This window comes from Oncorhynchus keta, chromosome 22 (assembly GCF_023373465.1).
Source record: "Oncorhynchus keta strain PuntledgeMale-10-30-2019 chromosome 22, Oket_V2, whole genome shotgun sequence".
Lineage (NCBI taxonomy): Eukaryota > Metazoa > Chordata > Actinopteri > Salmoniformes > Salmonidae > Oncorhynchus > Oncorhynchus keta.
The window spans coordinates 21579921-21651526 of NC_068442.1; the positions used below are offsets into that span (position 1 = coordinate 21579921).

General features: G+C 43.5%; 3 protein-coding genes across 9 annotated transcripts; 2 read left to right on the plus strand and 1 right to left on the minus strand.

The window, feature by feature from the left end:
* The first annotated feature begins 218 nt into the window (after positions 1 to 218).
* On the plus strand, positions 219 to 12366 carry LOC118401174 (inosine-5'-monophosphate dehydrogenase 1b). Of its 2 annotated transcripts, XM_035798464.2 has the most exons (16): positions 219 to 860; positions 1834 to 1932; positions 2712 to 2760; positions 7111 to 7212; positions 7440 to 7514; positions 7707 to 7913; positions 8061 to 8148; positions 8283 to 8482; positions 8565 to 8655; positions 8774 to 8869; positions 9002 to 9145; positions 9290 to 9434; positions 9547 to 9690; positions 9797 to 9880; positions 10088 to 10184; positions 12218 to 12366. In XM_035798464.2, exons 1-15 carry the CDS (start codon positions 619 to 621, stop codon positions 10170 to 10172), a joined length of 1851 nt encoding a protein of 616 aa, XP_035654357.2. In that variant the 5' UTR covers positions 219 to 618; the 3' UTR covers positions 10173 to 10184; positions 12218 to 12366. The 2 variants fall into 2 exon arrangements, with proteins under 2 accessions (XP_035654357.2, XP_035654358.2); XM_035798465.2 differs by lacking the exon at positions 10088 to 10184 and having other exon boundaries at positions 12218 to 12354.
* Positions 12367 to 16541: 4175 nt separating this feature from the next.
* Positions 16542 to 36239, minus strand: LOC118401175 (proline-rich transmembrane protein 4-like). Of its 5 annotated transcripts, none has more exons than XM_052474899.1 (8): positions 35869 to 36239; positions 31290 to 31484; positions 31043 to 31137; positions 30867 to 30969; positions 30415 to 30548; positions 29778 to 29904; positions 28283 to 28926; positions 16542 to 22441 (listed from the first exon to the last, which is right to left on the minus strand). In XM_052474899.1, exons 7-8 carry the CDS (start codon positions 28827 to 28829, stop codon positions 20286 to 20288), a joined length of 2703 nt encoding a protein of 900 aa, XP_052330859.1. In that variant the 5' UTR covers positions 28830 to 28926; positions 29778 to 29904; positions 30415 to 30548; positions 30867 to 30969; positions 31043 to 31137; positions 31290 to 31484; positions 35869 to 36239; the 3' UTR covers positions 16542 to 20285. The 5 variants fall into 5 exon arrangements, with proteins under 5 accessions (XP_052330859.1, XP_035654360.1, XP_035654362.1 ...); XM_035798467.2 differs by lacking the exon at positions 35869 to 36239 and adding an exon at positions 33099 to 33260 and having other exon boundaries at positions 31318 to 31484; XM_035798469.2 differs by lacking the exon at positions 35869 to 36239 and adding an exon at positions 33099 to 33260 and having other exon boundaries at positions 30415 to 30507.
* Positions 36240 to 43086: 6847 nt separating this feature from the next.
* On the plus strand, positions 43087 to 50972 carry rbm28 (RNA binding motif protein 28). Of its 2 annotated transcripts, none has more exons than XM_035798472.2 (18): positions 43087 to 43571; positions 43750 to 43902; positions 44010 to 44116; positions 44442 to 44517; positions 44943 to 45035; positions 45193 to 45379; positions 45781 to 45959; positions 46088 to 46261; positions 46437 to 46510; positions 46631 to 46766; positions 46842 to 46906; positions 47066 to 47224; positions 47482 to 47631; positions 48020 to 48094; positions 48186 to 48354; positions 48509 to 48686; positions 50175 to 50292; positions 50383 to 50972. In XM_035798472.2, the coding sequence occupies exons 1-18, from the start codon at positions 43454 to 43456 to the stop codon at positions 50518 to 50520; spliced, it is 2349 nt and encodes a 782-aa protein (XP_035654365.1). In that variant the 5' UTR covers positions 43087 to 43453; the 3' UTR covers positions 50521 to 50972. The 2 variants fall into 2 exon arrangements, with proteins under 2 accessions (XP_035654365.1, XP_035654364.1); XM_035798471.2 differs by having other exon boundaries at positions 43088 to 43571; positions 45769 to 45959.
* Positions 50973 to 71606: the final 20634 nt, after the last annotated feature.

The following is a 71606-nucleotide window of genomic DNA, read 5'->3' on the forward strand; positions in this document are numbered from 1 at the left end:
GACTCAGGGGGGGTGCTCTACCCTCACAGCATCCTCTCCTCACTCCTTGTTGGGGCTCACCTCACTGCCTGAGGCCGGGGAACATCCAGGGGACATCTAGGTGACACTCACTCAGCCTCACCCAGGACCTGGGACTTCAGCTCCAGCTCGGCTCTCTAAAATCGGGTCCTCCTCAAAGGCCTTCTGAGCCTGCAACGTGACCCACCCTTCTTCTGTCTGACTGAGAGAGAGAGGGAACTGTCATTCTATCTCAGGCCTCAACTCCCATGCACTGTATCTGCAGAGAAGCTAGAAGACAGGAGAATACCCCAAAGACAGAGACCGGATGATTTCAATTTGTCCTACTGATATCGTCATAAGAGATAAGACACAGCAGTGAGAGTGTGTGTCTGTGTATTTCTTATAACGAGTGTGACACAGACCACTCTGTGTCAGCTGTGTGTTAGAGAAATAACACACACTGGGGAAGAGTTTTCTTGTGGCATTTGATGTGCAGATGTGTGTGTGACATGTCAGGTGTGTGACTCATTGTAGTTGTCAGGCATTGAATGTGCATTTGAGACGTGAGTGTGGCCTTAAGTGTGCGAGAGGCTTCGGTTTCCTCTGGATTTCTCTGGGATGGAGGGTCAAGGCTACGACCGGTTTGGTGAAGGTGAGCGTGACACCTACCAGATCGACTACCGCCGTATCGTTGGTGATACTGAGCCCGCTAGGCCGCGTCTCTTGCCCCTCGAAGGGGAACACAATCACCCCAACGCCAACACCCATGGAGCCTACACACACACCAACCCTCACGGCCACGAGACAGCCGCGCAGAGATACAGCGCCACACGCATCCAAGCCGGATATGAACCTGAGAGGTGAGTCACACACACACACACACACACACACACACACACACACACACACACACACAGGTGAGAAACAAAACCGCTATACTGTGCCAGTCATAATCAGCTAACCTTCAATTGCCCTAACAATCAGGAACGAAGCCCTTACAGGGTCCCAGAAGCCACTAGTCTAGTGAATTACTGGCTTTCATCCACATGAACTACAGTAACTGCCAAAATATTAATCTGCCAGTCAAGGTTTTTTCATTGAGGTGGTGAGCTTTATAAATCCTAGTTAGCTGCTACCCAAGAGACAGTGATGTAACTAAAGCTTCTTACCTGCTGCATGACCATCACACAGACTGAGTTTCCATTGACAGGGTTATAGAGTCTGTAGGTTGGCCAACACATCCAGACTACAGAGCCAACGTATTTATGTAACCAAGAGGTAAACAACCACACTGAAGGTAAACTTGTGATGTTGTCCTACATCCATCCATAATCATAAGGTGCTGAAGAAAGACCACTACATTCAGTGTATTCCCTTGTATCACGTAAAAACAAGAAATGGTAGGTTACAGCCAGCTCGCCACATCAGTGATGTGGTTAAAAGAAAAATAGGTGGGTAAACTCTGACCGCTTGTCGCAGTGAAAAAAGTAACGCTCCTTATACTTTCAATGCATTTTTACGCAAAGGTGGATAAACTGTTGAGCAACAACAACAGAAAATGTAGTTTACATACGATCATGTATTCTACCCAGGCGCTCTTTGAATTTTTACAAACAGGCATGGAGATGAAACATGGAGATGCGGTATTATGGGGGATTACATCATTAAATATGTCCATGTTTAATCTGCAGGGTGAAAACTACAAATCCTGCATTAGAGTAGATTCTAGAAGCTCTTCGCCTCCATTATGGTCAACAGGGTTATTTATGCCTATGGACAGTATATGGGAGAGAGGAAAGAATGTAAGTGTGTGTGTGTGTGTGTGTGTTTCAGCATGGCTGACTATCTGATCAGTGGAGGGACAGGGTACGTGCCTGAAGATGGACTCACGGCTCAGCAGCTCTTCTCTGTCGGGGACGGACTCACATACAAGTAATATTTTGTATACATTCTACCAGAGTTAGAGAGCAGCATTTCCAATGATATTGATTGAAATTGCTATAATTGTGCAATTTAAAGTTCTGAAAGAGGGAGTCCATGAAGAGGCCTTCAGCCTGTAGCCACACACAACAGGTGCGTGGCGCTATCTATGACAGCGGTGCTGAAACCGCGTTGTTGCTGATTGCTGAATTGTTTACTTATGTGGCAACTACAGAAGTATAACAGATGTGCTCACAGTTCCCGATAACTCAGAGAGCTCTGAAACGCATGTATAAGACCCTGCCGCCAGGTTGACTGTTGTGGTCATATAATTTGGCAAACTTCAGAGCCAGACATCATGTTGCTGCCCCAAGAGTAAAAACAAACACTCACTGACTGCTGAGATGATATGGTGAGACCAGAACAGTAGAATAAGGATCATTATGCATCCTTACTTTAAAATTAGAATGAGCACAATAGTGTTATCAGCCCTAATGGAGGTCAACACAGAGAGATAATCAAATCGTCACATCCAGTACAGTGGGAGCATTATAAAGAGGCTTTATCTCCAATGCACACTGTGTGAGGGTGTATGTGTGATATGCAGAGTGGTTAAGGGTGTAGGGATGTGATGCTGTGCTGGCCAGGGGTTAGGGTTCAGACAGAGGACTGTTGATGGGAGGCAAGGAGTGGGGAGAATTCAATAATCAGTTTTCTCACTGTTTGGCAAAATGACTTGTGTCTGACCGTACAATGTTTTCTCTCTCTCTCCCCTCCCTCTCTTTTTACAGTGATTTCCTGATTCTTCCTGGTTTCATAGACTTTAACTCTGATGACGTGGTGAGTTTGTTTGACCTTTTCATTGCTAATAACAACAAAGCTACATATACAATATTATAGCCGTGCTACAGCTTTAGTCAACTCCATTGCTGTTGTCTGGAACATACAAATACATATGATATCATAACCAGACGTACATAGAAGTTGTGTGTGTGCAGCAACTTCTCTCATGTGGTCCTCTGTCTCTCTGAGGACTGGAGGTTGCTGAGTGTTTCTCTCAGTTGAATAACGTGTACACACACACACACACACACACACACACTTGAGACCTCAAAGGGATTCTGTGCCTGTGCAAACATGCCCAGGGCAAAACACACACGCGCGCACACACACACACACACCGTGGATAGATGGCAGCATCCGTGCAAAACTGAAAGAGCGAACCACCACATTTTACTACGTTAAGGTAACTGGGAACATGGACGAGTACAAACATCCCAGCTATTCCCTCAGTAAGGAAATCAACCAGACAAAATGTCAGTACAGAGGTAAAGTAGAGTTGCAATTCTATTTTGTAGAGACTCCAGACAATCACGGATTATGAAGGGAAAACAAGCCACGTCGCGGACCCCGACGCCTTGCTCCCGGACAGGTTAAACACAATCAAGGATAACACAGTGCCGTCGCTCACGACGACTGTAAGCTCTCGTTCTCCGTGGCCGACGTGATTTAGACATTTAAGTGTGTTAACCCTCAAGTTTGCAGACGACACAACAGTAGTAGCCTGATTACAGCCTACAGGGAGGAGGTGAGGACCCTGGTGGAGTGGTGCGAGGAAATAACCTCTCCCTCAACTTCAACAAAATGAACAAACTGATCTTGGATTTCAGGAGACCACAGAGGGAGCACACCCACATCGACAGGGCCGCAGTGGAAAGGGTGAAAAGATTGAAGTTCCTTGGTGTGCACATAACTGACAACCTGACATGATCCATCCACACTAACAGTGTGGTGAAAAAGGTGCAACAGTGCCTTTTCAACCTCAGGAAGCTGAAGAAATTAGTCTTTAGTCCTCTAAGACCCTCAGCATCCTGTCAGACTGTATCACCGTGTGGTACGGCAACTGCACCGTCCGCAACCGCATGGCTCTCCAGACAGTGATGCGGTCAGCCCAACGGTACACCGGGGGTACACTGCCTGCCCTCTAGGACAGGTATTCCCCAGGGGTACGCACAATGCCGTCGGGGTGATTCACTTTTTTTTTTTAAGTTGTTTTTTTCTCTCACCTGAGTAGCCTCATTTCACTGCCAAAAATAACAAAGACAATGCCAAATACAGGTAGCCTAGTCAAATAATTAACATCCAATCACATTAACCGTTACTCTCTCATGGGGATTCCACTAACGGTTCATATGTAGCCAAACGTAGCTGCTGCTCATTCCGTTCACTCGAAAAATTATAAATGGTTAAAAAAAGTATGGCCCGCGTCCATAAAGACACATACCAGCTCTATTGGTAGTACTGCTACTACCAGCAGTACTACACCTACACCTGTCGACAACACAAGTTGTTCTGCTTCCACGAGCACATCCAATGCTAGCATCAGTAATTCTACATTTGTTGTTATCCCAGCTAGCATGGACACTGGCTGCATCAGATTCACAACTGTCAAAGAGCTACTGCCCACTTACCCGGGAAAGCACTGAACAACAGACAGAGACGTTGGACCATCGAAGAGGCGCAAATATGATGAGAACTACATTGATTTGTGGTTCACTTATATTGGGAGTAGTGCCTTTCCTTAGCCACAGTGTGTTATATGTGCAAAAGTATCTCATAACTCGATGAAACCTTCACTCTTGCACAGACTTTTAGAAGCAAAACATGCCAATTTCAAAGACAAGCCGTGGGAGATTTTGAGCGAGAATTAAGAATTTGAGTAGTAAGACATGAATAAAAGCAACAGATACCATTAATAAGAAAGGGCTGGAAGCATTTTATATGGTGAGCTACCGAGTGGCTAGGACAGGCATGCCCCATACTACCGTGGAGGACTTAATTCTTCCTGCTGCCACGGATATGGCTGGGATAATGCTGGGGGAAAGGCTAAAAAAACTATACAGACAATTCCTTCATCAAACAACACTGTTTCATAACGCATCAGTGACATGGCAGGAGATGTTTTGAAAAACAATTACTGCTTTGCATACAAGCCAGTGAAATCTATGCGTTACAGCTGGATGAGTCAACAGACGTGGCGGGCCTGGCACAGCTCCTGGTATATGTTCGTTACATTTATGGGGGGTCAATTAAGGAAGACATTTATGGGGGGTCAATTAAGAGGATATTTTTTAAAGTACTGGACAGCTTTGTGACATTAATTGAACTTTGGTAGTCAAGATGTGTTGGTATCTGTACTGATGGCGCAAAAGCCATGACAGGGAGACATAGTGGAGTGGTAACGAGCGTGCAAGCAGTTGCTCTCGATGCCACTGCAGCATTCACCAGCACCGAGAGGCTCTTGCTGCCAAAGGAATACCTGACAGCTTGAAAGATGTTTTGGACACTACAGTGAAAATGGTTAACTTTGTTAATTAAAGCAAGGCCCCTGAACTCTAATATATTTTCTGCACTATGCAATGATATGGGCAGCGATCATGTAACGCTTTTACAACATAAGAAGTGTGCTGGTTATCAAGGGCAAAGTATTGACACGTTTTTTTTTTTTTAAATTGAGAAATGAGCTTCAAGTTCTTTACTGACCATAATTTTCGCTCGTCTGACCCCATGCATGATAACAAGTTTCTCACACAACTGGCCATCTGGGTGATGTTTTTTCTCAACTGAATGATCTGAATCTAGGATTACAGGGACTCTCCACAACTATATTCAATATGCTACTCAATGTGCAATGATTAACAAGGACAACTCACAGGTCTTTCCACCATTGTATGATTTTTTTTTTGTGTGCAAATGAACTCAAGCTTAAGGACAATGTCATGTGATGTAGCGAAGCACCTGAGTGAGTTTGGTGCGCAATTAGGCAGGTACTTTCCCTAAACGGATGACACAAACAACTGGATTTGTTTTACCTTTCATGCCCTGCCTCCAGTCCACTTACCGATATCTGAATGCGAGCCTCATTGAAATTGCAACAAGCGGTTCTATGAAAATTGAATTTAGTCAGAAGCCACTGCCAGATTTCTGGATTGGGCTGCGCTCAGAGTATCCTGCCTTGGCAAATCGCGCTGTTAAGATACTGATGCCCTTTGCAACCACATACTTATGTGAGAGTGGATTCTCGGCCCTCACTAGCATGAAAAACTAAATACAGGCACAGACTATGTGTGGAAAATGATATAATACTGAGACTCTTTCCAATACAACCCAACATTGCAGAGTTACAGTGCCTTGCGAAAGTATTCGGCCCCCTTGAACTTTGCGACCTTTTGCCACATTTCAGGCTTCAAACATAAAGATATAAAACTGTATTTTTTTTGTGAAGAATCAACAAGTGGGACACAATCATGAAGTGGAACGACATTTATTGGATATTTCAAACTTTTTTAACAAATCAAAAACTGAAAAATTGGGCGTGCAAAATTATTCATCAAGTACCCCAGCCACCAGGGCGACGGCATGTTCACCCCGCTACCATCTAGAAGAGACTGAAAAACAGTTTATCTCCAGGACACTGTTAAATAGTCACCACTAGCTGGCCTCTGCCCAGTCACTTTTTAATAAGATTTACATACTGTTTTACCCACTTCATATGTATATACTGTATTCTAATGAAGGCTCAATCTATATAACTGCTGTACACACCTTTTCTATTCATATACTGTCCATACTGTTTATACACACCATCATATGCGTATATACTTACATTCCGGACTCTGACATTGCTCGTTCTAATATTTCTATATTTCTTAAATCCTTTATTTATTTTGGGGGGGGATTTGTGTGTATTGTTTTGTACTGCTCTGTTGGAGCTAGGAACATAAGAATTTTCTCTACACTTGCAATAACATCTGCAAAATATGTGTTCTCGACCAATAGAATTTGATTTGAACAACACTGATGAGAACAACAACACCAGTCCCTCATGGCTGCGAGTCAGATTCATGTCCTGTGTAATTGCTTTAGTAGGCTACAGGTGCTGGTGTTTTTAGCTTGTTTGTTCTTTACTGCCAGAAGGGTATATCCCCTGTGGTATTTGACTATAATCAGGATTTAACAGGGACAGCTCATGTCCATGGTGCCACCTAATGGCAATGAGGTATTGCATGTTCTGATTGGTCTTGCCTCAGTCACAGATATTTGGTTGAGAGGGTGGTATTATTTTTGTAGTTACGTTTTTTTCCATCACTGTAATGTGATATTAGTGTGACGTCTACTTCCTGTTCCCAGGACCTGACTTCAGCTCTGACCAGGAAGATCACCCTGAAGACCCCTCTAATCTCATCTCCCATGGATACAGTCACTGAGTCCTCCATGGCCATCGCTATGGCTGTGAGTATAGAGCCACTCCTCACCTTCTCACCCAGCCAACACCAATAAGACAAGGCCACAAATCTGTCACAACACTTCATACACTAGTGGTATTTTTGGTTGTGGGTTTTTATGTATTGCGCTCCCCAAAAATGTGTGATAATACCTGGACTCTGGTATATTGAAGTCTTATTGGGCAAACATCTTGTTTGGCTAACCCTGATTGGTCAGTTCACTGTGTGTCGTAGCTCATGGGCGGGATCGGGATCATGCACCATAACTGTACTCCAGAGTTCCAAGCCAACGAGGTCCGCTTGGTCAAGGTAAGATGGAGGCTAGCGGTTGGACAACCTACAGATATATATTGATTTACAAATATATTGATATACCACTACATCAACAGTATAAAGTCTCATGTCAAATTACATTGTGACAATGTAACAGTGTGTGAATACACTCAAACCTCCTGGTACATTTGCTGAATAATGTTTCTTACATTATTTATTTGTGGTCAGAAATTTGAGCAGGGTTTCATCACAGACCCGGTGGTAATGAGTCCTCACCACACGGTGGGAGATGTGTTCGAAGCCAAGGTCCGCCACGGCTTCTCTGGCATCCCCGTCACAGAGACGGGAAAGATGGGAAGCAAGCTGGTGGGTATCGTCACCTCCCGAGACATCGACTTCCTTTCCGAGAAAGACCATGACAAACCCCTGGAAGAGGTGTGTGTTTGTGCTTGACATGTTTGAATGACATGTTTGTTTGGACATACAGTCATTACAATTGTCAACACATGTATTGTTAACTGGGTGACTTGTTGTATTGAATACTATTCCTGTGAGGTTTAAATGTATGGTTGATTCTTGCAGGCCATGACAAAGAGGGAAGATTTAGTGGTTGCACCAGCTGGTGTAACACTGAAAGAAGCCAACGATATCCTGCAGCGCAGCAAGAAAGGTACCATATGGTAGTAACACAATGTTCTGTAGAGACTCTTTACTCAGACAGGACATGATCAAATATCTATCTCTGTTTGGTAAATGAAATAATTTTTAGAGAAGTTCTCCTTTTGTGTCCTCTGTCTCTCTTAGGTAAGCTGCCCATAGTGAATGACAGTGATGAGCTGGTGGCCATCATAGCGAGGACAGACCTGAAGAAGAACAGAGACTACCCTCTGGCCTCTAAAGACTCCAGGAAGCAGCTGTTGTGTGGAGCTGCCATTGGAACCAGAGAGGAGGACAAGTACAGACTGGACCTGCTGATGCAGGCTGGTGTCGACATGGTGGTGCTGGTGGGTCTGGGGAAGGAGTTGGGTTATAATATTGTATTTTTGCGTTCCACTCCTCTCTAACCCATGTCTGTTTACCATGTAGGACTCCTCCCAGGGAAACTCTGTCTATCAGATCAACATGATCAACTACATCAAACAGAAATACCCTGAACTACAGGTGGTGGGAGGAAACGGTGAGTCTGCTCTCCTCTACCTTCTCTAGCAATGCCTCTCACGTTAATCTCTCTTGCATTTTCACTCGCTGTCTCTCTCTCTCTCTTTCTCCCCATCCTCTATTTTCATTCTCTGTAGTGGTGACTGCAGCACAGGCTAAGAATCTGATAGATGCGGGTGTGGATGCTCTGAGGGTGGGGATGGGCTGTGGCTCCATCTGCATCACCCAGGAAGGTACGGAGAGACAGAGCAGAATAGCAAATGGGGAGGGAGAAGGAGAGGGAGGGAGGAGAGAAGTTTGACTGTTTAGTTAAAAATACAAACTATTTGTGAATTGCTGACATGTTGCTTTGTGCTGTGTGCCAGTGATGGCGTGTGGGCGTCCCCAGGGTACATCAGTGTACAAGGTGGCAGAGTATGCCAGGCGTTTCGGTGTGCCTGTCATCGCAGACGGAGGCATCCAGACCGTTGGACACGTGGTCAAAGCTCTCGCTCTCGGGGCATCCACAGGTGTGTGTGTGTGTGTGTGTGTGTTGAACCCACCCAGCATATTTAACCTTTTTCCATAAACAGGAAAATCCACATCATAGGCTACTATTGATGGTCAGACTTTTACCTCCTTTCACTTCTGACACCTGACCTCTGTGCCCTCAGTGATGATGGGGTCATTGCTCGCGGCTACCACGGAGGCCCCGGGGGAGTATTTCTTCTCGGACGGCGTGCGACTAAAGAAGTATCGCGGGATGGGCTCCCTTGACGCCATGGAGAAGAACAGCAGCAGCCAGAAACGCTACTTCAGGTCGAGAGAGGGAGACAGATTGTTTTGTTTATTTTCAGTAATAGTGCTAAGGAGAGAGATGTGTGTAACTTCACAGTGAGGGGGATGTGTGTGTGTGTGTGTGTCTCGACAGTGAGGGGGACAAGGTGAAGGTGGCTCAGGGTGTGTCAGGGTCGGTCCAGGATAAAGGCTCCATCCATAAATTTGCCCCCTATCTCATTGCTGGCATACAACATGGCTGCCAAGACATCGGAGCCAAGAGCCTCTGCATACTGCGGTTTGTCTATGAAAAGATGTCAGACTGTGTTATTGTATTCCACTTCTTTGATATGATCTGTGTGTCTGTTCCATTTTTTGTGATGTATTGTTGTATGTTATTCCAGGTCCATGATGTACTCTGGGGAGCTGAAGTTTGAGAAGAGGACCATGTCAGCTCAGGTCGAGGGGGGAGTACACGGGCTGCACTCGTAAGTCTGGTATCGCTTACACATCCTTTCCTCTGGAATTCCTTATAGATCTTGTGCTCCTCTTCTCTGTGATCGACTAACCTGTCCTTTTGTCTCATGTTCTGTCCGACGTGTCCTTTAACTTTAACTTTGCTCTGGGTGGTAGTGTGTGTGTGTGTGTGTTTGTTCTCACCAGTGGCGTCCGTATCTCCTTGACTACATGTTTAGGAGTTGCTACTTAAACCGGGGATTGGCAGTCTTACCATACGAGGTCCATTGTGGGTGCAGGCTTTCGCTCCAGCCAAAGCAGTAACAGCAGATGCAAGTAATTACGTTTTGACTATGATTGGTTAATTTATTGTGCTGGAATTGTAACCGCTTTAGCTGGGGCCTAATCCTGCAACCACACTGGCCATTTGCGGATATACAGTGCATTTGGAAAGTATTCAAACCCCTTCCAGGTTTCCAAATTGTATCACATTACAGCCTTATTCTAAAATGTACCTCATCAATCTACACAAAATAACCCATAATGACAAAGTGAAAATAGGTTTTTAGACATTTTTGCAAATGTATTAAAAATGTAAAACAGATAACTTATGTAAATAAATATTCAGACCCTTTGCTATGCGACTTGAAATTGAGCTCAGGTGCATCCTGTTTCCATTGATCGTTGAGATGTTTCTACAACTTGATTGGAGTCCTTGGTCAGGGAGGTGACCAAAAACCTGATGGTCACTCTGACAGAGCACCAGAGTTCCTCTGTGGAGATGGTTGTCCTTCTGGACATTTCTCCATCTCTGCAGCACTCCACCAATCAGGCCTTTATGATAGAGTGGCCAGACAGAAGCCACACCTCAGTAAATGGCACATGACAGCCTGCTTGGAGTTTGCCAAAAAAGCACCTAAAAACTATGACAACAAGATTCTCTGGACTGATGAAACCAAGATTAAACTCTTTGGCCTGAATGCCAAGCGTCACGTCTTGAGGAAACCTGGCAACATCCCTACGGTGAAGCATGGTGGTGGTTGCATCATGCTGTGTTTTTTAAATTCAGTGGCAGGGAATGGGAGACTAGTCAGGATCGAGGGAAAGATGGAACGGAGCAAAGTAGAGAGATTCTTGATGAGAATCTGTTCCAGAGCGTTAAGGACCTAAGACTAGGGTGAAGGTGCACCTTCCAATAGGACAACAACCCTAAGCACACAGCCAAGACAAAGCACGAGTGGCCCAGCCAGAGCTGGGAGAGACCTGAAAATAACTGTGCAGCGACGCTCGACATCCAACCTGATGGAGGTTGAGAGGATCTGTAGAGAAGAATGGGAGAAACTCCCCAAATACAGGTGTGCCACGCTTGTAGCGTCATTCCCAAGAAGACTCAAGGCTAATCGCTGCCAAAGGTGTTTCGACAAAGTACTGAGTAAAGCATCTGAATACTTATGTAAATGTGATATACAGTGCCTTGCGAAAGTATTCGGCCCCCTTGAACTTTGCAACCTTTTGCCACATTTCAGGCTTCAAACATAAAGATATAAAACTGTATTTTTTTGTGAAGAATCAACAACAAGTGGGACACAATCATGAAGTGGATGACATTTATTGGATATTTCAAACTTTTTTAACAAATCAAAAACTGAAAAATTGGGCGTGCAAAATTATTCAGCCCCTTTACTTTCAGTGCAGCAAACTCTCCAGAAGTTCAGTGAGGATCTCTGAATGATCCAATGTTTACCTAAATGACTAATGATGATAAATACAATCCACCTGTGTGTAATCAAGTCTCCGTATACAGTTTTATATCTTTATGTTTGAAGCCTGAAATGTGGCAAAAGGTCGCAAAGTTCAAGGGGGCCGAATACTTTCGCAAGGCACTGTATATATATATATTTTTTATACATTTAAAAAAATTCTAAAAACCTGTTTTTGCTTTGTCATTATGGGGTATTGTGTGTAGATTGTAGAATTTTATCAATTTTAGAGTAAGTCTGTAATGTGGAAAAAGTCAGGGTCTGAATACTTTCCCAATGTACTGTAATTGCCTACCCCTGAGTATAACAGTAGTACTGAAGGAAGTTAAGTCAAAATGTCTTCTCTCTTTCTCTTACTCATGCTCTCATCATAGATATTATTTTGTGCCATGTAAGTACATTCTCCCTGTGCTCACAACCTTTCCTACTGCAATTTTCTCTTTATCTTTTTTGTTTTCAGGAAGACTCAGGGTTAGAAGTACAGATAAGGACTTTTTAAAGCCCTAACAACTTGATAAAACCCTCAATCTAGTATATCTAGTCTAATATGAGTTTCAATGAGACTTGACTTGCATTCCTGATTGTTGTCTGTGTATTGTCCTCCTGTAGTTATGAGAAGCGGCTATACTGAGGGAGGAGCGAGAAGAAGCACACGAGCAGCTCCCAGCGTACCCCCACCAGCAGCCACCAGGCACAACAGAAACGTGTGACCTACCTACAACCACTACTCAATTCAACCATCACATAACGTTTTGGTTATACATAAGACCGCTGACTCCTCTCTTCTCCTCCCACCCACTATCTCTCTCTTTCTCTGTGTTGTAAGATGCTTTTGAGGGACCATAAAGTCACCTCTGACTTGATTGATCTTATGACATAATCTACAGGGACTAGGGACTAACGTTCAATGGTCACATGTACCTGGGTCATGGCACAGAGCCATCAGGCTGTATAAGGTATGTAGCGCATGTAGAACTGTGAATACTGTGAACTACTTTACGTACCCTGGAACTCTTTATACCAGTTTTGGTTGATCATGGTCCTATGTCTCAGATGTATTTGAATGTACAGTAGTGTTGATGACCATATGGAATAGCCTAGAGGTCTGTTAGTGTGGCTCTACTGTAGAGAGGACCAAAGCCACGGTAGGCGTTAGCCTTCAATCAGGGATAACCACAGCGCCTTAAGACTGCACATGGAGTCTATACTGTGATAGTGCTGGAATCTGTTTTTCATTGGATTCTCATCAGTTTGAAGAAAAGAAAAAAAGAGAAAGAGAACCACACATTTTTTTCGTGTGAAGTTCACTAAGATTTGTGTGTTTTCATTCATGTTATGTTGTGTTTTCTGATGACAGGGTGATTGTACAGTGACTTTGGCCTAGTCTGTGGTGTTAATAATATGATACGATGGATTTGAGTGCATTCGGAAAATATTCAGACCCCTTCACTTTCTCCACATTATGTTGCGTTACAGCCTTATTCTAAAATGGATTAAATTGTTTTTTTTTCTCATCAATCTACATGCAATAGCCCACAATTCCTGATATTTAATCCTAGTAAAAATTCCCTGTTTTAGGTAAGTGAAATGCCAGAATGATAGTAGAGTGATTTATTTCAGCTTTTATTTCTTTCATCACATTCCCAGTGGGTCAGAAGTTTATATACACTCAATTAGTATTTGGTAGCATTGCCTTTAAATTGTTTAACTTGGGTCAAATGTTTTGGGTAGCTTTCCACAAGCTTCCCCCAATAAGTTGGGTGAATTTTGGCCCATTCCTCCTGAAAGAGCTGGTGTAACTGAGTCAGGTTTGTAGGCCTAATTGCTCGCACACACTTTTTCAGTTCTGCCCACACATTTTCTATAGGATTGAAGTCGGGGCTTTGTGATGGCCACTCCAATACAATTACTTTGTTGTCCTTAAGCCATTTTGCCACAACTTTGGAAGTATGCTTGGGGTCATTGTCCATTTGTAAGACCCATTTGCGATCAAGCTTTAACTTCCTGACTGATGTCTTGAGATGATGCTTCAATATATCCACAATTTTCCTCACTCATGATGCCATCTATTTTGTGAAGTGCACCAGTCCCTCCTGCAACAAAGCACCCCCACAACATGAGGCTGCCATCCCCGTTCTTCATGGTTGGGATGGTGTTCTTTGGCTTTCAAGCCTCCCCCTTTTTCCTCCAATCATAACGATGGTCATTATGGCCAAACAGTTCTATTATTGTTTCATCAGACCAGAGGACATTTCTCCTAAAAGTGCGATCTTTGTCCCCATGTGCAGTTGCAAACCGTATTCTGGCTTTTTTATGGCGGTTTTGGAGCAGTGGCTTCTTCCTTGCTGAGCTGCCTTTCAGGGTATGTCAATATAGGACTTGTTTTACTGTGGATATACATACTTTTGTACCCGTTTCCTCCAGCATCTTCACAAGGTCCTTTGCTGTTGTTCTGGAATTGATTTGCACTTTTCGCACCAAAGTACGTTCATCTCTAGGAGACAGAACGCGTTTCTGACCTGAGTGGTATGACGGCTGCGTGGTCCTATAGTGTTTATACTTGTGTACTATTATTTGTACAGATGAACGTGGTACCTTCAGGCATTTGGGGAAAAAATTGAGGTCTTGGCTGATTTCTTTTGATTTTCCCATGATGTCAAGCAACGAGGCACTGAGTTTGAAGATAGGCCTTGAAATACATCCACAGGTACACCTCCAATTGACTCAAGTGATGTCAATTAGCTTATCAGAAGCTTGTTAAGCCATGACATCATTTTCTGGAATTTTCCAAGCTCTTTAAATGCACAGTCAACTTAGTGTATGTAAACTTCTGACCCACTGGAATTGTGATACAGTGAAATAGTCTGTCTGGTAACAATCGTTGGAAAACTTGTGTCATGCACAAAGTAGACGTCCTAACTGAATTGCCAAAACTATAGTTTGTTAACAAGAAATTTGGTGGAGTGGTTGAAAAAAACGAGTTTTAATGACTCAAACCTAAGTGTATGTAAACTTCCGACTTCAACTGTATATAGAAAAAAAATAATAATAATACCTTTGTTGAAGCACCTTTGGCAGCGATTTCAGCCGTGTCTTTCGCATGACGCTACATGCTTGGCACATCTGTATTTGGGGAGTTTTTCTCATTCTTCTTTCACTCTCAAGCTCTGTCAGGTTGGATGGAGAGCGTTGCTGCACAGCTATTTTCAGATCTATCCAGAGATTTTAGATTGGGTTCAAGTCCGGGCTCTGGCTGGGCCACTTCTGCGTTGTCTTGGCTGTGTGCTTAGGGTCATTGTCCTGTTGGAAGGTGAACCTTCGCCCCAGTCTGAGGTCCTGAGTGCTCTGGAACAGGTTTTCATCAAGCATCTCTCTGTACATTGCTTGGCTAATCTTTCCCTTGATTCTGACTAGTCTCCCAGTCTCTGCCGCTGAAAAACATCCCCACAGCATGGTGCTACCGTAGGGATGGTGCCAGGTTTCCTCCAGACATGCCGCTTGGCATTCAGGCCAAATAGTTCAATCTTGGTTTCATCAGACTAGAGAATCTTGTTTGTCATGGTCTGAGAGTCCTTTAGGTACCTTTTTGGCAAACTCACTGAGGAGTGGCTTCCGTCTGAAAGCCACTCTACCATAAAGGCCTGATAACTAAAGGTAAAATACATTAAAAAAAATTGATGAAGTGCTGCAGAGATGGTTGTCCTTCTGAAAGGTTCTCCCAACTCCACAGATTAACTCTGGAGCTCGGTCAGAGTGACCCCCCCCCCATTTGCTTGGAAGAGTCTTGGTGGTTCCAAATTTCTTTAATTTAAGAATTATGGAGTCAACTGTGTTCTTGGGGACCTTCAATGCTGCAGAACGTTTGTTGGGTAGCCTTCCCCAGGTCTGTGCCTCGACACAATCGTGTCAAAGCTCTACGAACAATTATTTTGACCTCATTGCTTTGACATGCACTGTCAACTGTGGGACCTTTTATATTGATATGTGTGTGGCTTTCCAAATCATGTCCAATCAGTGGTGGAAAAAGTACCCAACTTTCATACTTGAGTAAAATTAAAGATACTTTTTTTTAAAGAAAATGACTCAAGTGAAAGTCACCCAGTAGAATACTACATGAGTAAAGGTCTAAAAGTATTTGGTTTGAAATGTACTTAAGTATCAAAAGTATAAATCATTAAACATTTCTTATATTAAGCAAACCAGACGACACGATTTTCCTTTTTAAATTGTTTTATTTACGGATTGCCAGGAGCACAGTTCAACACTCAGACATGACTACAAATAAAGCATTTGTGTTTAGTGAGCAGAAGCAGTAGGGATGACCAGGGATGGTCTCTTGATAAGTGCGTGAATTAGACACTTTTCCTGTCCTGCTAAACATTCAAAATGTATGGGGTTCTTTTGGGTGCCAGGGAAAATGTATGGAGTAAAAATGACATTTTCTTTAGGAATGTAGTGGAGTAAAAGTTGTCAAAAATATAAATACTAAAGTACAGCTATCCAAAAAAACTACTGAAGTAAAAATCTTTAAAAGTACTACTTAAGTAATTTACACCACTGCAATCAATTGAATTTACCACAGGTGGACTCCAAGTTGTAGAAACATCTCAAGGATGATCAATAGAAATAGGATGCACCTGCACTCAATTTGGAATCTCATAGCAAAGGGTTTAAATACTTATAAAAATAAGGCATTTCTCTTTATTTAAAAAAATACATTTTCAAAATTTCTAAAGACCTATTTTCACTGTCATTATGGGGTGTTTTGTGTAGATTTGAGGGGAAAAAATTAATGTAATACATTTTAGATTAAGGTTGTAACATAACAATATTTGGAAAAAGTCAAATGGTCTGAATACTTTCCGAATGGACTGTACATGGTGGCCACAATATAATACTGTATACCTAGTCATATATGATACTGAGGTCTGGTTTCCCAGACACAGGTTAAGCCTAGTCCTGGACTAAAAAGCATGCTTAATGGAGAATCTTTAAATATCTTGTTTACCGGGGTGAATGTACTGCTAATACCCTGTGGCAGTGAGTGAAGAAATGTGTTTTTTACTGATGAATAGTTTTACTGATGACACAGATTTAATTTCCTCAATTTCCTTCCTGTAGAAGACATGCAGCTAGTTTATAACAGTATAACTGTCAGTTAAATGAGTGACCCACCTGCAATGACAGAACTTCTCCCAGTTTGTTGTGTTTAATCTTTGTGTGAAGTGAACATTAGGTGATGAAAGTTGCACAAAAGTTGTTTTTGTTTTCTCCAGAGGATATACTACAAATCAGGATCAAAGCCAGAAATAATGGCTGAATTTCTTGTTCATTAAGAACTAAACTTTTTAGATATTTGTTGTTGTTTTTGAGTCAATTATACCATGTCAATTTGTAAAACATGTAACTAAATGTTCTGAAATAACTTTCTTAAGTTAGCTGGCTAACTCTTTGATCATGCTTTGTATTTTACACCTCTGTTGATTTCAACCCCAGACTTTAATTCCTTAATGCTGTACCATGCTATTGCATGAACCAGAATAAAGAAGTTAACTTCAATATAATATCTACTATTCTCCTTATTTGGTGTATGTACAGTATCTGCTATGTTGTGGTTACACTCCCAAAACGGTATGTTGAGTAGGATACATGATATCATTACATCAGCTGCTGCCCATGTCATTCCTGACATAGTGATATTATCCTTTTTCCACACCAGCAGAGGGCAATATGATCTTTGTTTTTCTCACACACTCCCTTCCTACCCTTTCCTCATTATTTCACTCATTTCGTCCTCTCTCCATTTGTCTCATCCAAAGTTGTCAAAAGCTGTTTTAATAGCAACATAAACCACACTCAAGGCTTATACTACAGAGTTGTGGCTAGACGAACTGAGATTTCATTCATGTGTAAACTATTGCTGTTGACTACAGAACAAACAAGTAGTTCAACTGAAACAACTCTCTGTGATAGGGCCTATAGATCATGACAATGTATACAGTCAAGAGTCCATAAAGGTCTACCTAGAGTGTCACCCATACTGAATTTATTGTACAGTTGCGGCCAAATATATTGGTACCTTTCGTAGCCCTTTCCTGCAGTCAATAACCAAAACGCCCTCTTTGGCCTCATGGGTGGAATGTTTTTGCGATTTTTCAACAACGAAAATCTGGTGATTCTGTGTCAAACAGTTTTGTTATATTTCAGTCTTCTGTGAAGTATATAAAGTGTAGTATTGGGATGCAAACTCAAAATTGAATACATTTCAACTCTATATCTGAAAATATTTTTTATTTTTCAAACCCATAACCATGTGTGTGTGGTATATACTTTTGTTTCAAAGTGGATTTGTTTAAGCCTACCAATAATCACCATGTGTGACCCTGATTTAGCCCACTGCAGTAAAATGTTAAAGAATTACTATTTATTTTCAAATAAGTTGAAATTGAAAAAAACGTATTGGATTTTCCTCATTACAGAACCTATTTTATTTTTGTAAACATAAGTTCACAATTTTAATTGAGAAAATAAAGACAAACGTCATGAACAAAATGATTGCCATCCCGGAGCTAGTACTTGGTTGCACAGCCTTTTGCCAAGATAACTGCAGATAAGCACTTGCAGCCATCAATGAGCTTGCTGCACCTTTTCTACTGGCAATGTGGCTCTCTTTTCAGCAGCAAATTGCTTAAATTGTTCTGTTTTAAGGGGTGCCTTCCACCAACAGCTGTTTTCAGCTCTTGCCATAGCTTATGGATGGGATTCAGATCTGGACTATGCTGCCCACTCCAGAACAGCATTTGTTCTTGAACCTGGGTCTTTTTTTTATGTGTGTTGGGGTCGCTGCTGGGAGACCCACAACCTTCAACAGAGACACTGGGTTGAACATTGGATCCAAAACACCTGATAATCTTATTTCGTGATGTGCCGCAGGTAGCCTAGTGGTTAGAGAGTTGGGCCAGTAACCGAAAGGTTACTAGATTGAATCCCCGAGCTGTTTTGTACCTGAACAAGGCAGTTAACCCGCTGTTCTCTGGTATGCCGTCATTGTAAATGAGAATTTGTTCTTAACTGACTTGCCTGGTTAAATAAAAAATCTAATTAAAAAATGCCTTGTTCACGGGTTCCAAAACCAAAAACCTGTGGCATTTGTCATTATTTTCTCCATTCAAATTGTAAACTTAAGTATACTCAAATGTGGTTCTGCAATGTTGAAAATCCAATAAAAAGGTGTGGAGACAAGTTATTCTTATTTTAGAAGAAATCAGGAAACATTTAAGAAAAGTGCAAGGGTGCCAATATATTTGTCCGCAACTGTGTGTTCGTATTACTAGAAAGAATAATTTTTTCAAACATCAAACAATTTGTTTATCATTCCTCGTCTACGATGCATGACATACCAGTAGAACTCTTTTCCATGTACATTGTATTTACAATAAAACATTTACTGAGTATACCAAACATTAGGAACACCTTCCTAATATTGAGTTACACCCTCCACTTTTGCCCTCAGAAATTCCTTAATTTGTCAGGGCATGGACTCTATAAGGTGTCGAAAGCATTCCACAGGGTGATGGAACGTTCTTGACACACACAGGAAACTGTTGAGCATGAAAAACCCGACAGGGTTAGAGTTTTTGACACAAACTGGTGCGCCTGGCACCTACTACAGTACCCCGTTCAAAGGTACTTATATTTTGCCATTCACCCTCTGAATGGCATATATCCATGTCTCAATTTTCTCAAGACTTAAAAATCCTTCTTTAACCTGTCTCCTCCCATTCATCAACACTGCCTGAAGTGGATTTAACAAATGACATCAATAAGGGATCATAACTTTAACCTGGATTCACCTGGTCAGTCTGTCATGGAAAGAGCAGGTGTCCTTACGTTGAGTATACTCTATATTTTACACAGTCTTCAATGATATATACACCGTAAGACACCACGTTACACATTGTAGAGAAAGGGTTTGAAATAGCCGAGGTTGAGCTGTTTTTCAATTAAATTAAAAACGTTGAGTGAGATCTTTGCTTTGGTATCGGGTTCCATTGCTGCATTTGACACTTGAACATTAGTATAACTCCTGGTTTATACTGCTGTTGTGACAAACAGGTACGGTTGTATTGCTTGGTGGTAGGACACCCGTTGTAAATTCTTTATAAACTGTTTATTAAAAAACAGCTATAATGTATGAGTTACACTTTATGTTCCCTCTCCCCCAGTACATGGCACTAAAGCATAACGTGATCTTGCATATTGGTATGGTTATCATCAACACTACACTGACATTTCGTATTCAAAGTTCTTCAAATCAGTTCTACTTTGGTTGTTTCAGTAAGTTCATTGTTCATTTAGCACATTTTGGAACTAACTGTACAGTTATACACAGCTTATAACTAATCAAACATAACTATCTATAAGTCTATTTTCTATGTGTAGAATCCCCATAAAACGGCAACTGATAGTTAGTTCTACCTCTGTGCACTTCTGTTGTAGCAGTGAAAAAGCTGCTTGATCTGAATGCTAACATCACTGAAACACTAAGTGTAGCGTATTAGTTAAGTCCTTAGCTCTCACTAGAGGTCAACATATAATCTCTGTGCATTATACATGTCATATCCTTACGTCCTTGTGGCACATAGATGACGCATGGTTCAAACCCTGTAGCATCTGCCTACAGGTCAATAGTGTCACTGCACACGCTAAGAGCATCGATCTGTCGGCACACGTTGACGAATTCCGCTTGTACGGCCGTATCCCGTTCTAGCAACCTGCTTTCACTCAGGTCCTCTCTGCCCTCCAGCCGCCCCTCTCCCCGACTGTCCTGAGAGGCCCAGCTGAGGGTGCGGTAACGTCTGTGATAGGTAAGGTGGGGGAGTGTCCTGGGCAGGCTGCTTTGGGAAGGCTGCCCTCTGGTGGTGTGGGGGTGTGACCATGCCCCTCCTGTCCCTGAGCTGGAGAACAGACCCTGGGAAGACCCACTCAGGGACTCCTGGCACAGATAGCTGGAGTTACTACCTCTCCACCAGCAGGGATCGTTGTGGCCTGGGAGAATGCATCCCGGCTGGGGAGGCCGTGTAGGAGACATATCCACATCTCCACAGGAAGAGGTCCGGTAGAGGGGACTGTCAGCTGAGCTGTTTCCAGGCCATGAGGCACTCTGGCTGTGGTGGGAGCCAGGGGAGTTCAAGGAGAGGCTGGAAGAGGCGTGGAACAGCCTGGAGGGGCTGAAAAGGCTGTGAGGGAACAGAGTCTCGCTGTACAGGGCCTGGTCTATGCTGCGGGACAGGTCAATGGGAGAGGGGGGTCGCAGGTCCACTGTGGAGTCAGTGTCCAGACATAGACTACCCTGGGAGGAGCCCTGGGACTCAACCCCAGCTTGAAGTCTCCCTGGTGGGCTTGGAGGATCAGGGAGGTTGAGGTGTCTGGAGGTTTTGGTCTGGCCAGGGTGGGGGTTGGAGTTAGGGTTAGGATGCAGGTTCAGTCCATTTGAAGAGGGTTCCATTAGTGTGTAGAGGGGGAGGGCTTCGGACTGGCGCTTCCTGATGACATCACACACCACCTGCTTCTCTTTCTGCCCAAGGGACCAGGGGTAGTGAGGGGGGAGGATGGGAGAGAGGGGAAGTGGGTGGCTAGGCCCTCCTGCCGGCGAGGCACAGGGCAGCCGCGCCCAGGACCCCTGACAGGTGTTGGTGTTGAGTTTAGTCCGGGAGGAGGAGTTAGAGTTGGAGGAACAGAAGAGGAGGGGCTGAGTGCCGATGATTGACAGGGACAGACACACCCCCACCTCACAGAGCCTGCAGCCCAGGTGGTATGCCCACCAAGGCCAGGGCTGGAACCCTGCCCCAGCACTCACCCCTCCGAGCCCTAATGCATGTAACATCCCATACAGCTGAAGCCCCCCACACCCTAACAGGCACAGAGCCCCTCCCACTCCAGCCCTTGCTGCCCTTCTCCACTCCTCAGCCTTAGCGAATGGACACCGGGACAGCCGCCCCACCATAACTGGTGAACCTGTTACCTCTCCCTCGCCGTCACTCAGCCGTTGGATGTGTTTGGCGTCTTGTCGTACATGGCAGTAGAAGAGGAGGAAGGAGCAGGGGAGGAGGAGGCAGAGGAGGATGAACATTCCCTGGGGGAGCAGGAGGAGGACAGGGAGGCTGGGGAAGACATGGAATAGAGCTATGGAGCCCAGGAAGGCCCCGAAGTGCATCAGGGAGAGGAAGAACAAGAGACAAGGTCTGGGCAGGGTGGAGAGAGGGAGGGAGAGAGAGAGGGAAAAATGAAGGGAGAGGTGCATGCGAGAGCGGAGGGAGAGGAGGAGGAAGCAGACGGAGAAGGCAGAGGTGAGGCAGGGGAAGGGTAGTTCAGAGAGGAGGAGAAAGCCCAGAGCAGGCAGGTGGTCCTGGTGACTATAAGCATCATACAGGAGAGAGAATGCTCTAGTGCCTCCGGTGGCCAGGAGGAACAGGTGCAGCAGGGTAAAGTAGGGGCTTCCTGGGGGGCAGCGCAGGGGCAAACCTAACAGGCAGAGTACAGATATCAGACCTAATGCAGTGAACACAGATCCCAGACCGTAGATGTGGGCCTCCCAGGCAAAGCCCCAGGTGGCCAGAGCTGAGTTCCAATCAGAATACAGAGGTACAAAGAGAGGAGGGGTTAGAGACAGAAAGGGGCGCTGGGATTGATTGAAGATGATGTCATCGGGGTAAAAGGGGCTCCAGGATTGATCAGTTGTGTTGCAGGGTGTGGTTCTGGTGTCAAGGCTGCAGTCGACGAGAGCAGACTCATTCGTGGCCGTCTTTGGCCACCCCTCCTCTGGAAACACACCTGCAAAAACAGAAACAAAGATTCTTGAAACTGATGCCCAAATCAACCACTTGCCCCTGGAATTTCATTGGGTGAAATATCAGGGAGAGGGAGAGGGAGAGAGAGAGAGAGAGAGAGAGAGCGAGAGAGCTAATCCATTATAAAAGTACATTCTTGTAACTGGGGATCTCTAACTGGGTCAGAGAGAGAGAGAGAGAGCCCAGGGAGAGAGAGAGAAAGGGTGGGAGGGAGGGACAGAGAGCAAGAGAGGGAGAGAGAGACTGTGTTCAGATGAGGTAGTATTGACCCCATTGCTGTTCTCATTTGTGGAACTATTTATAATCACAAGCACACTCTTATAACTAGCATTACATCAATAATAGCATAATATTGTTGGTGCATGTACCTACAGTGGCAAGAAAAAGTATGTGAACCCTTTGGAGTTACCTGGATTTCTGCATATATTGGTCATCAAATTGAATCTGATCTTCATCTAAGTCACAACAATAGACAAATATAGTGTGCTAATAGCACACAAATTATTGTATTTTTCTTGTCTATAGTGAATACATCATTTACACATTCACAGTGTAGGTTGGAAAAAGTATGTGAACCCCAAGGCTAATTGAAGTCAGGAGTCAGCTAACCTGGAGTCCAACCAATAAGACGAGATTGGAGATGTTGGTTAGAGCTGCCCTGGCCTATAAAAAACACACACAAAATTTGAGTTTGCTATTCACAAGAAGTATTGCCTGATGTGAACCATGCCTCGAACAAAAGAGATCTCAGAAAACCTAAGATTAAGAATTGTTGACTTGCATAAAGCTCGAAAGGGTTACAAAATTATCTCTAAAAGCCTTGATGTTCATCAGTCCACGGTAAGACAAATTGTCTATAAATGAAGAAAGTTCAGCACTGTTGCTACTCTCCCTAGGAGTGGCCATCCTGCAAAGATGACTGCAAGAGCACAGCGCAGAATGCTTAATGAGTTTAAGAAGAATCCTAGAGTGTCAGCTAAAGACTTATAGAAATCTCTGGAACATGCTAACATCTCTGTTGATGAGTCTAAGATATGTAAAACACTAAACAAGAATGGTGTTCATGGGAGGACACCCCGGAAGAAGCCACTGCTGTCCAAAAAAAACATTGCTGCACACCTGAAGTTTGCAAAGGAGCAACTGGATGTTCCACAGCACTACTGGCAAAATATTCTGTGGACAGATGAAACTACAGTTGAGTTGTTTGGAAGGAACACACAACACTATGTGTAGAGAAAAAAAAGGCACAGAACACCAACATCAAAACCTCATCCCAACTGTAAAGTATGGTGGAGGGAGCATCATGGTTTGGGGCAGCTCAGCTGCCTCAGGGCCTGGACAGCTTACTATCATCAATGGAAAAAAGGATTTCCCAAGTTTATCAAGACATTTTGCAGGAGATTGTTAGGCTATCTGTCCGCCAATTGAAACTCAGAGGTTGGATGATGCAACAGGACAATGACCCAAAACACTGATGCAACAGAAGAAAATACGCCTTCTGGAGTGGCCCAGTCAGAGTCTTGACTTCAGCCCGATTGAGATGCTGTAGCATGACCTCGAGACAGCACTTCACACCAGACATCCAAAGAATATTGCTTAACTGAAACAGTTTTGTAAAGTGGAATGGTCCAAAATTCCTCCTGATCATTGTGCAGGTCAGATCCGCAACTACAGAAAACGTTTGGTTAAGGTTATTGCTGCCAAAGGAGGGTAAACCAGTTATTAAAACCAAGGGTTCACATTATTTTTCCAGCCTGCACTGTGAATGTTTACATGGTGTGTTCAATAAAGACATGAAAATGTATAATTGTTTGTGTGTTGTTAGTTTAAGCAGACTGTGTTTGTCTATAGTTGTGACCTAGATGAAGATCAGATCAAATTTTATGGCCAATTTATTCAGAAATCTAGGTATTTCCAAAGGGTTCACATACTTTTTCTTGCTACTTTATTCTATACTATATGCATGTCCCCTATGATTACATAACATCTGAATAATGTAGACAAGTTCATTCCCTATGTGCCCTATACTTCCGGCGCCGACAGAGATGGCCGCCTCGCGTCGCGTTCCTAGGAAACTATGCAGTTTTTTGTTTTTTTACGTGTTATTTCTTACATTGGTACCCCAGGTCATCTTAGGTTTCATTACATACAGTCGAGAAGAACTACTGAATATAAGAGCAGCATCAACTCACCATCAGTACGACCAAGAATATGAATTTCGCGAAGCGGATCCTGTGTTCTGCCTTTCACCCAGGACAACGGAATGGATCCCAGCCGGCGACCCAAAAAAATGAGTTCGTAAAAGAGGGAAACGAAGCGGTCTTCTGGTCAGACTCCGGAGACAGGCACATCGCGCACCACTCCCTAGCATACTTCTCGCCGATGTCCAGTTTCTTGACAACAAGGTTGATGAAATCCGAGCAAGGGTAGCATTCCAGAGGGACATCAGAGACTGTAACGTTCTTTGCTTCACGGAAACATGGCTCACTGGAGAGACGCTATCGGAGTCGGGGCAGCCAGCTGGCTTCTCCACGCATCGCGCCGACAGAAACAAACATCTTTCTGGTAAGAAGAGGGGCGGGGGCGTATGCTTTATGGTTCACGAGACATGGTGTGGTCACAACAACATACAGGAACTCAAGTCCTTCTGTTCACCTGATTTAGAATTCCTCACAATCAAATGTCGACCGCATTATCTACCAAGGGAATTCTCTTCGATTATAATCACAGCCGTATATATTCCCCCCCAAGCAGACACATCGATGGCTCTGAACAAACTTTATTTGACTCTTTGCAAACTGGAATCCACATATCCTGAGGCTGCATTCATTGTAGCTGAGGATTTTAACAAGGCTAATCTGAAAACAAGACTCCCTAAATTGTATCAGCATATCGATTGCGCAACCAGGGCTGGCAAAACCTTGGATCATTGCTATTCTAACTTCCGCGACGCATATAAGGCCCTGCCCCGCTCTCCTTTCGGAAAAGCTGACCATGAATCCATTTTGTTGCTCCCTGCCTACAGACAGAAGCTAAAACAAGAAGCTCCCGTGCTGAGGTCTGTTCAACGCTGGTCCGACCAATCTGATTCCACACTCCAAGACTGCTTCCATCACGTGGACTGGGATATGTTTCGTATTGCGTCAAACAACAACATTGACGAATACGCTGATTCGGTGAGCGAGTTCATTAGAACGTGCGTTGAAGATGTCGTTCCCATAGCAACGATTAAAACGTTCCCAAACCAGAAACCGTGGATTGATGGCAGCATTCGCGTGAAACTAAAAGCGCGAACCACTGCTTTTAATCAGGGCAAGGTGACCGGAAACATGACCGAATACAAACATTGTAGCTATTCCCTCCGCAAGGCAATCAAACAAGCTAAGCGTCAATATAGAGACAAAGTACAATCGCAATTCAACGGCTCAGACACAAGAGGTAGGTGGCAGGGTCTACAGTCAATCACGGATTACAAAAAGAAAACTCTCCTTCACTGCAGCCGAGGTGAGTAAAACATTTAAACGTGTTAACCCTCGCAAGGCTGCAGGCCCAGACGGCATCCCTTGCCGCGCCCTCAGAGCATGCGCAGACCAGCTGGCTGGTGTGTTTACGGACATATTCAATCAATCCCAATCCCAGTCTGCTGTTCCCACATGCTTCAAGAGGGCCACCATTGTTCCTGTTCCCAAGAAAGCTAAGGTAACTGAGCTAAACGACTATCGCCCCGTAGTACTCACTTCGTCATCATGAAGTGCTTTGAGAGACTAGTCAAGGACCATATCACCTCCACCCTACCTGACACCCTAGACCCACTCCAATTTGCTTACAGCCCAAATAGGTCCACAGACGATGCAATCTCAACCACACTGCACACTGCCCTAACCCATCTGGACAAGAGGAATACCTATGTGAGAATGCTGTTCATCGACTACAGCTCAGCATTTAACACCATAGTACCCTCCAAACTCGTCATCAAGCTCGAGACCCTGGGTCTCGACCCCGCCGTGTGCAACTGGGTACTGGACTTCCTGACGGGCCGCCCCCAGGTGGTGAGGGTAGGTAACAACATCTCCACCCCGCTGAGCCTCAACACTGGGGCCCCACAAGGGTGCGTTCTGAGCCCTCTCCTGTACTCCCTGTTCACCCACGACTGCGTGATGCACAATCGAGAGCATCCTGTCGGGCTGTATCACCGCCTGGTATGGCAACTGTTCCGCCCACAACCGTACAGCTCTCCAGAGGGTAGTGAGGTCTGCACAACGCATCACCGGGGGCAAACTACCTGCCCTCCAGGACACCTACACCACCCGATGTCACAGGAAGGCCATAAAGATCATCAAGGACAACAACCACCCGAGCCACTGCCTGGTCACCCCGCTATCATCCAGAAGGCGAGGTCAGTACAGGTGCATCAAAGCTGGGACCGAGAGACTGAAAAACAGCTTCTATCTCAAGACCATCAGACTGTTAAACAGCCACCACTAACATTGAGTGGCTGCTGCCAACACACTGACTAAACTCCAGCCACTTTAATAATGGGAATTGATGTAAAATATATCACTAGCCACTTTAAACAATGCTACCTAATATAATGTTTACATACCCTACATTATTAATCTCATATGTATATGTATATACTGTACTCTATATCATCTACTACATCTTTATGTAATACATGTATCACTAGCCACTTTAACTATGCCACTTTGTTTACATACTCATCTCATATGTATATACTGCACTCAATACCATCTACTGTATCTTGCCTATGCCGCTCTGTACCATCACCCATTCATATATCTTTATGTACATATTCTTTATCCCCTTATACTTGTGTCTATAAGGTAGTAGTTTTGGAATTGTTAGCTAGATTACTTGTTGGTTATTACTGCATTGTCGGAACTAGAAGCATAAGCATTTCGCTACACTCGCATTAACATCTGCTAACCATGTGTATGTGACAAATAACATTTGATTTGATTTGATTAACACCTGCTAACCATGTGCATGTGACAACTAAAATTTGATTTGATTTGCCTACTGCCTACTGAGCTCTACAACAAGACCTTCTCTGGTCTCTTCTCTTTGTGTGTGCGTGAGTGTGAGTGTGAGTGTGAGTGTGAGTGTGTGTGTGTGTGAGAGAGAGATGTGAGACACAGAGCTAACCCAGTTCTGTCTCCCTCCCTCTTAGACCTTTTACTACCCTCTACCTATGCTCTCTACCCCTCCCTGGCTGGAGAGGCTTCTACAATGTCCTATATAAAACCACCAGTCCACTGTGTTTCTCATTCACATCTCATTTACTGTCCTCAGTAACACATTAACAGTCTCCCTCAGCGTAGCTATTTAAGAAGATAGGACAGCAAGGGAGAGAAATAAAGTGTCTGTGACAGAGTAGAAAAGAAAAGGAGAGTGAGAGGTGGTAGCGATGGATGGAAGACGGAGGGGACAGATGAAGGGGAGATTGAGGGAGGAGAGAAGGAGGATTGATGGAGTGGGAGAGATGGAGATGAGAGAAGGAGAGGAGAGAATGAGAGGAGAGAATGAGAGGAGAGAATGAGAGGGGAGAAAGAGGGAGAGGCTTCATGATATCAGAGGTAGGATGTCATGAACAGAAAATATATAAGGGGTTACTCTCATCACACTGCCACAGTAAATCAGTACATTCACCACCAGTATTTTACAAATGCGAAAATAGGTAAATTCTGCCAAATATCCTATAAATACTAGGGGAGACTATTCTTACCAACACCCTGAGGGTGTTGTAAAAGTGGACATATCACTGTGACATGGGGGTGAAGGGATGGGGGTTGGATACTCTTACTTGTGTTTGTTCCTGTTTCCTCTGTGAAGTCCTGTAACTCGTCTCCAATCCTTTCCACCATGATATCTCCCTCCATAATGTCTCTCTGTTGAGTGGCTGAGAAATCCAGAGCTAACAACTTTGTGGCCTGGGCTCTGGGTTGGTGTTGGTCCGAGTCAGTTGTAGACCCTAGCTGTGCATTCACTGTGGCTGGTGATGTAGGTCTAGTGAGTGGATTAAAGCCTTGGGTCTCTGTGTAGTCACTGATAGTTCCCCGAAACTCGTCTTTGTTGTCCTTTTTCTCAGTTTCCTCGGGTGCCAATGTGGGGTCTTTCAGTCCTGGAAACGAGTCCAGAGAGTCGGCCATTCTGGCTCCAGCGGTGGGGACTACAGGAGCCCAAGAGGGCCATACAGTGCTGTGTGAGGCCAGTACTGGGTCATCGATCTGTGTGTCTGTATGTGGGTGTGATGGTGCCTTTGTGGTGCCCTCTGGGGCCAAGGTAAAGGCTTGAAGATGGAGGAGAGGAGCAAGGGAGAGGAGGAGAGAGGTCCACATCACAGAAGCCATGATGGAGACCCTAAAGTGTAATATTCTCAATGAAGTCACATGATTCCCAACGAACACTTCTTTCACCTCAACGCCACATACTTAAGAATAGGCTCACCTGCAGAACACAGACAACACACACCTCAAAGTCAAATAAAACCACATATTTGTTACATGCTTCGTAAACAACAGGTGTAGACCAACAGTGAAATGCTTACTTATGGACCCTTCCCAACAGTGCAGAGAGAAAGAAAATAGAGAAATAATAGAAAAGTAATAATAAATACACAATTAGTAACAATAACTTGGCTATATACATGGGGTACCAGTACTGAGTCGATGTGTAGAGGTACGAAGTAATTGAAGAAGATATGTATATATAACTAGGAATAAAGGGACTACATAACATGACAGATAATAAACAGTAGCAGCTGTGTATGTGATGAGTCAAAAGAGTTAGTGCAAAAAGGGTCAATGCAGATAGTCCGGGTGACTATTGGTTAACTATTTAACTAACTATTTAGAAATCTTATGGCTTGGGGGTAGAAGCTGATCAGGGTCCTGTTGGTTCCAGACTTGGTGCATCGGTACCACTTCCTGTGCGGTAGTAGAGAGAACAGTCTATGACTTGGGTGCCTGGAGTCTTAAAAAATGTTTAGGGCCTTCCTCGCAGTCAGCATACAAAGAAACTATAGCAGTGTCCTCTCCTCCTCCACTAAAAACAAACCCTCCCATGTATGCATGCATACCTACTTTAGATTTTGTTCCTGCCTATCTCTGCCAATGTACTCAGAAAGTAGCACAGCACTCACCATAGATATGCACAGCAACACCAACCACTTTAAGCTATCCCTCTCCATCATTCTCTATTCTTTGTCTCTTCACAAGTCCCCCACCCCTGCCTCAGTCTTCTAGACCCTCTTATTGTTCAGACAGCAGACAAATACCACACACATTTGTAGTACTTACTATGCTGCATCCTTCTGCTCTCCATCAGACAGGACAGGTCCCAGCTCAGCCAAGCAACAACAATCCCCTCTGTCCAACACCACACTGCTGCTGCCTCCGCTGCTGCTACATAGATCCCTCCATCTGTCTGTGTGTGTGAGAGTGTGAGATATAGGCTCACTCCTCTTCTCAGTATCACTCACATACTCTCCCCCTCTCTCTCCGTCCCTCCCTCGTTCAGTATCTCTCTTTTTCTGATGTGTGCCGGGAATGCATGGTTCCCGTGGATACACCTCACTGTGTAAATTATTTATCTGTGCGGTCTGGTCGTACACACACACGTCAGTGAGAATAAATCATTAATTGGAGGATGGCACTGTGCATATAGAATTAACTATCAGATCAATACAGTGTATTGGATGTAATTTGCGGCTTGAGTTTAAACCAACCCTCTCCGTGATACTTTACATAAAAGCAATAGTCAGTGTAAAAGTGACTACAAATTAAAAGCACGTCACAAATGATGGTACACACATCACAAGGAATTTGTAACTTGCTTGTGAGCCTAGCACGCACAACTGGTGTTTTATATTGTTATGGGGTGTGTGTCCTCTGTCATCACACCATCTATCTATCTCTCGTTCATACGTATACATACCCACTTCTCTCTGTCTTTATTTCTTGTTATCTGTTTCCTTCTACTCAACATGTTGATGTCATCAGACTCTGATAGATATAGCACTGCATCTCCCTGGGGGGTGAAGTCCAGGCTCATGTCCTCATTTAATTCCTCTGTGAATACTTGAAAATAAACACTTATCCACATACTGTACCGTGTTAATCTGTGTACATCTTCAATCTGTACTCTGACTGACCAGAGTTGAATAGGATTATATGGGCCATTGTACTGTATCTACAGTATATTATAGATCTGCTCTGCTAGTATACGACTGACTGGGGGTTGGATTATGGGTGAGCGTCATTGATTACAGCAGTGCATTCACAGAGCATGAACCAATGCGTCTAGCCACCGTCTATGCAATATCATAGAGCAATAACAAAGCTGCATTGAGATATAGTATTCCAGGATGTTCTTTTTTTTATACTGACCAAAGATAAATTGGATTTAGAGCAATGATGAATGGATCGTCTTCAGCCTCAATATCTCCTCCATCTCTCCTGTCTGTTGGTCAGACTATCAGGCAGGTTTGCGCTGATGGAACAGAAAGCTCTTATTTATTCCTGTAGATACTGTAGAGCAGCTCGTCCCTGACCGATTTATATACCTGAGGAAGATCAAACAGACACACAGGCCGGCAGGAAGACAGCCATCGGTGTAGAATGAGATAGTTTGGTCCCAGGATTGAGGCATTATCTGTCCCTGGGAAACAGCAGAGTTAATGATCCATAACCAGAGAGAGGCCCAATAATTGATCAATGATGGATCAATAACAGTAAACAGCTCACAGTGGGGTAAGCCTAGTGGTGGATGGTCACAGAGTACAGGGTAGTCACCTGGGGTGAAAAACTTACCAGGCATTAAACCAGGGGTGTTCTGTACCTGTGTTAACTGTGTTAGCCAGCTGAGCTGAAGCTCTGGGACCAAACACCGGTCTTCAGGTTTCACACAACAGTTGGCCAGCCCTGCTGTAGTGGGTTAGGAGAGCCACACCAGAGCCAACTGACACTCGTAGTGATGACCGCACAGGAGGCACCAACCAGCCAGAACTAAGGGTTTCAGGAGAGGAACAATGACTGACCAAACACATGACCTCAGCGTTGGGCATGGCCAACCCCCCCAAAAATGACCTACACACACTTAAAAACAGGAGAACACACACAAGCTTGCACAGGAACACACACTTCATGCACATGCAAACCACGCACACACATACACACACCACGCGTACACGCACATGCACACAGACATCAAGCACACCACGCCTGAGCGCGCATACACTGTCTGCCTGCATGGCTGCTGAGTCAGGCCTGACAGGGGATGAGTTGTCCAAACTGGGGGCCCAATGTGTTCTATGTGTGTGAGTCAGAAAGGCAGCATGATTTGCATGTCAGAGAGATACAGGCCAGCTCATATCTGGCAATGAGAATTACAGCAAAAGCTGCAGAGCATACTGTAACAGCCATATTGAATGAATTAAATACTCTTCAAACACATGGTTGTTTCAACTATGAGAAAATAACACACGTTAAAATGATTGAGGATAAAAACATAATAAATAATTACAAACGTTATGTATTTCCATTTGGGTCCTCAACTTTCAAGTTCTTCAATTCTGAATTCACAAATGAAAAGTTACAATAATGCATTCATCTACATATTTCTCCTTGAAAAAAGCACAGCCTTCCAATTTTCTTAATGAATTAAAAAGATACAAGCGTTTTCGCTCACTCTGAAAAATAATTCGGTTTTACAGTAAAGGGCTGGTTAAAAATACAAGGGACTGTCACTAAACTGTTGACGACACTCTAAAATGAAACCGTTATAAAATCTTCAGAATTAAGTGATGAAACCTTATTCAATGAAAATAAAATTGTCTTTGTTTGGATAAGAATTAGAGTGCTCAAAAGTATTTATTTAGCTCGTTCTTTAGATGACCTAACGATCATCGCCACCATGTGTAGGAACGATTTCACCTGCATGGGACATGAGTACAGAGTTGCCAACTAATTTTCAGGGTAATTGCTAGAGGCAGGTTGATTTGTTGCTAAATGACGTTGTGATATCATTGCGTGATAACGTAAAAATTCGTCATTACGTTGAATACACAATAACATTATTCAAATTAACTGGCCAGCTTGGCTGATATTTGTTCAGGCACAGACTCCCACTCTTTTCTGTACAATTTTGGTTGCGACATGTTGATTGATGTTGTAAGTTCTGTTCAAGATCAAACATTCCGTGACCAACTATGTTCATTGAGTTTGACTCGTCGGACTCGTACTACTGCTGCTGCAGTCAGCCAAAAATAATTTGCTGAAAATGCTGCTACCTCTATGCACGAGCTGAGCGCATGCTGCAGACGTCACTCACAATGCACTTTTGCAGCCAGGCACGTGTGTTGTGACTGAGTGTGTGACAGAGAACATCGTTTTTGTGTCATTTAAAGGGAAGTTGCGTGCATTTTAGCCTTTGAGTCACTTTTCAAAAGTTGATCAAATAAATGTTTAAAGTAGCTACATTTGTTGCTAGGTGCTATTTGAAAAAAAGGTTGCCAGGGTAGTCTGAAAAGTTGCTAAATCTAGCAACAAAATGGATAAATTGGCATCGCTGCATGAGTACCGTCTCTAATGAGTACGTTGGGGCGGAGCGACATGGCTCACCTTGAAGAGTTACGGTTCTCCTAGCATTCAGTATATCATGCTGGCATCACGAGCGTGGACTTTTTCTTCAAACTAAGAGTCCCCCTGCAAAGACATGCTAAACTTTGCACTCTAGCGCAGTGTTTCCCATCCCCGGTCCTCGAGTACCACCAACAGCACAATTTTTCATTGTAGCCCTGGACAAACACGCCTCATTCAACTTATTGAGGGCCTGATGATTAGTTGACAAGTTGAGTCAGGTGTGCTTGTCCAGGGTTACAATAAAAAAAAGTGAACTGTTGGGGTTACCGAAGGAACAGGGTTTGGGAAACTGTTTTTCCCAACATTGCAACCGCCTTTGAAAAAATAAATACATAATTTGATGTATTATTTATACCAGCATTTATTTTCTAACTTTACACAGATACTGGTATGTTGAAAGGTATTGTGTAGGCTATATTTAAAGAAAAATGTTTAATAAAATACAAATATATGTTGTTGGAATTACTCAACAGAGTCTGCTAAACTTAAATTTGTGACTCCTTACTCCACCATTCACTGCATTGCAATACACAGTATATATAGGATACTTATAGTATTGGGTGGTAGAGAAAAAAAAACTTTACTACCTGTCTCATATAGACTGGGGCGGGAAATACTCAGTTGGGTCTCTACTAACATTTACATTTACATTTAAGTCATTTAGCAGACGCTCTTATCCAGAGCGACTTACAAATTGGTGCATTCACCTTATGACATCCAGTGGAACAGCCACTTTACAATAGTGCATCTAAATCTTTTAAGGGGGTGAGAAGGATTACTTTATCCTATCCTAGGTATTCCTTAAAGAGGTGGGGTTTCAGGTGTCTCCGGAAGGTGGTGATTGACTCCGCTGTCCTGGCGTCGTGAGGGATATGGTTAGTTTTGAAGGGGGACTGTGTCGCCCGGCCTGCTGCTGGCTTTTCATTGTTGGAGCTAGAAACACAAGCATTTCGCAACACCCGCAATAACATCTGCTAAACACATGTATGTGACAAATACAATTTGAATTGCTGGCTTTTCATTCTGCCCCCCCCATAGCCCCCAATGCAATGTACTGTAATAGACTGTACATGCTAAACATTCTGGCTTGTAGAGATAACTTGTATACCTGTCTCAGCTGAGACTGAGCATTTTCCACCCCACTTTAGCTGAGACAGGTAGAAAAGTTATCTATACAAGCCCAAATGTATCCTATGTACAATCTATTACAGTGTAATGCATTGGGGGCTGTGGCCGTGTGACAGTCCCCCCCAAAAAGTAACCATATTTGGTTATTAGAGACCCTACTGACTATTTCCCACCCCACTTTAGCTGAGACAGGTGAAAACGTTGTCTCTACAGCCCAATATTCTCAACATACCAGTGTCAATATAGTATTTTTTGATTATTGGTCTTTAAAAAGAATGTAAAATCATATTTTTTATCTGTTTTCAGAAATTACTCATTGCCTTTCTTGTTGGCTCAATAAAAGTGGCCATTGATTAAAATTCCATAGCTTTTGAATGAGTTATCCACGTCGCAAGGCGCAACTCGCAACTGGCGTTGCCTATCAACTTCGCTGGATGAGGTTGTCAAATGGAGTGATTTCAAATGGAGAAAAAAAGCCTGCAAATCTGGATATGGAGTATGTGATAGAGCAGTAATGAGTCAACCCAATACTCCGGCAAAGTGGAACTCAAGGATTCTGGACTGTTGCATTGATAGGAGAGTCTGTTTGTGTGGTACCTTATGTTCAATGTGCCTAGCCTGTCAGATGGCTGAGAGGTATGGTGAATGCTTCTGTCTCCCCCTGCTGCCAACAACTATGATGATGATGCGCACATCAATGAGAGAGAGATACAACATCCCGGGCAGCTTAATTGATGACTGGGCAGTGTACATGTTCTGTGGGCCCTGTGCTCTATGTCAGATGGCAAGAGCGATGAAACACCAGCTGTGTTGAGATTGAAAGGCAATCAATCCATTTGAGTTTTGGGGGTCTGTGCATACCTAATAAAAGAACAAGAAAAACATTGATGGATTTATATTACATACAGTATCTGATGAATTCCAATTGAATAAGTCATGCATGGAATTTAGAATTGTAAGTCGCTCTGGATAAGAGCGTCTGCTAAATGACTTAAATGTAAATGTAAATGTAATGTAAATGCAAGGTTTCGTCATTACCATACTAACGTGACGTAATTTATGCTGCTGGCAGAATACCAGTCGCTGAAGCGTCTTGTGAGTGAAGCATTTTCACATGTAAGGAATGTTCTCATATGATAGTTAGCTAGTCAGCAGCCTTCCAATGTTTTGATGTGTCAATACAGGATTTGATATTAAACCATTAGCAACATCAGAACTTAGCTAGGTCCTGTCGACCCTCAGTTTGTAAAACCACAAAAAAAATTGAGTAGCTAGCTAAGTGATTGGAATTAGCTAGTTAACGTTAGCTATGCCAGATTTTGACAGATCATCATGTTTTGAGTTATTGAATTAATATTGCCCACTAATTGCCCGTTAATATGCCTTTTCAAAATGTGAAATGATGACCAATTAACCTAGCAGCTTTTTTTATTTATATTTTCAGTGTGCAACATCCTATGGGGGACACAAGTATGTTACCAGCTGGGCATATCAAACCTCGACGATACCGCAGATCTAGCGGCCACCATCGGCTTCCTAGGCTAGTTACACAGTCTGAAACGAAGCACTACAAAAAACGTGGAAAGTTCATTTACAAGCATACAAATACATTTTACTCTACCGCATGTCTGTGCGGTTGGTCCTTCTGCTGGTGGAAATTGGAGACAAAATATCTGCAGGAAAGTAGCTATTATTTAGGATGACTTTTTAGCGCGCTGGTACTGCTGTTGACCTTTTTATCATCTGAGTACAAAATGAACACCTGCGCGATCACGGTTAGTATGTAGGCATTGCGTGGATGTACTGTACTTCTCTCTTGTGCATATGTCTTAGGTGATGAGTTAACAAATCGTGATTGCCACACAGGGACTCACGGTTTGAAGTCTGTTTAATAAAATGTTCCTGTGGGTATACATTTCCACCTGCAGAAGGACCAACTGTCCAGACTACCTGTAGAGTAAATTTACATTTTCGTTATTTAACTACTGGCTTCCAGCAGACTGTTCGTTTTTTTTTTTTTGCAATCCCATTTCCAGCAACACTAGTGTGGCAATACAGCATTGCTAAAAGCAGCTATGTTTGCACATGCAGTGTGCCCTTTGGAAAGTCAGGGGTCCAACTGCTACAGCTAGAACAACCTCGTAGTTGTCAATAGGCTAGCTTGCAATTAATGAATACATAAATAACTGAATTTAATTTAATTTGTATTTTTTATTTCACCTTTATTTAACCAGGTAGGCTAGTTGAGAACAAGTTCTCATTTGCAACTGCGACCTGGCCAAGATAAAGCATAGCAGTGTGAACAGACAACACAGAGTTACACATGGAGTAAACAATTAAGAAGTCAATAACACAGTAGAGAAAAAAGGGAGTCTATACACATTGTGTGCAAAAGGCATGAGGAGGTAGGCGAATAATTACAATTTTGCAGATTAACACTGGAGTGATAAATGATCAGATGGTCATGTACAGGTGTGCTCTTTTGGTGTGTAAAAGAGCAGAAAAGTAAATAAATAAAAACAGTATGGGGATGAGGTAGGTAAAAATGGGTGGGCTATTTACCGATAGACTATGTACAGCTGCAGCGATCAGTTAGCTGCTCAGATAGCAGATGTTTGAAGTTGGTGAGGGAGATAAAAGTCTCCAACTTCAGCGATTTTTGCAATTCGTTCCAGTCATAGGCAGCAGAGAACTGGAACGAAAGGCGGCCAAATGAGGTGTTTGCTTTAGGGATGATCAGTGAGATACACCTGCTGGAGCGCGTGCTACGGGTGGGTGTTGCCATCGTGACCAGTGAACTGAGATAAGGCGGAGCTTTACCTAGCATGGACTTGTAGATGACCTGGAGCCAGTGGGTCTGGCGACGAATATGTAGCGAGGGCCAGCCGACTAGAGCATACAGGTCGCAGTGGTGGGTGGTATAAGGTGCATTAGTGAAAAAACGGATGGCACTGTGATAAACTGCATCCAGTTTGCTGAGTAGAGTGTTGGAAGCAATTTTGTAGATGACATCGCCGAAGTCGAGGATCGGTAGGATAGTCAGTTTTACTAGGGTAAGTTTGGATGAATGAATGAATAATTGACTATGGTCAAATTACAATCCAATAGAAGTACTAGCTATCTATAATCATCATAATCATCATGTTTATACAGCAAATCTGTCTACAAAATATAATTTTTCAATTTCTCATTATTTCCCCCTTCCATACCAATGCCTTTACCACAGTTGCCTTATTGTACTGCCAGCGCCCCCTACAGGCTTCCTAACTCAGCGCTCACTGTCAAACCTTGCTGTCACCATGCTATTCTGTGGGATCACAGTTAACCGCATCAGCAAGACCATCATCTTTTACCTGAACGAGACGGCATCACCTAAACCTTCACCTGGGCCTCCCATTGGGCCTCCCCTTGGCCCTCTGTCTGCCCTGAACGATGCAGCATGTACCCCCACCAGCCCTTACCCCAGGCCCAACCAAGCCCCCGCTGCTAATGCTTCCCTGGTTGGAGTCGCGACCCCAGGCTGTGGCCAAGTACTGTGAGATCTACTTCCGTACAGGCTTCGACGTGCTCATAGTGGAGAGCGAGGTGAGGAATGGATTCAAGTTTAAAGAGGAAACGTCATACTCTCTCTGCTCTCCTTTCTGTCTAAAACACTTCCGATCCCCCCTCTGCTCTAGGTAAGTCAGTTTCTGTGGCCTAGTTGGGGTCTAGACTATGGAGCAAGGGTACTGGATGTCCTACAGAGTGACCGCTTTGTGTCACGCCCCTTACTCGTGCACGCCTTTTCCATAGGAGGATACACCTTCACCCAGTTGCTGGTGCACATATCCCACGACACATAGAAGTACCACAGCTTCATTAAGAGGATCAAAGGCCACATCTATGACAGCCTAGTGCTGGGCTCACTGGAGAGGATGGCTACCGGTGAGTCTTGGGGTCAGGGATTAGAGATTAAAGGTTATATACCGTCAGGTGTAACACATGTATGACAGCCTAGTACTGTCGAGTACAGCCTGGTTAGGCTCTAACCAATAGTGCAAAAAAGGTGTTAAGTAAGGAAATAGAACAACAGTAAAAGCACAGGCTATATACAGTAGCGAGGCTATAAAAGTAGCGAGGCTACATACAGACACCGGTTAGTCAGGCTGATTGAGGTAGTATGTACATGTAGATATGGTTAAAGTGACTATGCTTATACGATGAACAGAGAGTAGCAGTAGCCTAAAAGAGGGGATGGCGGGTGTTGGGTAGCGGGAAACAATGCAGATAGCCCGGTTAGCCAATGTGCGGGAGCACTGGTTGGTCGGCCCAATTGAGATAGTATGTACATCAATGTATCGTTAAAGTGACTATGCATATATGATAAACAGAGAATAGCAGCAGCGTAAAAAGAGGGTTTGGGGGGAGGCACACAATGCAAATAGTCCGGGTAGCCATTTGATTACCTGTTCAGGAGTCTTATGGCTTGGGGGTAAAAACTGTTGAGAAGCCTTTTTGTCCTAGACTTGGCACTCCGGTACCGCTTGCCATGCAGTAGTAGAGAGAACAGTCTATGACTGGGGTGGCTGGGGTCTTTGACAATTTTTAGGGCCTTCCTCTGACACCGCCTGGTGTAGAGGTCCTGGATGGCAGGCAGCTTAGCACCAGTGATGTGCTGGGCCGTACGTACTACCCTCTGTAGTGCCTTGCGGTCAGAGGCTGAGCAATTCCCGTACCAGACAGTGATGCAACCAGTCAGGATGTTCTTGATGTTGCAGCTGTAGAACCTTTTGAGGATCTGAGGACCCATGCCAAATCATTTTAGTTTCCTGAGGGGGAATGGGTTTGTCGTGCCCTCTTCACGACTGTCGTGGTGTGTTTGGACCATTCTAGTTTGTTGTTGATGTAGACACCGAGGAACTTGAAGCTCTCAACCTGCTCCACTACAGCCCTGTCGATGAGAATTGGGGCGTGCTCGGTCCTCCTTTTCCTGTAGTCCACAATCATCTTAGTCTTGGCTACGTTGAGGGATAGGTTCTTATTCTGGCACCACACGGCCAGGTCTCTGACCTCCTCCCTATAGGCTGTCTCGTCGTTGTCTGTGATCAGGCCTACCACTGTTGTGTCGTCTGCAAACTTAATGATGGTGTTGGAGTCGTGCCTGGCCATGCAGTCGTGGGTGAACAGGGAGTACAGGAGGGAACTGAGCACGCACCCCTGTGAAGCTCCAGTGTTGAGGATCAGCGTGGCAGATGTGTTGCTACCTACCCTCACCACCTGGGTGCGGCCCGTCAGGAAGTCCAGGATCCAGTTGCAGAGGGAGGTGTTTAGTCCCAGGATGCTTAGCTTAGTGATGAGCTTTGAGGGTACTATGGTGTTGAACGCTGAGCTGTAGTCAATGAATAGCATTCTCACACAAGTGTTCCTTTTGTCCAGGTGGGAAAGGGCAGTGTGGAGTGCAATAGAGATTGCATCATCTGTGGATTTGTTTGGGCGGTATGCAAATTGGAGTGGGTTCAGGGTTTCAAGGATAAGGGTGTTGATGTGAGCCATTACCAGCCTTTCAAAGCACTTCATGGCTATGGATGTGAGTGCTACGCGTCTGTAGTCGTTTAGGCAGGTTGCCTTTGTGTTCTTGGGCACAGGGACTATGGTGGTCTGCTTGAAACATGTTGGTATTAGACTCAATCTGGGACATGTTGAAAATGTCAGTGAAGACACCTGCCAGTTGGTCAGCACACGTCCTGGTAATCCGTCTGGCCCCGCAGCCTTGTGTATTTTGACCTGTTTAAAGGTCTTACTCACGTCGGCTACGGAGAGCGTGATCACGCAGTCGTCCGAACTGCTGATGCTCTCATGCATGTCTCAGTGTTGCTTGCCTTGAAGCGAGCATAGAAGTGATTTAGCTCATCTGGTAGGCTCGTGTCACTGGGCAGCTCACGGCTGTGCTTCCCTTTGTAGTCTGTAATAGTTTGCAAGCCCTGCCACATAAGACGAGTGTTCGAGCCGGTGTAGTATGATTCAATCTTAGCCCTGTATTGACGCTTTGCCTGTTTGATGGTTCGTCGCAGAGCATAGCAGTATTTCTTGTAAGCTTCCGGGTTAGAGTCCCGCACCTTGAAAGCGGCAGCTCTACCCTTTAGCTCAGTGCGAATGTTGCCTGTAATCCATGGCTTCTGGTTGGGGTATGTACGTACAGTCACTGTGGGGACGACGTCCTCTATGCACTTATTGATAAAGCCAGTGACTGATGTGGTGTACTCCTCAATGCCATCGGATGAATCCCGGAACATGTTCCAGTCTGTGATAGCAAAACATTCCTATAGTTTAGCATCTGCTTCATCTGACCACTTTTTTTATAGACACTGGTGCTTCCTGCTTTAATTTTTGCTTGTAAGCAGGAATCAGGAGGATAGATTTGTGGTCAGATTTACCAAATGGAGGGCGAGGGAGAGGTTTGTACGCGTCTCTGTGTGTGGAGTACAGGTGATCTAGAATTTCTTTCCCTCTGGTTGCACATTTAACATATTGATAGAAATTTGGTAGAACAGTTTTACGTTTCCCTGTATTAAAGTCTCAGGCCACTAGGAGCGCCGCCTCTTTGAGTGGTTTCCTGTTTGCTTATTTCCTTATACAGCTGACTGAGTGCAGTCTCAGTGCCAGCATCTTTCTGTGGTGGTAAATAAACAGCCATGAAAAGTATAGCTGAAAACTCTTTAGGCAAGTAGTGTGGCCTGCAATTTATCACAATATACTCTACTTCAGGTGAGCAAAATCTAGATACTTCCTTAGATTTCGTGCACCAGCTGTTGTTTACAAATATGCACAGACCGCCCCCCCTCGTCTTACCGGAGTGTGCTGTTCTATCTTGCCGGTGCAGCATATATCCCGCTAGCTGAATATCCATGCAGTCATTCAGCCACAGTTTTTGATGTCCCATTGGTAGGATATTCGTGATCGTACCTCGTCTAATTTATTGTCCAATGATTGCACATTGGCGAGTAGTATTGACTGTCGCGGCAGCTTTCCCAGTCGCCTTCGCTGGGTCCTGACCATGCATCCGGCTCTTTGTCCTCTGTACCTGCGTCGCTTCCTCTTGCAAATAACGGGGATGTCGGTCCTGTGGGGTGTTTGGAGAATGTCTTGTGCGTCGTCTTTGTTGTGGAAAAAATCTTTGTCAAATCTGAGGTCAGTGATCTCTGTCCTAATATCCAGAAACTATTTTTTTGCGGTAAGATACGGTTGCAGAAACATGATGTACAAAATAAGTTACAAATAACGCGAAAACCCCCCACATAGTAGCACAATTGGTTAGGCGCCTGTAAAACTGCTGCCATTTCTTCCGGCGACATTTTTTGTTGACGTTGAAACTGGTGTTTTAGACTGATGAGTTTCAGAAGAAAGTGCTTTGTTTCTGGCCATTTTGAGCCTGTAATCGAACCCACAAATGCTGATGCTCCAGATACTCAACTAGACTAAAGAATGCCAGTTTTATTGCTTCTTTTATCAGAAAAACAGTTTTCAGCTGTGCTAACATAATTGCACGAGGGTTTTCTAATGATCAATTAGCCTTTTAAAATTATAAACTTGGGTTAGCTAACACAACGTGCTATTGGAACACTGGAGTGATGTTTGCTGTTGATGGGCCTCTGTACGCCTATGTAGATATTCCATAAAAATCTGCCGTTTCCAGCTACAATAGTCATTTACAACATTAACCATGTCTACACTGTATTTCTGATCAATTTGATGTTATTTTAATGGACAAAAAATTTGCTTTTCTTTCAAAAACAAGGACACTTCTAACTGACTCCAAACGTTTGAATGGTCATATATTTTATTAAAATGATGGTGAACCCACTGCAGTTCCCCCATGACCCTGCTTAGGTTCATGACCCTGACTTTGAATACCATTTCCCTAGCCCTTACCCCGTAGTTACTCAGGCCCCCCTCAACACCAAGATGTGACAGTTTGCACAGCACTTATCTACAAATGACATGTTTGAGCACTGTAGGTATAGTGGGGATTTGTCTACACTTTTACATATTCTCGAAGAACGTCCTACTACAGTAACTCGTAACCTAACCTACTTCCCATTTCTATTATAATAAATTAGATACTTGCTTAGTATACTTTTGGCAGAATAGGTAATTGTTTCGGAATTGCACCAGAAATGTCATGTAATATGTGATATAGCTTCTGCACTGTGAATGCATTGCGTAGGTTACGTGGTACTCTGAATACCTCAACAGCACCAGTCCATGGGGACAATCTCTATTATGTTAAATTAATAGTATAGTGCAAAGTGTATTGTGAAATTAGTTTATTATGATAGACAAACACTTTTATTATATGTGTGATTGTATATGTTGAAAATTATCTATGCAATCTTCATGAATTTTTATTAAAATAAATGTATTGTCAAGACATACTGCAACTCTTCAATTCAATGTTTTCAAACAGAAGTGCCATTTTCCCGTAACTGGATAAAAGCATGAATTGAGATGAATTTGTCAGTTTCCATAAGTTTATTTTCAAATATTTACACTGGAAAGGATGCCAATTCTAAAATCTTCTATGTACAATATATTTTCATGTTTTGGTTCCTAGCTTTAGTGAACAAAATGTTTTGTCAACCGTTGCATGTCATCTGCCAGTACCAACCACCCTGACCACTTGTGTTAGCTATTATCATGCGTTCTATTTTTGGAGATCATTGTTAAAATAACATTAACGTTGGACTTTGTTTGACTCTGGTTGGTGGAAACATGCATGTTTGTTTAGATGGATGGCTCAAAAGCCTGCATATACAGCTAATAGCTTTGTATGATACAGGCACGGTGGCAAGAATGCACTGACTAGTTGGTTCGCTCACTGTCATAACGAAGAAGAAGAGTTGCCGGAAATCACGGATTACAACTTCCTTTCAATTCCAAGATGGCTGCCACATCCGGAAAACGTGTGTTGCCCATTTTAACAAATTAGCGTTTACCATGCTTTCATACAGTTTTCCTATTATTTTGTTTAAATTGTCAATATATTGGAAGTAAAGACTATTTTTTTGATAGTTTAGAAGTATCTGTGGCGAGTATACATTTGGAAGTGTTGGAGAGAAAGTAGCGAGCTAGTTTGTTAGCTTGCCAGTGTGTTCTATTTTTTTTGACTGGCTAACAAAAAGCAACAGTGATCAGAACAAGAAACGTAAGGTCTTAGCACAGAATAAGCCATGTCAGCCCTTACAATATTCGTCCGGAGTTTGCCAGCAGATGCATCTAACGACCGCCTGGAGGAGATATTCTCTGAGATTGGACCTGTAAAGCACTGCTTTGTTGTCAAGGAAAAAGGTGAGACGGCTACTAGCTAACGTTAGCTAATTTTGCTAATTTGTCATCTTTGTAAAACTGTGCGGATTATTTCAACATGTCATGAAACTACAAGAAGCCAGACCCTGTCATGCATAATAATAATATTAAACAATATGTGTGAGAAGTTAAACAACAGTATGGCATGTGGTCCTTTCAGGTGCAGAGAAATGTCGGGGGTTTGGGTATGTCACTTACTCCATGGAGGAGGATGCACAGCGCGCTGTGAGAGAGGTGAAAGACTATGATGGACAGAAGATAAACGTGTCGGTGGCCAAGAAGAAACTAAACGACAAGAAAAGGGGAACAACAGGTTTGTAAAACTTAACGTGGATGCTTAGTTTGTTATTTAGGTACCTACGTAATTCATAACTCTTACATTTGTGATGGTTCAAATATGTATTGTGGTCTTCTACACAGCCACGGCACCAAAAGATCCAGTACCCCAAAAAGAACAGAAATCTGAAGGAGGCTTAAAGAAAAACAGAAGGAAAGCCAGACTGATCATAAGGAATCTCAGTTTCAAGGTATGAAATGCATAAACACTCACACAGATAAACATTGTTTATCTTTTTCCTCTGCTTTGTGTGAGGTTGCTTTATTGTCTTCAGTTAAGAAAATATGTAAGATGTTTTATTGTCACATATACCAGATGTGTTGTTTTACAGGGTCAGCCATAGTATTACGGCACGCCTGGAGCAAATTAGGGTTTAAGTGCCTTGCTCAAGGGCACCTCATCATTGTCGGTTCAGGTATTCGAACCAGCAATATTCCGGTTACTGACCCAACGCTCTAACCGCTAGGCTACCTGCCACCTAGTTAGTTGTGAATGTTTGTCTTATGTTCTCACAGTGCTCGAATGAGGATCTGAAGCAGACCTTTGCCAAGTTTGGGACAGTTCTGGAGGCCAACATTCCACTCAAACCAGGTACAGACCTCACTTTGGGGCCCTCTGTAGCTCAGTCGGTAGTGCATGGCTCTTGTAAGGCCAGGATAGTGGGTTCTATTCCTGGGGCCACCTATACACAAAAAAATGTATGCACGCATAACTGTAAGCCGCTTTGTATAAAAGCGTCTGCTAAATGGCACACATTCCATTACTTTGAGCGAATCACCAGCCAACCACACTAAGCACGGTTGATTCTTGGTGCAGTCACCAGCCAACCACACTAAGCACGGTTGATTCTTGGTGCAGTCACCAGCCAACCACACTAAGCACTGTTGAGCCTTGGTTCAATCACCACACTAAGCACTGTTGAGCCTTGGTGCTTTTTTTTGCGCTAAGACAACTTTAATGTCAATAACATGTTTTCTATCTGATGGCTGACCATTCCTCACTCTGTTCATCTTCAGATGGGAAGATGAGGGGCTTTGCGTTTGTCCAGTTTAAGAACGTCTTAGAGGCAGGAAAAGCCTTGAACGCCATGAACCTGAAAGAGATCAAAGGTGAGACACCTTAACCTGCTGTGTGTTTGTATGTGTGAGAGAGACGGACACCTTTTTCTGCCCTGTGAATATCTCTCATAAAGATGGGGAGCATCTCAACAGTCTACTGTAGCTTCCTCTACTCTGATCAAGTCATTCTATCCTCTATCCTTTACAGGAAGGCAGGTAGCTGTGGATTGGGCTGTGGCTAAAGACAAGTTTGTCGCTACTCAGCCAGGAGCTAAGAAAGAGGAAAAGGTTGCAGCAGAGAAAGCGGCACCTGAAAGTGACTCTGAAGAGGAGGAGGAGAAGGTGGAGGAAGAGGAGGAGGAGAAGAAGAAACCAGAAGCACATTCAAAGAACAAGTATGAGCGTTTGCAGTCTTAATCTGTATTTCTGCATGTCCTCAGTTTATTGAACTAAAGTGAATGATGGGCTGTAAATATTTAGACCAGGGGTGTCAAACGTATTCCATGGAGGGCCTAGAGTCTGCAGGTTTTTATTTTTCCTTTCAATGAAGCCCTACAAAACCAGGTGTGGGGAGTTCCTTATGAATTAGTTACCTTAATTCATCAATCAAGTACAAGGGAGGAGCGAAAACCCACAGCCATTCGCCCTCCGTGGAATGAGTTTGACACCTGTGATTTAGACCTATTAAATGTCTGAATTAGCCTTCTTTGGCTTGACTTTGTCCGTTGGTTCCTAGAACTGCAGTACTTCAGCCAAGTTCTTGTTGAACTGTTGTGTTTAACAGTCCTCTCTACAGAGTCGGCTCTAAGCCAGCTCAGCAGCCAGACAGCCGATCAGAGCACGAGAGTGAAGAGGACGATGAAGAGGATCATGAGGAGGATGAAGATTCAGAGTCTCAGGAGTCAGATTGCGATGAAACAAGTGACCTTGGGTCTGATGATGAAGATGATGAAGATGATGAAGATGAGGATTCTGGTATGAATCGGTTGTCTTTTCTTGTGATTAAAGTGTGTATGCTCCACCTTGCCCTCCATTTGAACCCCTTTGACTATTCTCCCTCTGTCTCTCTGGTCCTCTCTCGGCCTCTCTCTTTGACTTTCTAGATAGTGCAGCCAACAGGAAGCCCCTCCCATCAGATATTAATCAGGGCAAAACCATCTTCATCAGGAACCTATCGTTTGATACGGAGGAGGAGGGCTTAGAGGAGGTGTTACTGCAGTATGGAGAACTGAAGTACATCAAGATCTGCCTACACCCAGACACTGAACACTCTAAAGGTATAGTCCTTGCGCCAACACAACATCCTTCTCTCTCTCTATCGCTGACACACTCCCCTCTTAAAGTTAACCAATGCAATTAAGTGATTCCAGTCAGAAGATAGAGGTCTATATGTTAACATTGAATCATGATTGTGTTGGTTCGCAATGGTTGTTGACTGTTGTGTTTGGTCAGGTATTGCATTTGCTCAGTTCAAGTCTAAAGAAGCAGCAGAGAAATGCATTGCTGATGCAGAGGATGAGTCAGAGGTGAGACTGAATAGAATGTTAAAGTACTAATTTATTCTCTACGTACATCTCTTCTGATGAGTTTTGAATTGATGTTATCTATGTTTGGGGGCAACATGTTTGTGTGTCTGTCTGTCTCAGAGCGGGGGTATCCGTGTGGATGGTAGGAAGCTGAACATTGTAGCGGCGGTGAGCAGAGAGGACGCTGTCAAACTAAAGGACAAGAAGGTTAAAACTCATACAGGGACCAGGAACCTCTACCTGGCTAGAGAGGGATGTAAGTTACTTCTCTCCTCCCTTTTCCTCTCCTCTCCCCACCCCTCCATCTCATCCCTCTCTCTCTCTCTTTCAGTGATACGGTCAGGAACGAAGGCAGCTGAGGGTGTTCCAGCAGCAGACATGGCCAAGAGGACCCGAGTGAGTACTTCTGGTTTTTCAACCAATCAAAGCATCAGTGTTGTCTTACAATCACAACACATTGTGTTGGTAACTGAGGGCTTGTGTCCTCAGTGTATGTTTGTTTGAGGAAGGCCAGAGTGTGTACATTTGTTAACGCTCCCCTCTCTCCCATTTTAGTTTGAGGACCTGAAGCTGACCAAGCTACGGGACATTAATGTGTTTGTGTCTAAGACCCGCTTGTGTGTCCACAACCTGCCCAAATTTGTAGACGTCAAACAACTACGAAAACTCTGCCTGAAAGCTGCAGGGGGTGGCAAGGTGGTCCGCATTACCGAGGTAAGAAACTGCTACCACATTTCCATAGCTGTTTCCATCTGATTAAAGTATGTCATTAGGTCCTCTCATCTCTCCAGGTGATCTCTTAGTGACCACATGGTAGCACTATTGTCCTATAAAGTTTCCTGCCCATGTTGAATGGCCTTTCATTTCTCTTTACAATCTCTCTCCAATTTTCTCTTCTTTCTGTGTCTACCATTTGCCTCTATTCTCTCTTATTTTCCTCACCATCTTAATCTGTATCCACCACCACCCAGTGCAGGGTGATGTATGATAAGAAGCCGGAGCGTGGTCAGGTGTTAGGCCGGTCACTAGGTTACGGCTTCGTTCAGTTCCAAGAACATGAACACGCTCTGAAGACACTACGATACCTCAACAACAACCCTGACATCTACGGGAACACCAAGGTGTGTGTGGCGCTGTGTTATTGTTGATCTGTGTGTTATGCATACACGTGTCCAGAGCACGTCTTTAACCTTATCCTGGACAGAATGCAGCTGTTTGAGAATGTAATCCCAGGTTATGTTTCTGAATGTTGTCTTTGCCTTTCAGTTGATGTCAGTACCTGCAGTAATTTATATCGGAACACATTGGATATGGACTCAAACATTGTAGTCATCAATATTGAGGAGAATGTTGAATTACACATACTCATGTTTGGTTTGGTAACCTACAGCATCTGATCAATATTGACAATTTTCTTGCCTAATGATGAGAATGTGTTATTGAAAAGACTTTGTAGGTTGTTATTAAATTTTTTTTTCTTGTGTGATTTCCTGTGTGGTATCTGTCTAGAGGCCCATCGCTGAGTTCTCTCTTGAAGATGGAAAGAAGCTGAAGATGAAAGAAATGCGACAACAACAAGTCAAGGTGTGTGTGTGTGTGTGTGTGTGTGTGTGTGTGTGTTTGTGTTTGTGATGATTAAAATGAAGAGTAACAATTTTCTCTCCATGGTTACCAGGAGCGTTTCAAGGGGCGGGGCCCTCAGGGAGGAGTGAAGCCGCAGTCTGGAGGCAAGACTGGACCTCAGGGGTGTGCGTCTAAACCCAAGAGTGCCATGGTAACGAAGGAGGGGCCAGCGAAGACGCAGACACAGTCGTTACCATCCGGACAGGACAGAAAGGATGGAGGTATGACGCTGTACATTTCTGCCCTAACCCTGAATATAATACAAACAGCTCATCAATTCTGGTGGAAGTGCTATTTTCCCTCCGTTTTCTGTCTTTGTTTTTGCTTTTTTGTTGTTTCTGACATTTCTCTCGCTTTTCTTTCCCTCTCGTCTAGTACTTCCCCCCCAGCCACAGGCCCAGACCCTGTTCCAGACCCAGCCACAGGACCAGAAGCAGGGCCGGCAGTATGCAGGCTTCCAGACCACCCCGGTTCTAGAACATGTAGAACTGGAGGATGGAAAGAAAAGACGGAAGGTTCTAGCCCTACCTTCTCACCGTGGCCCAAAGATCAGGTAACACACAAATAGAGTTGAAGTTGGAATTTTACATACACTTAGGTTGGTTAAAACACTTTTTTTAACCACTGCACAAATTTCTTGTTAACAAACTATAGTTTTGTCAAGTCAGTTAGGACATCTACTTTGTGCATGACACAAGTAATATTTCCAACAATTGTTTACAGACAAATTATTTCACTTATAGTTCACTTATAGTTCACTGTATCACAATTCCAGTGGGTCAGAAGTTTACATGCACTAAGTTGACTGTGCCTTTAAACAGCTTGGAAAATTCCAGAAAATGATGTCATGGCTTTAGAAGCTTCTAGTGGGCTAATTGACATAATTTGAGTCAATTGGAGGTGTACCTGTGGATGTATTTCAAGGCCTACTTTCAAACTCAGTGCCTCTCTGCTTGACATCTTGGGAAAATCAAAAGAAATCTGCCAAGACCTCAGAAAAAAAATAGCCAAGTCTGGTTCATCCTTGGGAGCATTTTCCAAAAGCCTGAAGGTACCATACCACGTTCACCTGTACAAACAATAGTATGCAAGTATAAACACCATGGGACCTGTCATACCGCTCAGGAAGGAGACGTGTTCTGTCTGCTAGAGATGAACAAACTTTGGTGCGAAAAGTGCAAATTAATTCCAGAACAACAGCAAAGGACCTTGTGAAGATACTGGAGGAAACGGGTACAAAAGTATCTATATCCACAGTAAAACAAGGCCCATATCGACATAACTTGAGAGGCTGCTCAGCAAGAAAGAAGCCACTGCTTCAAAACCGCCATAAAAAGCCAGACTATGGTTTGCAACTGCACATGGGGACAAAGATCGTACTTTTTGGAGAAATGTCCTCTGGTCTGAAAAAAATAGAAGGATATATTGAAGCAACATCTCAAGACATCAGTCAGGAAGTTAAAGCTTGGTTGGAAATGGGTCTTCTAAATGGACAATGACCCCAAGCATACTTCCAAAGTTGTGGCAAAATGGCTTAAGGACAACAAAGTCAATGTATTAGAGTGGCCATCACAAAGCCCTGACCTCAATCCTATAGAATATTTGTGGGCAGAACTGAAAAAGTGTGTGCAAGCAAGGAGGCCTAAAAACCTGACTCCGTTACACCAGCTCTGTCAAGAGGAATGGGTCAAAATTCAGCCAACTTATTGTGGGAAGCTTGTGGAAGGCTACCCGAAACGTTTGACCCAGGTTAAACAATTTAAAGGCAATGCTACCTTCTGACCCACTGGGAAAGTGATGAAAAAATTAAAAGCTGAAATAAATATTTCTCTATTATTCTGACATTTCACATTCTTAAAATTAAGTGGTGATCCTAATTGACCTAAGACAGGGACATTTTACTAGGATTAAATGTCAGGAAATGTGTGAAACTGAGTTTAAATGTATTTGGCTACGGTGTATGTGAACGTCCGACTTCAACTGTACTTTACCTATCATAATAATGTAACACAAACTACATGGTATAATTTTCATTGTGCAGGGCACGTGATAAGGGGAAGCCGCAGCCTGCCCAGCCTAAGAAGCCCAAGAACCGGCCCAGCAGGAGAGAGCTACAGGGAGGAACGTCACTGGAGAAACCTACACAGCCCAGAACAAAGGTTACTCGCACACACACACATTACCCATGTCTGCATGTCGTGGCCCCAAGAACAGGCCCCAACATTGAACTGTCTTCAATTGTTTTCCAGAGCGCAAAGGGGGCCAAGAAGCGGTTTAGGAACCAAGAGGATGACCGCTTTGACAACCTGGTTGAACAGTACAAGAGGAAACTGATGGGCGGCAACAAGACCACAAACATCAAGAAGAACAAATGGTTCAACAGTTAGTTGTGTGTGTGTGAGAGAGAGCGAGGCCATTTTTTGGTATACCCCAATAACCTTTTCCTTAAGTTGATTTCTACATCATTGACATGTTGAAACAATGGTATGATGTTTAAAATAACATTGAACTGTGTATTTTGGAGAGTCCAGCGTAGTACACTGTCATATGTCTGTGTCCTCATGTTATACACAATGTGTGGTGTGCCATCAGTGGTAAGGGAAAGCTATGAGATGGAATATCGTAATATAATTAACTTCCTGAATTGACCCCGACTCTGACAGACTGCATCAGCTGGAAGCACATGTTAAACAATGTGTGTGTTCTTCACAACAGATGCTGATGCTGTACTCTTTACTGTGTTTTATGTTCATGTTAACTATTGGTCAATAATAATGTAAAGAATATCAGAGCTTTCAAAAATGTAAATTACAATTTTATTAAAGAACTTACAAAGACAGTTTGTTTAGTCTGTCTGTATTCATGTTAAATGGTCATCTGTGATTCAAGAACATTTTTCAAAGAATCAATACATTTTGGGAACATCAACATTATTTCATTTTTATTTATTTTTTAAAATGTGATTTGACCTTTATTTAACCAGGTAGGCTAGTTGAGAACAAGTTCTCATTTGCAACTGTGACCTGGCCAAGATAAAGCAAAGCAGTTTGACACATACAACAACAGTTACACATGGCATAAACAAAACATACAGTCAATAATACAGTAGAAAAATCTATATACAGCATGTGCAAATGAGGTAGGATAAGAGAGGTAAGACAATAAATAGGCCATGGTGGTGAAATAATTACAAAATAGCAATTAAACACTGGAATGGTAGAATGTGCAGAAGATGAATGTGCAAGTAGATATACTGGGGTGCAAAGGAGCAAAAATAAATACAGTATGGGGATGAGGTAGATTGGATGGGCTATATACAGATGAGCTATGTACAGGTGCAGTGATCTGTGAGCTGCCCTGATAGCTGGTGCTTAAAGCTAGTGAGGGAGGTAAGAGTCTCCAGTTTTAGTGATTTTTGCAGTTCCAGTCACTGGCAGCAGAGAACTGGAAGGAGAGGCGGCCAAAGTAAGAATTGGCTTTAGGGGTGAGATATACCTGCTGGAGCGCGTGCTGCTATGGTGACCAGTGAGCTGAGATAAGGCGGGGCTTTACCTAGCAGAGACTTGTAGATGACCTGGAGCCAGTGGGTTTGGCGACGAGTATGAAGCGAGGGCCAGCCAACGAAAGCATACAGGTTGCAGTGGTGGGAGGTATACGGGGCTTTGGTGAAAAAACGGATGGCACTGTGATAGACTGAATCCATAAACCCGCACAATGTTGATATGTGTACTAAAACCCCTTACCTTTAAACATGAAACCCTCACTGAACCCTCTCTCTGGCTGGGACATAGAGACATCAACTTTTGACCTTCACTTATGTATCTTCTGGCGCCAACAGAGATGGCTTCCTCGCTTCGTGTTCCTAGGAAACTATGCAGTATTTTTTTAAATGTGTTATTTCTTACATTGTTACCCCAGGAAATCTTCGGTTTTATTACATGCAGTAGGGAGGAACTATTGGATATAAGAGCTCACCAACAACTCACCAGCATTACGACCAGGAATACGACTTTCCTGAAGCAGATCCTCTGTTTGGTCCACCAGCCAGCGACACAAAACAACGGTGCCGCAGACGGAGCGGTCTTCTGGTCAGGCTCTGTAGACGGGCACATCGCGCACCGCTCCCGAGCATACTACTTGCCAATGTCCAGTCTCTTGACAACAAGGTAGACAAAATCCGAGCAAGGGTTGCCTTCCAGAGAGACATCAGAGACTGTAACGTTCTTTGTTTCACAGAAACATGGCTCACTTGAGACACGCTATCGGAGTCGGTACAGCCACCTGGTTTCTTCACGAATCACGCCGAAAGAAACAAGCATCTCTCTGGTAAAAAGAAGGGCGGGGGTGTATGCCTTATGATTAACGAGACGTGGTGTGATCATAACAACATACAGGAACTCAAGTCCTTTGTTCACCTGACCTAGAATTCCTTACAATCAAATGCCGACCGCATTTTCTACCATGAGATTTCTCTCCGTTCATAATCCCAGTCGTGTAGATTCTCCCCCAAGCAGACACATTTACAGCCCTGAAGGAAAGTTCATTTGACTCTATGTAAACTGGAAACCACATATCCTGAGGCTGCATTTATTGTAGCTGGGGATTTTAATAAGGCTAATCTGAAAACACGGCTCCCTAAATATCATCAGCATATCGATTGCGCGACCCGGGCTGGCAAAACCCTGGATCATTGTTATTCTAACTTCCGCGACGCATATTAAGCCCTCCCCCTTTCGGAAAAGCTGACCACGACTCCATTTTGTTGCTCCCAGCCTATAGACAGAAACTAAAACAGGAATCACCCGTGCTCAGGTTCAATGCTGGTCCGACCAATCGGATTCCACACTTCAAGATTGCTTCGATCACGTGGACTGGGATATGTTCCGCATAGCGTCAAACAACAACATTGATGAATACGCTGATTCGGTGAGCAAGTTTTTTAGCAAGTGCATCGGTGATGTTGTACCCACAGCGTCTATTAAAACAGTCCCCAACCAGAAACTGGATTGATGGCAGCATTCGGGCAAAACTGAAAGCGTGAACCACTGCTTTTAATCAGGGCAAGGTGACCGGAAACATAAACAAATACAAACAGTGTAGCTATTCCCTCCGCAAGGCAATCAAACAAGCTTCAGTATAGCGTCAGCATAGAGACAAAGTAGAGTCACAATTCAACGGCTCAGACACGAGAGGTATGTGGCGGGGTCTACAGTCGATCACGAACTACAAAAGAAAAACCAGCCCCGTCACGGACCACAATGTCATGCTCCCAGACAAACTAAACAACTTCTTTGCTCGCTTTGAGGACAATACAGTGCCACTGGCACGGCCCACTTCCAAAACCTGCGGGCTCTCCTTCACTGCAGCCAATGTGAGTAAAACATCTAAACGTGTTAACCCTCGCAAGGCTGCAGGGCCAGGTGGCATCCCCAGCCGCGTCTTCAAAGCATGCGCAGACCAGCTGGCTGGTGTGTTTACGGACATATTCAATCAATCCTTAACCCAGTCTGCTGTTCCCACATGCTTCAAGAGGGCCACCATTGTTCCTGTTCCCAAGAAAGTTAACGTAACTGAGCAAAATGACTACCGCCTCGTAGCACTCACTTCCGTCATCATGAATTGCTTTGAGAGACTAGTCACGGACCATATCACCTCCACCCTACCTGACACCCTAGACCCACTCCAATTTGCTTACCGCCCCAATAGGTCCACAGACAACGCAATCACACTGTATACTGCCCTAACGCATCTGGACAAGAGGAATACCTATGTAAGAATGCTGTTCATCGTCTACAGCTCAGCATTTAACACCATAGCACCCTTCAAACTCAGCATTAAGCTCGAGACTCTGGGTCTCGACCCCGCCCTGTGCAACTGGGTCCTGGACTTCCTGACGTGCCGCCCCCAGGTGGTGAGGGTAGGTAACAACATCTCCACCCCGCTGATCCTCAACACTGGGGCACCACAAGGGTGTGTTCTCAGCCCTCTCCTGTACTCCCTGTACACCCATGACTGCGTGGCCATGCGCACCTCCAACTCAATCAAGTTTCAAGACGACACTACAGTGGTAGGCTTGATTACCAACAATGACGAGACGGCCTACAGGGAGGAGGTGAGGGCCCTCCGAGTGTGGTGTCAGGAAAATAACCTCACACTCAATGTCAACAAAGCAAAGGAGATGATCGTGGACTTCAGGAAACAGCAGAGGGAGCAGCCCCCTATCCACATTGACGGGACAGTAGTGGAGACGGTGGGAAGTTTTTAGTTCCTCGGTATACACATAACGGACAAACTGAAATGGTCCACCCACACAGACAACGTGGTGAAGAAGGCGCAGCAGCGCCACTTCAACCTCAGGAGGCTGAAGAAATTCGGCTTGTCACCAAAAACACTCACAAACCTTTACAGATGCACAATTGAGAGCATCCTGTCGGGCTGTATCACCGCCTGGTACGGCAACTGCTCCGCCCACAACCACAAGGCTCTCCAGAGGGTAGTGAGGTCTGCACAACGCATCACCGGGGGCAAACTACCTGCCCTCCAGGACACCTACACCACCTGATGTCACAGGAAGGCCATAAAGATCATCAAGGACAACAACCACCCGAGCCACTGCCCATTCACCCCGCTATCATCCAGAAGGCGAGGTCAGTACAGGTGCATCGAAGCGGGGACAGAGAGACTGAAAAACAGCTTCTATCTCAAGGCCATCAAACTGTTAAACAGTCATCACTGACATTGAGGGGCCGCTGCCAACATACTGACTCAACTCTAGCCACTTTAATAATGGAAAATGTATGTAATAAATGTTTCACTAGCCACTTTAAACAATGCCACTGTATATAATGTTTACATACCCTACATTACTCATCTCATATGTATATTCTGTACTCTATACCATCTACTGCATCTTGCCAATGCCGTTCGGCCATCACTCATTCATATATTTTTATGTACATATTCTTATTCAGTCCTTTACACTTATGTGTATAAGGTAGTTGTGAAATTGTTAGGTTAGATTACTTATTAGATATTACTGCATGTTCGAAGCACAAGCATTTTGCTACACTCGCATTAACATCTGCTAACCATGTGTATGTGACAAATAAAATTTGATTTGATTTGAGGTAGGCTACCATCCTCTGTCTCAGCCTGGCTCCAGTGGCAGAGGCCACTTCACACCTCCGTGTTAGGGATCAGGTTGCCAGTGAACTCAGTCATCTGACTGGGACCCACCAATCACAGGCCATAGCTGGTGGGGTTACAGTCCCTCACTTCTATCTGAACCCTTTAGTTGCATTCTGGAGTCGAGCTTGAGAACACCTGTGTAAGCACCAGCTGGACCTCCATGTGGACAATCCTCCACGCTGGACATATTGTGTCTGGACAGGGCTTGACATTAATTTTTTACTTGTCTGAAAGCTCAAGTCACCATGGGCCAAAAAGGTGACTGAAAATTGTATTGAATGGTGCAACGAACCACTTCACAAAATAACATTATCACTGGTATTGACAATGGAAGGCTCTTCTCTGATCCCATGTATCATACAGTATCTCCTGCCATTGTGGCACTTCCCCCACAAAGTAAAATACTGCACTGATAAACCTACTGTATGAAACACGTGGTCTGTCAACCCTCCATCAGCAGAGCTACTGGGTATGCCGGCTTTTGATCCAACCCTGCTCAAACATTTATCAAGGTCCTCTTGTGCAGCTGATTTTTTTTATAATGTGGTGTGTTCGAGCAGGGCTGGCGCAAAAGACTGCAAACCCAGTAGCTTCTGGAATCTCCAGGAGGATGGTTGGCCACCCTGCAACATTATTTAATTACAACCAAATACTTTCTATGTCTTAATAAAATAATTACCTCGTTCAATGAACCAGGGATCAAATGGCTAAGGTAGGCTAGGTAGATCAGATCAAATTGTATGACCAATTAATGCAGGAATCCAGGTATTTCCAAAGGGTTCACATACTTTTTCTTGCTACTGTATACAGGATGCTACCCTCCACAGCATACCTTCTCTCCAGGTCAAATCTCCAAACATACAACCTAATTTTGGGCAAAATTACCTGGAATGATTAATACTACCAAGGACACCATCCAACCAGGAACTGAGAAAGACCAGACAGACCAGATACAACTTCAATTAGCACTGGTGTGAAGTGAGAGATGTCGAAGCCTTTTGAGCCCAACAAATGGCAGGCTACCCCAAGGGGCCTTGAAGCCCCTTGCCGCTGTTCAGAGACCATCCACTGGCATTTTCTTCAAGAACTCTGCCTCCAGAAATAAAAGCTTCTCCCAAGATGGTGTGACACCTACTCCTGCTGCACTGCTGCTTGGATTCCACCTGGCGATCTGTTCACCGTCTGCCCTGGTTGTCTACCCCTGCCTGGTACATTTACCCCCACCACACTCCCCCCTGTCTCTCCCAAGCTTTCACTCGCCTCCAGCACACAGGCACTGTTGGGGCGAGTGACTCTGAACTTACAATGGCTAGCCCCAAGTCGTTATGTATTTTTTCTTGTGTGTTTTGCTATTTGCCTCATGACTCATGCATACTTTGACTATGAACATTCAAACAGAGAATGCTTATAACCACACCCGGGATTCTGACTCTCTTGGTTATACACTGCTATCTGAGCAGCTAACCAATCGCTGCAGCTGTACATAGTCTATCGGTAAATACAAAATTGTAATTATTTGCCTACCTCATGCCTTTTGCACACAATGTGCACACAATGTATATAGACTCTCTTTTTTTTCTACTGTGTTATTGACTTGTTAATTGTTTACTCCATGTGTAACTCTGTGTTGTCTGTTCACACTGCTATGCTTTATCTTGGCCAGGTGGCAGTTGCAAATGAGAACTTGTTCTCAACTAGCCTACCTGGTTAAATAAAGGTGAAATAAAAAATATTTAAAAAAACAGACTTTTGGCCTCCCATCCTATTCTAACCACATCTCACCGGCTTTGTATTCATGTTACCTGGTGAAATTGCTGTATAATATGATCTTGTTGCCATCTAATGCACATTCAAAATAAATCAACACTGCGGAGCTCTCGCTGTTCTCTGCCGTGTCTTGATTGTATTCCTGTTGATGATATCTGGAAATGTGCATGTACACGCTGGCCCATCTTCTGTTGCTAGCCCCAATTCTGACTTGTGTTCTGATATGTTTCACTGATTTCTCCTCTTGTAAAAGCCTGGGTTTTCTGCACGTTAATAATAGAAGCTTATTACGTCAAATGGATCAATTGAAAGTGTGGGTTCAAAGCTCCAATCCAGATGTTTAGGTCATTACTGAGTGTTTGAATAATGATGTTAACCTTTCTGGTTACAACCTTTTTCTGCAAAACATCTTCCAAAGGTAGAGGTGTGGCAATCTTTACCAAGGATCATATTCAGTGCTTGGTTTTCTTCACCAAGTCTGTCCCCAACAATTTGATTGTTTGGTTTTAAGCATTACACTTTCAAATAGCTATTTGTTGACTGTTGCTGGAGGTTATCATCCTCCATCAGCACCGGCCTGTACCCTACCTGCCCTAAGCTCTCTCCTGGCCTCTTACACTAAGTCTGAATTTTTCCTGCTAGGTGACCTAAACTGGGACATGCTTAAACCACCTGACCAAGTCCTAAAGCAATGGGAATCCCTAAAGGGAAGCACAGTCGCGAGCTGCCCAGTGACACGAGCCTACGAGACGAGCTAAACTACTTCTATGCTCACTTCGAGGCAAATAACACTGAATCATGCATGAGAACACCAGCTGTACCGGATGACTGTGTGATCATGCTCTCCGCAGCTGATGTGAGTAAGACCTTTAAACAGGTCAACATTCACAAGGCCATTTGGATTAACAGGACGTGTACTGTGAGCATGCAATGACAAACTGGCAAGTGTCTTCACTGACATTTCTAACCTCTCCCTGTCTGAGTCTGTAATACCAACATGTTTTAAGCAGACCACCATAGTCCCTGTGCCCAAGAACACTAAGGTAACCTGCCTAAATGACTACCGACCCGTAGTACTCCCTTCTGTAGCCACGAAGTGCTTTGAAAGGCTGGTCATGGCTCACATCAACACCATTATCCCAGATACCCTAGACCCACTCCAATTTGCATATTGCCCTAACATATCCACAGACGACGCAATCTCTATTGCACTCCACACTGCCTTTTCCCACCTGGACAAAAGGAACACCAATGTGAGAATGCTATTCATTGACGACAGCTCAGCGTTCAATCCCATAGTGCCCACGAAGCTCATCACTAAGCTAAGGACCCTGGGACTAAACACCTCCCTCTGCAACTGGATCCTGGACAAAACCGGAACGCAGTACCGGAAGTCTAGGTCCAAGAGGCTTCTAAACAGCTTCTACCCCCAAGCCATAAGACTCCTGAACATCTAATCAAATGGCTACCCAGACTATTTGCACCCCCCCCCCACACCCCTCCTTTACGCCTCTGCTACTCTTTGTTATTATCTATGCATTGTCACTTTAATAACTCTACCTACGTGCACATGGACTCTGTACCGGTACCTCCTGGTATATAGTCTTGCTATTGTTATTTTACTGCTGCTCTTTAATTACTTGTTCCTTTTATTTCTTATTCTTATTCATATTTTTTAACTGCATTGTTGGTTAGGGGCTTGTAAGTAAGCATTCCAATGTAAGGTCTACTACACCTGTTGTATTCGGCGCATGTGGCTAATAAAATGTGATTGGATTTGAAATCTTTCTCAGATTATTACCAATTCCACAAGGTATGACACCAAACACCCAGAAAAGGCTACTCTCCTCAATGTTATCTTCACATATAATCCTGGTGTTTTCTGTAATGACCTTAGTGATAATGACAGGTTTGTAATGCTATGGATAATGACAGGTTTGTGGGTGTAGTATTTTTATATTTTAGTGCAGCATTTGATTTAGTGGATCATGAAATAATTTTGACAAAATTAATGCATTATGATTTTAAGGAGGTAGCGTTGAATTGGGTACAGTCATATCTAACTGACAGGCAACACTCCACCTATATCAATGGTTAATTTTCTTCCCCTCATGCTTTAAACTGTGAAATATTGCAGGGCAGTTGCCTTGGGCCACTTCTTTATTTAATATATACCAATGACCTTCCTTATGCCTTATCTGTAACTCAAGCTACTATATTTGCAGATGATATTACAAGTTATACAGCAGGACAATTGGTTCAACACGTACAGCAAGCTTTACAAGGAGATTTGGAGAATATCAGGGAGTTGGTTGCCGTAACAAACTTGTTTTAACTTCTTATGGCTGCAGGGGCAGTATTGAGTAGCTTGGATGAAAGATGCTCAGAGGTGCCCAGAGTAAACGGCCTGCTCCTCAGTCCCAGTTGCTAATATATGCATATTATTATTCGTATTGTATTGAAAACACTCCAAAGTTTCTAAAACTGTTTGAATGATGTCTGTGAGTATAACACAACTCATATGGCAGGCAAACATCTGAGAAGAAATCCAAACAGGAAGTGGGAAATCTGAGGTTGGTCGATTTTCAACCCAGCCCCTATTGAATACACAGTGGTATATGGATAAAGTTGCACTTCCTATGGCTTCCAATAGATGTCAAGCGTCTTCAGAAACTTGAATGAGGATTCTACTGTGTTGTGAGGCTGGATGGGAGCTGTTTGAGTCAGTGGTCTGGCAGAGAGCCAGGTCCTGGTCATGCGCATTTCACATGATAGTGACCTGCGTTTCATGGCTTCTTTACAGACATAGGAATTCTCCGGTTGGAACTTCATTGAAGATTTAGGATAACAACATCCTAAACATTAATTCTATACTTAGTTTCTTCGACCTGTAATATAACTTTTTTAAAGTTTTCGTCCGAATTTCAGATGGACCTGCACGAGCGCTTGGATTTGTGTACTAAACGCGCAAACAAAAGTAGCTACATGGACATAGATCATGGACATTATCGAACAAATCAATAATTTATTGTGGAACTAGGATTCCTGGGAGTGCATTCTGATGAAGATCGTCAATGGTAAGGGAATATTAGGTAAGGGAATATGTGATTTCTGTTGACTCCAACATGGCAGAATATTTTTTTTATTTTCTGTGTGCCGTCTCAGATTATTGCATGGTTTGCTTTTTCCGTAAAGTTTTTTTTAAATCTGACACAGCTGTCTAACAATTGTATTTATCAACATTTATAATTAATATTTCTGTAAAATGATGTGGCTCTAGTGAACGTAATGCTCCCAATGCATACTGAGATTTTTTGATATAAATATGAACTTTATCAAAACATACATGTAATGTGTAACATGAAGTCCTATGAGTGTCATCTGATGAAGATCATCAAAGGTTAGTGATTAATTTTATCTCTATTTGTGCTTTTTGTGACCCCTCTCTTTGGCTGGACAAATGGCAGATTTTTTTCTGTGAGTTGATGGTGACCTAACATAATAATTTGTAGTGCTTTCACTGTAAAGCCTATTTGAAATCGGACACTGTGGTGGGATTAACAACAAGATTACCTTTAAAACGGCATAAGATACATGTATGTTTGAGGAATTTTAATTATGAGATTTCTCTTGTTTTGAATTTGGCGCCCTGCACTTTCATTGGCTGTTGTCATTACGATCCCGTTAACGGGATTGCAGCCCTAAGAAGTTTAAACACCAAGAAAACCAAAGTTATGTTGGTCTGTTCCGCTAAGAAAATGTCAACACAGCATGGGATACAATTAAGTATTGGGGGAGTACAATTTATTTTATTTTATAGGTAGGCCAGTTGAGAACAAGTTCTCATTTACAACTGCGACCTGGCCAGGATCAAATCAAATCAAATCAAATCAAATTTTATTTGTCACATACACATGGTTAGCAGATGTTAAATGCGAGTGTAGCGAAATGCTTGTGCTTCTAGTTCCGACAATGCAGTGATAACCAACAAGTAATCTAACTAACAATTCCAAAACTACTGTCTTATACACAGTGTAAGGGGATAAGGAACATGTACATAAGGATATATGAATGAGTGATGGTACAGAGCAGCATACAGTAGATGGTATCGAGTACAGTATATACATATGAGATGAGTGTGTAGACAAAGTAAACAAAGTGGCATAGTTAAAGTGGCTAGTGATACATGTGTTACATAAGGATGCAGTCGATGATGTAGAGTACAGTATATACATATGCATATGAGATGAATAATGTAGGGTAAGTAACATTATATAAGGTAGCATTGTTTAAAGTGGCTAGTGATATATTTACATAATTCCCATCAATTCCCATTATTAAAATGGCTGGAGTTGGGTCAGTGTCAATGACAGTGTGTTGGCAGCAGCCACTCACTGTTAGTGGTGGCTGTTTAACAGTCTGATGGCCTTGAGATAGAAGCTGTTTTCAGTCTCTCGGTCCCAGCTTTGATGCACCTGTACTGACCTCGCCTTCTGGATGATAGCGGGGTGAACAGGCAGTGGTTCGGGTGGTTGATGTCCTTGATGATCTTTATGGCCTTCCTGTAACAACGGGTAGTGTAGGTGTCCTGGAGGGCAGGTAGTTTGCCCCGGTGATGCGTTGTGCAGTCCTCACTACCCTCTGGAGAGCCTTACGGTTGAGGCGGAGCAGTTGCCGTACCAGGCGGTGATACAGCCCGCCAGGATGCTCTCGATTGTGCATCTGTAGAAGTTTGTGAGTGCTTTTGGTGACAAGCCGAATTTCTTCAGCCTCCTGAGGTTGAATAGGCGCTGCTGCGCCTTCTTCACGACGCTGTCAGTGTGAGTGGACCAATTCAGTTTGTCTGTGATGTGTATGCCGAGGAACTTAAAACTAGCTACCCTCTCCACTACTGTTCCATCGATGTGGATAGGGGGTGTTCCCTCTGCTGTTTCCTGAAGTCCACAATCATCTCCTTAGTTTTGTTGACGTTGAGTGTGAGGTTATTTTCCTGACACCACACTCCGAGGGCCCTCACCTCCTCCCTGTAGGCCGTCTCGTCGTTGTTGGTAATCAAGCCTACCACTGTTGTGTCGTCCGCAAACTTGATGATTGAGTTGGAGCGTGCGTGGCCACGCAGTCGTGGGTGAACAGGGAGTACAGGAGAGGGCTCAGAACGCACCCCCTTGTGGGGCCCCGTGTTGAGGATCAGCGGGGAGGAGATGTTGTTGCCTACCCTCACCACCTGGGGGCGGCCCGTCAGGAAGTCCAGTACCCAGTTGCACAGGGCGGGGTCGAGACCCAGGGTCTCGAGCTTGATGACGAGCTTGGAGGGTACTATGGTGTTGAATGCCGAGCTGTAGTCGATGAACAGCATTCTCACATAGGTATTCCTCTTGTCCAGGTGGGTTAGGGCAGTGTGCAGTGTGGTTGAGATTGCATCGTCTGTGGACCTATTTGGGCGGTAAGCAAATTGGAGTGGGTCTAGGTTAAAGGATAAAGCAAAGCAGTGCGACAAAAAACAACACAGAGTTACACATAGGATAAACAAAAGTATAGTCATTAACACAATAGAAAAATCTATATAGAGTGTGTGCAAATGGAGTAAGGAGGTAAGGCAATAAATTGGCCATAGTAACGAAGTAGTTACAATTTAGCAAATTAACACAGTGATAGATGTGCAGATGATGATGTGCAAGTAGAAATACTGTGGTGCAAAAGAGCAAAAAAGTTCATTAAAACAATATGGGGATGAGGTAGGTAGTTGGGTGAGCTATCTACAGATTGGCTCTGTACAGCTGCATAGATTGGTAAGCTGCTCAGATAGCTGATACTTAAAGTTAGTGAGGAAGATATAAGTCTCCAACTTCAGCGATTTTTGCAATTCATTCCAGTCATTGGCAGCAGAGAAGTGGGAGGAAAGGCGGCTCAATTGGGTGTTGGCTTTTGGGATGACCAGTGAGATATACCTGCTGGAGCACGTGCTACGGGTGGGTGTTGTTATGGTGACCAGTGAGCTAAGATAAGGCGGCGCTTTTCATAGCAAAGACTTATAGATGACCTGGAGCCAGTGGGTCTGGCGACTAATATGTAGCGAGGGCCAGCCGACGACAGCATACCGGTCACAGTGGTGCGTGGTATATGGATATGGGGCTTTGGTGACAAAATGGATGGCACTGTGATAGACTGCATCCAGTTTGCTGGGTAGAGTGTTGGAGGCTATTTTTTTTAAATGACATCGCCGAAGTCGATGTAGGATAGTCTGTTTAACAAGGGTATGTTTGGCAGTATTATTTAAGGAGGCTTTGTTGCGAAATAGGAAGCCGATTATAGATTTAATTTTGGATTGCAGATTCTTAACATGAGTCTGGAAGGAGAGTTTACAGTCCAGCCAGACACATATGTATTTGTCCACATATTCTAAGTTGTATGGCTCTGAAGCTTGTTTTAAGGTTTGTTAACACAGTGTCCAAAGAAGGGCCAGATGTATAAGGAATGGTGTCATCTGCGTGGAGGTAGATCAAGGAATCACCCGCAGTAAGAGTCACATCATTGATATATACAGAGTCGGCCTGAGAATTGAACCCTGTGGCACCCCCATAGAGACTGCCAGAGGTCCGGACAACAGGCCCTTCGATTTGACACACTGAACTCTATCTGAGAAGTAGTTGGTGAACCCGGCGAAGCAGTCATTTGAGAAACCAAGGCTGTTGAGTCTGCCGATAAGAATACGGCGATTGACAGAGTTGAAAGCCTAGGCCAGGTCGAGGAAGACGGCTGCACAGTACTGTCTTTTATCAATGGCGGTTGTGATATCGTTTAGTACCTTGAGCGTGGCTGAGGTGCACCCGTGACCAGCTCGGGAATCGTATTGCACATCGGAGAAGGTATGGTGGGATTCAAAATGGTCAGTGATCTGTTTGTTAACTTGGCATTCGAAGACTTTAGAAAGGCAGGGCAGGATGGATATAGGTCTGAAACAGTTTTGGTCTAGAGTGTCTTCCCCCTTTGAAGAGGGGTGATGATCCCGGCAGCTTTACAACCTTTAGCAATCTCGGACGATACGAAAGAGAGGTTGAACAGACTAGTAATAAGTGTTTCAACGATGGTGGCAGATAATTTTAGAAAGAGAGCGTCTAGATTGTTTAGCCTGGCTGATTTGTACGGGTCCAGGTTTTGCTCTTTCAGAACATCTGCTATCTGGATTTGGTTTAAGGAGATGCTGGGGAGGATTGGGCAAGTAGCTGCGGGGGATGCGGAGCTGTTGGCCGGGATAGGGTAGCCAAGAGGAAAGCAATGCCAGTCGTAGAGAAATGCTTGTTGAAATTCTCGATTATCGTGGATTCATCAGTGGTGACAGTGTTTACAAGCCTCAGTGCCGTGGACAGCTGGGAGGAGGTGCTCTTATTATCCATGGACTGTACAGTGTCCCAGAACCTTTTGGAATTAGAGCTACAGGATGCACATTTCTGTTTGAAAAAGGCTAGCCTTTGCTTTCCTAACTAACTGTATATTGGTTCCTGACTTCCCTAAAAAGTTGCATATCACGGGGACTATTTGATGCTAGTGCAGTATGCCACAGGATGTTTTTGTGCTGGTCGAGGGCAGTCAGGTCTGGAGTGAACCAAGGGCTATATCTGTTCTTAGTTCTACATGTTTTTGAATGGGGCATGCTTATTTTAGATGGTGAGGAAATTACTTTTTAAGAACAATCAGGCATCCTCAACTGTTGGGATGAGGTAAATATCCTTCCAGGATACCCGGGCCAGGTCGATTAGAAAGGCCTGCTCGCTGAAGTGTTTTAGGGAGCATTTGACAGTGATGAAGGGTGGTTGTTTGACCGCGGACCCATAACGAATGCAGGCAATGATGCAGTGATCTCTGAGATCCTGATTGAAAACAGCAGTATTTGGAGGGCAAGTTGGTCAGGATAATATCTATGCGGGTGCCTATGTTTACGGATTTAGGGTACCTGGTAGGTTCCTTGATAATTTGTGTGAGATTGAGGGCATCAAGCTTAGATTGTAGATTGTAGGATCGCCAGGGTGTTAAGCATATCCCAGTTTAGGTCACCTAACAGAACAAACTCTGAAGATAGATCTCTGCAGTAGATTGCAACTCCTCCCCCTTTGGCAGTTTTATCTTGATGGAAAATGTTGTAGTTGGGGATGGACATCTCAGAATGTTTGGTGGCCTTCCTAAACCAGGATTCAGACACGGCTAGGACATCAAAGTTGGTGGAATGTGCTAAAGCAGTGAGTAAAACAAACTTAGGGAGGAGGCTTCTGATGTTAACATGCATGAACCCAAGTCCTTTACGGTTTCAGAAGTCAACCAATGACAGCGCCTGCGGACACACAGGGCCTGGGTTAACCTCTACATCACTCGAGGAACAGAGGAGGAGTAGGATGAGGGTACGGCTAAAGGCTATAAAAACTGGTCGTCTAGTGCGTTGGGGACATAGAATAAAATAATCTGATTTCTGGGCGTGGTAGAATAGATTCAGGCATAATGTACAGACGAGTATAGTAGGGTGCGGGTACAGTGGAGGGTAACCTAGGCATTGAGTGACGATAAGAGAGGTTGCATCTTTGGAGGCACTAGTTATGCTAGGTGAGGTCACCCCATGTGTGGGAGGTGGGACAAAATAAGTATCTGAGGCATGTTGAGTGGGGCTAGGGGCTCCGCAGTCAAATAAAACAATGATAACTACCCTAAACAACAGTATACAAGGCATATTGACATTAGAGAGAGACATAAAGCGAGGCATAAAGCAATCACAGGTGTTGATTGGGAGAGCTAGCTAAGACAACGGGTAAGACAGCAACAGCTAATCAGCTAAGACAACAACAACAGGTAAAATGGCAATGAATGGGCAGAGAGTGTCAGTTAACTACACACAGGGCCTGAGTTCGAGGCTGGGGCCGACAGATAAACAAAATAAACAAAATGGAGTACCGTGATTAATGAACAGTCCAGCAGGCATCAACCATGTAGCCAGGTGATCATAAGATCCAGTGAAGCGAAATAGATGAAACAAGGAAGTCGTTACTACGCTAGCAAGCAGGGAGACATGGCATTCATAATGTTAGCAGGCAAGAGCTAGCAGAAGCGTCTTCATCGGCGTCCGATAAAGGCCGTTTGAGGGCACATCAGATGGAATTCCGTCGGCAGACCAGTCGTGATGGATCTGCGGGGCTCCATGTCGACAAAGGCTCTAGGCCAATGGCAAAAGAGGTAATGTAGCTGGAGTAATATCGTTTGCTAGCCGGGAGATGCGCCTGGCTCAAGGCTAACTGATGCTACCTCCGGGACAAGGACGTAAGCCACTATAGCCACTGGGTAGCAGCTAGCTAGTTGCGATGATCCGATGCAAAGGTCCAGAGCTTACTTACGGGAGGGAATCCGGCGATGTAGTGGCTTCTAGTCATGTTAGTGAAGAGTCCGGGAGGCATCAGCTGTGTAGCTGAGTGATCATAGGGTCCAATGAGCAGGCCGGGGGATGGGCCTGGTTCAATGGCTAGCTTCGTGGCTGGGCTGAGGATCTGGAATAACGGCCAAGTAATCTGGAGTAATGGTGGAGAAAAGCAGTGCTGATATGCTCAGGGTTGATATCGCACTGTGCAGACTGGCATTGAAGAACTTGCAGAAAACAAACTACTAGGAGTGCAGCTAGACAACTGCTTATAATGGTCGTCTCAAATAACTAATCTATGTAAAAACAATATATTAAAACAGCATGCATGATCAGAAGGATAGCTAAATATTAGGAGGCTGCAAATTGCACAGAACAAAGCAGCAAGGATTGTTTTAAGGTGGCGATATGGTTCTTCTGTTGTAGTCATGCACAATGCTCTTGGTTGGTCATCAATTAACAAGATAATTGAAAAAAACATGCTCATTTTATTTCATAATATACACCATTTAAAATGGCCAAACTCTATTCACAACTGTATTCAGTCGGTAAGAGACAGACATTCAGTAAATACTAGGAATAGATTGTCCACCATGTGTTATCCAGACAGAAAAGAGAAATAGGCCAAATACCATTTAGATGGAGAGCATAAAGAAATTGAATAATTTAACTGAGCAAACCAGAAACCTCTCAATATATAAATTTAAACAATTACTTTAAAACAATTTAAATATAATACACAGAAATGTTGTGTTGGACTATAGTAGATGAAGAATCAATATCTTTTTAGTATTTATTGCGTCAATATGTTAGTGTATTATGTATTATGTTTGCAACAGTGTGTTTATATGTGAAAATGTGCTTGTATTATAAATTGTATTTGAATGTTTAAGGACACTTGGAAGATAAGTCCAAATCTAAAATCAAAATCACTGTTTTACAGCCTGTGTTCGTAATGGCTGCTCAGTGAAACGACCTGTCCTGATTTGTCATAGATGCTTGCTAAAATCCAAATCATGAGAGAGCAAACCACACACAAGTCAGAGTTATCATAAAGTCCATCTTTAATTATATGAGCTTCACCATAGCACTGTGACTCTCAGATCAATTCAGTGTCCATAAATTCATTCTCTGAGAGTGTCAACATAATGGCAACTGAGATCCTTTATAGCAAAGACACACCAATCTAAACTCACATGACAAATAACAGATCTTAGGAACATTACACAAAGAATCTTTTACCAGAAAAAGGAGTATCCCATAATTTATTGCATTAGCTATAAATTATCGTTAAGTTTGGTCTCCTAAACCAACCTTATCTCATTCTTGGTACCACTTAGAACCAAAAACATTACCTCATCCAATGGCATATATCAAATACACCCCCTCCTGGACAAGCGTACAGAGAGACGTGACTGGCACACAGACATTGTGGAGCCACCTGACTGGTTCCCCAATAATCACAACATTCCTTCACATGGTTTAGGAATAGTTACAGACACATTCACAGATAAGACTAAGCCGACCTCTCCCCTCTCTGGGCCCAAGTAACTTTCCCACATAAGCATCCTTATAAAAATGAATAAAACATCTTATTGATAAATGTTACCTAAATGATTGTGATTCTGCCACGACATTCCCCTCTCAGGGACATTGTCCCTTCTAAAGAATCAGAACATTAATTACATACTCAATATTTAAATCCAATCCCTTCAATGTCAAATACCTTAGCTTATATGTAAGCTTTTTCCCTTCTGAAACTAAGTTTACAACCTTTATTCTACAAGACAAACTTGCACATGTTTGATAACACAGAATAATCCATTTGAGGAAAATAAAAACATAACATAGAAATGCTCCCTATCTTACATGAGAACCAGTATCTAAACACAGGCCTCCTCACAACATATAGGACAGACATCCCTCTTAGTCCTCATGCTCAGAGATGTAGTCAGAAATAGAGAATAGGTCAGGGAAATCATTCATATTCCAAATCATAATTAACAACCCAACTATTTATCCAACCAAAATTTAGAATGACATTCCTCAGTGATTCAAATTGGTCTTATCACTCAAAGTAAAAACCCCAATTTAATAAAAACATGTTTTGACGTCCGGCTCTTGTTGGAAAGCGGAAACACCAGAAGCAGCCATAATTATTTAGCAATCTAGATAGACCGTGCACGGTAACATAGCTCCCGTGATCATCTACAAAGAATCTAGTACCGCCTCCGTTTTGAAAAGCCCACCTTTGAGGGTGGGAACACAATTGAACAAGGAAGTAGGTCTCCCGTCGGGCTGTAGCCTTTATAAAGCCAGAGAATATGAGTCATCCTAAATATCATGTAATGTCCTGGCAGCTAGGAACTTCATTGACACAAGTCCAATTTAGGACAACTATATCTAATCACTGCTAGCATGATCGTGCAATTGGCTAAAGACAAAGGCCACAATTATTGCTACAAAACATGAATCCATTCATTTTTAGATCAGAAAGTACACTCAGTCAACCAATGGCATCACACACCTACTCATTCCAGGGTTTTTCTTTATTTGTACTATTTTCTACATTGTAGCATAATAGTGAAGACATTAAAACTATGACATAACACATATTTTTTTTTTTACCTTTATTTTACTAGGCAAGTCAGTTAAGAATAAATTCTTATTTTCAATGACGGCCTAGGAACAGTGGGTTAACTGCCTGTTCAGGGGCAGAACGACAGATTTGTACCTTGTCAGCTCGGGGATTCGAACTTGCAAACTTTCGGTTACTAGTCCAACGGAGGGAGTTGGAGGGAGTAGGCATCACAGTGGTCAGCAGTGTCCAACGCTCTAACCACTAGGCTACCCTGCCGTCCCATATGGAATCATGTAGTAATCAAAAAAGTGTTAAACAAATCAAAACATATTTGAGATTTGAGATTCTTCAAAGTAGTTACCTTGATGACATCTTTGCACACTCTTGGCATTCTCTCAACCAGCTTCATGAGGTAGTCACCTGGAATGCGTTTGAATTAACAGCTGTCCCTTGTTAAAAGTACATTTGTGGAATTTCTTTCCTTCTTAATGCATTTGAGCCAATCAGTTGTGTTGTGACAATGTAGGGTTGGTATACAGAAGATAGCCCTATTTGGTAACAGTCAATATTATGTCAAGAACAGTTCAAATAAGCAAAGAAAAAAAACAGTGCATCATTACGTTAAGACATGAAGGCCAGTCAATAATACTGGAGTAGTGCTGGAGACTGTGACCAGGGCTGCTGTATTATTGTCACTGGGACCACCAGAGCTAAGTGACCCAAGTTCTGGGCACTATGACAGTGTCCCTCTGGCAGTGATGTAATCAGACACTGCTGACCACTGTGATGCCTACTCCCTCCCAGTCATCAGACACTGATCCGCTCCCTCCTGTCTCCAATGGTGTAAAGTACTTAAGTAGTACTTTAAAGTATTTTTTACTTAAGTATTTTTTTGGTATCTGTACTTTACTTTACTATTTGTATTTTTGACAACTTTTACTTTTACTTCACTACTTTCCTAAAGAAAAGTATGTACTCTATACTCCATACATTTTCATTGACACCCAAAAGTACTCATTACATTTTGAATGCTTAGCAGGACAGAAAATGGTTCAATATGCACACACTTATCTAGAGAACATCCCTGGTCATCCCAACTGCCTCTGATCTGGCGGACTCACTAAACACAAATGCTTTGTTTTTAAATTATGTCTGAGTGTTGGACTGTGGCCATGGCTGTCCGTAAATAAAAATAAAAATACAATTGTGCCATCTGGTTTGCTTAATATAAGGAATTTTAAATTATACGTACTTTCACTTCTGATACTTAAGTTTATTTTAGCAACTACCTTTACTTTTTAAACTTAAGTACAGTGGTGCAAAAAAGTATTTAGTCAGCCACCAATTGTGCAAGTTCTCCCACTTAAAAATATGAGAAAGGCCTGTAATTTTCATCATAGGTACACTTCAACTATGACAGACATAATGAGGAAAACAAATCCAGAAAATCACATTGTAGGATTTTTTATGAATTTATTTGCAAATTATGGTGGAAAATAAGTATTTGGTCACCTACAAACAAGCAAGTTTTCTGGCTCTCGCAGACCTATAACTTCTTCTTTAAGAGGCTCCTCTGTCCTCCACTTGTTACCTGTATTAATGGCACCTGTTTGAACTTGTTATCAGTATAAAAGACACCTGGCCACAACCTCAAACAGTCACACTCCAAACTCCACTATGGCCAAGACCAAAGAGCTGTCAAAGGACACCAGAAACAAAATTGTAGACCTGCACCAGGCTGGGAAGACTGAATCTGCAATAGGTAAGCAGCTTGGTTTGAAGAAATCAACTGTGGGAGCAATTATTAGGAAATGGAAGACATACAAACCACTGATAATCTCCCTCGATCTGGGGCTCCACGCACGATCTCACCCGTGGGGTCAAAATGATCACAAGAACGGTGAGTAAAAATCCCAGAACCACACGGGGGGACCTAGTGAATGACCTACAGAGAGCTGGGACCAAAGTAACAAAGCCTACCATCAGTAACACACTACGCCGCCAGGGACTCAAATCCTGCAGTGCCAGACGTGTCCCCCTGCTTAAGCCAGTACATGTCCAGGCCCATCTGAAGTTTGCTAGAGAGCATTTGGATGATCCAGAAGAAGATGGTCAGATGAAACCAAAATATAACTTTTTGGTAAAAACTCAACCCGTCGTGTTTGGAGGACAAAGAATGCTGAGTTGCATGCAAAGAATACCATACCTACTGTGAAGCATGGGGATGGAAACATCATGCTTTGGGGCTGTATTTCTGCACAGGGACCAGGATGACTGATCCGTGTAAAGGAAAGAATGAATGGATCGTGAGATTTTGTAATTTTTTTTATTTTTACACCCCTTTTTCTCCCCAATGTATCGTGAGATTATTATTATTTTTTTACACCCCTTTTTCTCCCCAATTTCGTGGTATCCAATTGTTGTAGTAGCTACTATCTTGTCTCATTGCTACAACTCCCGTACGGGCTCGGGTGAGACGAAGGTTGAAAGTCATGCGTCCTCCGATACACAACCCAACCAGCCACACAGCGCACATCCAACTC

Coding starts and splice junctions, on each gene's coding strand:
- LOC118401175 (XM_052474899.1), bottom strand. CDS start 28,829: ATGGCTTCTGTGATGTGGACCTCTCTCCTCCTCTCCCTTGCTCCTCTC. Junction 22,442..28,282: donor GGAAACAGGAACAAACACAA/GTAAGAGTATCC, acceptor CTGTTTTTGCAG/GTGTGTTTCCAGAGGAGGGG.
- rbm28 (XM_035798471.2), top strand. CDS start 43,454: ATGTCAGCCCTTACAATATTCGTCCGGAGTTTGCCAGCAGATGCATCT. Junction 45,380..45,768: donor GAAGCACATTCAAAGAACAA/GTATGAGCGTTT, acceptor TGTGTTTAACAG/TCCTCTCTACAGAGTCGGCT. Junction 46,907..47,065: donor ACATGGCCAAGAGGACCCGA/GTGAGTACTTCT, acceptor CTCCCATTTTAG/TTTGAGGACCTGAAGCTGAC.
- LOC118401174 (XM_035798464.2), top strand. CDS start 619: ATGGAGGGTCAAGGCTACGACCGGTTTGGTGAAGGTGAGCGTGACACC. Junction 8,483..8,564: donor GTGTCGACATGGTGGTGCTG/GTGGGTCTGGGG, acceptor TTTACCATGTAG/GACTCCTCCCAGGGAAACTC. Junction 9,881..10,087: donor GGAGTACACGGGCTGCACTC/GTAAGTCTGGTA, acceptor CTACATGTTTAG/GAGTTGCTACTTAAACCGGG.